Genomic DNA, 72089 nt, shown 5'->3' with positions numbered 1-72089 from the left:
TATGCAGCTAATGTACACTGGAGCAACACTATACAGGAGCAACACTATGGACCAGAACAAATTCTTCATTTCTGAACTGATTCATGAGCATTTTCTTTCCCCTTCTTATTAAAAAGTTACACTGAAGAAAATGTCCAGGCATTTAAGATGCTGGTATGAAATCCTTATAGTTGTAAGGTTCCATTCTCACCTTTGCCTGAGGTCTGTGGCACTGCCTTGGGCAGGTCGGTAATACACAGTGTGTTGTATTGCAATGAATTTTATGGGACAGGGCAGTTAATTTTATAAGTAAATGACATTTCACTAAAAAAAAAAAGCCAATTGAAAAAAATGTGTAATTGACTGGAAGGAGCAATAAACTTTAAGAAAGAATAAGAGAAAATTATATTCTAGAGTTTGAATGCTAATTAAAAATTCAATTAGAGTCTAGAAAAATATAAATCATCAGTCTTAGGAATTTTTCATCTTTTGTACCTAGGAAATGCCACAAAACAAGCTTTGATAGCCTACTATACAGGAATATAAAGTAGATGGAAAAGCAGCTCTTAAATTTTCATTTAAAAACACATTTTAAAGCATCACATTTGCACATTCCAAGAGAAACTACTGAAAAACTTCTGCCTCTATGATTTTGAATTCTACATTTTGAAGAAATAGACTATCCAACATCAAATTAGACTAATATAAAAGGAAAATGTTAAATTCGGGCCTGAGGCAAATAACTGAGGTTCCACTTCTGCCAATAGACTGTTTTAACACTGGTGTACCATTATTTCTAAAGTCTATCAAGACGATTTTTAAGCACGCTAAATTAAGTGGTGAATAAAGTCCTTACAAAATGTTCTCTTTGAAAAGCTTCATTGAAATACAAGGAGTAGGCAGCTCATACTGCTAGGTGAATGTAATAAGAATTACTTTAAGAAGCTACAATGACTCTGAAATTATCATCAATTAGAGCTGCCAAATTAAGTAGGAAAAAATAATGGACAAGATATGAAGGTGGGAGTTATGGAGATATAGTTACTACTAAAAATACAGGTAAATCTGTAAAGCCATCATGACACCATGACACAATGCCTAATGATTTGCTTATTATTCAGCATCTGTTAAAATATCAGGGTTTTTTTCCCTACATCTAATGATTGGTAAATCATTTCTCTACTTCCATTTTTATATTTGGGTTCCATTTTTATATTGGGGTTTGTAATGTTTTCTATTGTATCCCTATCATGGGTTAGCACAATTTTGTTTTCTAGATACAGAGAAATGTAAAATGTTTTTCCCTGCCCTGCCCATAGCGTAAATTGGGGGGCGGGAGGGGAGGACAAGGACCTATCAGAAAGCAGGCTGGGATACTGACAGCTAGGTCGGGCCTTGCTGCCCTTCTGGGCGGCCGGGCCGGGCCTGGCTAGGGTCTGGGGGCCACTGCCCGCACAGAGAGAGCTTGAGCTGGCTGAGCCCCTTTCCCTTGCCTGCTGGCAGGGGAGAGGGGCCGCTGCAGCTCGGCAGTGCGGGGCCGTGTGCTCAGACCACGGCAGAAGGGGCCAAAACATGGCCCAGCTTAATCACCGCTGGCAGCTGAGAAAGCAAGCTGCACCTCCATAACAACTTTGAGCTGGACTGCCCTAGATGAGACCGGGGGGTGGAAAAAAGGACCTTTACCAGCTTCCTTTATCAGCACAGCCTTGCATTTTTTCTTCAGCCCTGCAGCCTGGCACGTGCACATGGCCTTTGCAAGCCTGGGTGGATAGAACCCTTTCTTAGCAACACGGAACTTTTAAAGCACAATTCTTCCTCGAGAGAAAGAAGAAAAAAAGAAAAGAAAAAAAAACCCAGAAGGTACATGGAACAGACACTGCATGAAGTCAGTTAGATGAGAAGTAAAAGAACTAATAATATTGGAATAGGATTGAAGAAGTGGACATTTTTAACCAGACTTTTCTAAGGTAAATTATGAAGAAATTCACTGTTCTTTGCAGCATCTTAGTATTATTTGGGTAGAATGCTATTCTAATCAAAATTAAGGACTGATGTATTAGAGATTTATTTGGGAACTTTGAAACGCCCACTCCTGGGTCAAAAGGAGGTCTCAGCCTTTTGAGACAAAGATAATTTTAGATCAGAAGAAGTATTCGTAAATAGTACCCGAGATACACTGAGAATCTCTGCGGATAGAACATCACAGTCTGTGAAAACTCCAGGCGGCAGCAGAATGTGTAACAGAGAGAGCACTGGACTATTTTGTCTTGTAGCAAATGTCTTCATAAAAAGATCTTAGAAAGACTCTTCTCCTAGAGTAATGAGTAATGTCTAAGTGGTGAAACTGACTGAAAATCCTAAATTGTGTCTTTCTATGTTGTTCAGTAAGAAAGTTAATAGTTTGTAAGAGGAAAGATGTGTGTTTTAAAGTATCATTCTGTTTTAGTTTAAGTTTTTCTTGTTTCTCAACTTTTTTTTTCTTTTCTCAGTCTTTTAATATATGTTAATAGAACTATTTTTGTTCATTTTTAAGCTTAAGCCTGCTTTGTTTATTTTTCTCCTAATCTCTCCCTCCCACAAAAATATTAACACTAAAACCCCTACATTAATTGGTGTTTCTGCCCAGTTTTATTAAATTAAAACCACTACAATCCCCTTGGAAACTGTATTACATGGTCTGTCCCGGCTCAGCAGTGCCCATCCCCCACACTGGAATGTAACCCAACTCTGTTCCACTCCCACCTTATCCCTGATTGGGCAGGGGCTTGTCCCTACCTCTGGGCCCTGCCCCCGGGGAAAAAGCCCCGGGACGGGCGGGGCCTCACTCTCTCAGGGGCCAGCGGGGGCAGGACCCCAGAATAAAGCCGTGATTTCCCCCCGGACTGAGAGCAGGCTCTCTACCTTTTGCCATCGACGGTCGTCTGGGTCTCTCAAAAGAACCACCACATCTACTGGTCCCAGTAATGAGTGCCTTCATTTAATGCTATATTTTTAATGTGATAGAGCTAAAAAAAAAAAAAAAAAAAAAAAGTTAAGAAAGAGAAACAGATTAAATGGATGAACTGTTAGGTGGATAAGGAATTGGTTGAATGGTCACTTCCAGAGGGTAGTGGCCAATGACTTAGATTACTAATGTAACATCAGTAACAAGTGGCGTCCCTTAGGGATCTTTATTGGGACGAGCATAATTTAATATCTTCATAAATTACATAGAGGGACTGAGTGCACCCTCAGCAAGTTTGCAGATGACACCAAGCTGAGTGGTGCTGTTGAAGCACCTGAAGGGCAGGATGCCATCCAGAGGGATCTGGACAAGCTCAAGAATTGGGCCCATGGGAATCTCAAGAGTTTTAACAAGACCAAGTGCTGATGCTGCACCTGGCTTGGGGCAATCCCCTGTACAGCACAGGCTGGGGATGAACAGATGGAGAGCTGCCCTGCCCAGAGGGACCTGGGGGTGCTGCTGGGTGAGAGGCTGGACAGACCCAGCCATGGGCACTCCCAGCCCAGAGAGCCAAACGTGTCCTGGGCTGCATCCAGAGCAGTGTGGGCAGCAGGGGAGGGAGGGGATTCTGCTGCTCTGCTCTGCTCTGCTGAGACCCCACCTGCAGGGCTGCATCCAGCTCTGGGTGCCAGCACAGGAAGGACATCACCTGCTGGAGTGACTGCAGATGAGGGCCTCGAAGGTGACCAGAAGGACGGAGCACCTCTTCTTCAAGGAGAGGCAGAGAGAATTGGGATTGTTCCACCTGCAGAAGAGAAGGCTTTGGGGTGTCCTATTTGCAGCCTCACAGTACCTGAAGAGAGTCTGCAAGTAGGAAGAGGTTTTTTGCATGGGTCTGGAGTGACAGACGAAAAGGGAATGGCTTCAAACTGAAAGAGAGTAGGTTTAGATTAGGTATTAGGAGGAAGTTCTTGGTGGTGAGGCACTGGAAGAGGTTGTGCAGAGAAGCTGTGGATGTCCCAGCCCTGGAAGTGCTCAAGGGCATGTTGGATGGGACACTCAGCAACCTGGTCTGGAGGAAGGTGCCCCTGTCACAGGGGACAAAATTAAAAGACTTTTAATGTCCCTTCCAACCTAAGCTATTATACGGTTCTATGAACTTATTACTTACCAAATATATCTTATATATATGTGTGTGTGTGTGTGTGTGTGTGTGTGTGTGTGTGTATATAGACATAGACATATGTACATACTGACCATGTGCGTTTTGACAACCTAAAATAATTATTTTAGAATTGATCTATTTCTGTATCTCTTGAATATCTGGAACTAATTAATTCAATATCAGTACTTTTACTAGTTGTGCAGAATTCTTAATAAAAAGCACTTTAATATGACACCGTTTGCTAAGGACAAACAGGAATTTGGATCCTTTTTAATGGTTTTACATTTTCCATATATTTTCTCTGCTTTAAAAGAAAAGAATCCTTCAGGGGAAAAAATTGTCAATAGATTATTTGATAAAATACATACCCAGAGACTTGAAATTAAAAAATATGCTCAAAATTTTGCAGTTTGGGGATTCAAAACAGTAAGGCTCCTGGGGCAGGGACCATCAGAGATTTTATTTGTACATGGTGCTTAGCACAATGAAACCCCAGTTTTTGACTGCAGCCCCTGAGTACTACTGTAATAGAAATAATAAACGATGATAATAATAATAAAGTCCACTTATTAAGTTGGCAGGTTATTTTTGAAATAATGAGTCATCAAGGAAACTAATTTTTTTGCAATAAGCAATTCTGTCATTTCCTCTTATCACAGATAATATACATCTGTCTTCTATGCTGTTTGCAGAAATTCTGTGGATATGCTGTGTCTTCTCATAAGAAAATTGGTTCATGAAATGGAACAATTTTTCTCAGACTCATGATTTCTTCTTTATTGAGGGCCAAATTGAGCCTCTGTTCAATTGCCCATGTCTGGGACAGCAAGTAGTTATAGCACCTCCAGAGCAAGCTGGGGAAAAAATTGTGACTCAGAGAGTTCCAACCCCTTTCTCAGCCTCAACTGCCTACTTGTTCCAGAAAGAAAGTAACCTGCAAATGCTCTGTAGTATAGATTATTTACCACCCCTGCCAGCTCAGCTCAGCTCGCTGCCATGTTGAGAAGAGAGAGCCAAGTCTGCTTTCACACCCTCCTCATGTGTGCAGAGGACATGAAAAAGAAAGGAATTCTAAGTGAAAAGCCTTTATTCTCCATCCTGTGGCAAACTCAAAATCTATGGAGATGATGTGGCAAACTCAAAATCTATGAAGACATAGTGCTTCGCTGAGGACAGATAAACCTAGGCATCAATCTGACCCTTCATTATCAGCTAACAACATGTGGCTAAGGAAAAAAGAAGCCTCAAAAGGGGGAAATTCAAATCCTTCTTCTGCCTAATCATGATAATCCTAAAGTGGGGAGTTAATTTTACTTTTGTCTTTATTTGTTAAATTTCCCTTTTACTTGAAAAATCATTTGTAAAATCTTAAGACTCATATACAGATCTTAAGCACACAACTTTATGTTGGCTCGCAGGCATGTTTCTCTGGCAATATTCTATGGCAAATCAGTAATGTTTCTAGACTCTTCTTTTGGAGATTTTAAAGCTGTCAGCGGAAAATGAAGTGACTTTGCCTTTATTTGATATATAGATCCATACTAATGGCTAAACAAAATAGTCAGATGATTTGACCTCTCTTAAAAAGTCACCTCTGATTTTGGATCAAAGACATGTTTAGCAATATCCACAGTCCTCATGTGTCCACACAATTTGATGTACTCATCATCAATCATATGCCGTATGATTAATTTGAGTCATTATGAGTAATGTCTATCACCGCAGTCCTGGCATGAATAATTATTGTTCTGCACCCTGCTGAGATAACTCATTTCTGACAAAGATCTGCAATTTAATTTCTGCATAAAATGAAATATGAAGCAAGAATAGTTTATTAGAATGGTATAGTCAGTTCAAATTTTTCATAATAATTTTTTTACATCCTAGAAATTAGTAACTACTTTAAAGAAAACACGTGAAACAAACCTCAATAGATTAGAGATATTGTTTTTGCAATCACTCCTGGATCTTTCCACCAATATGTGAGGTCTGTATATCAAAAATAGTAATGATAATGTTAGAGCCTGCTGGTTTTCTGGAGGCTTGTACTACAAATAGCAATCACAGAAACAAAGTCAGGTCATTTTGAGGATGACAGAATAATATCAACAGGATCAAAAGAAGATGGAATTTAACACAAAAAAATAATGCTGGTCAAGTGTAGAAATTATGAGTCTGACTGGAGAAAGAATGAGCAGACAAGAACATGCAAGAGCTGGGAAGCTAGTAAATATAGCTGGCACTTGCAAACCAGTCCAAAATGTTCCACATGTGCAAAACAAAGTTTACCAGCAATTTTCTTTGGCCAGAGACGCAGTTTGAATGCCATCAAGTGGTTTCACCCTTGTGTGTCATCAACAAGTTCATCCTTTGGGAACATCAGTGGTGCAGCCTTGAACGGCCCTGGTGATAGGAGCACCAAGGGTCACACATGTGAGAGTGAGAGCAAGTTAACACACACCCTGTTTGTGTCTGTCATTAAGCCAAACAGCACCAAAAACCTCAGGTTCTCCATCTTCCAGGCAGGTGCTCAAGGAGCTAGATAGCTATTTTTGTTCTAACTCGAAGAACATTTAAGTATGATATGTGAAGTGAAAAAGAACTAACAGAAAAGGCTGAGAAGTTCTCCATTTCAAAATACCCTGCAGTCTGGCAATTGAGTTTCTTACCACAGAAATGAAAAAGACTTACATTTCTTCCAACAGCAGAAGAGGAATTTGAGCCCAGGTTTCCCACAGGCTGTATAAGAGCCCTTACTAGTGTGCAAGTGAATAAAGCAGACAGTGCCTTCTGCTGTGTGAATCCAGTCTTTGAAGCCATAACAAGACATTCTGGCAGTTAGGGCAGAATGTCAGTTTAATACCATCCTGCCTTCTTTCCTCATGCACATGTAATAAAAGAGTAGCAAAAAATAAGTGGCAAAAGCTTCTTACCTTTACTATCACATAAATGGTTACTCAGAAAGTCAGCATATGGCCCTCTTGCCCCAGCCTTGCTCTAGTTTTGCTTTTCTTTTTTTTTTTTTTAATCCTTTTTTTTCCTCCCTACTGAAACTATAGTTCATCAGCTCTTCTAAACTTGAATAGACCAAGCTGTTTTAAACACATCCTCTAGTGATTCAGCCTTAGTATCATGGCTCTGGTACAAAATCTGCCTACAACTGTTAAGGAAAGACAGTTTCCTTCTTTCTTGGCGTGCATCTACAAGAGCATCCCTTCCCCCAAAAAACACTGCCTGCTTCATCCTTCTTCTTTGATAAGATATGAAATTTTGTACTAGACTTAATCCTTCATTTCAGATCTTCTAAATATAAGCCTGTTGTTTTCTAATGATGAGCAGGTATCCTTTTTGCAATTACCACCTTATCCACTATTATTCTAAAGAAACTTGTGTGTCTTCTATAGAAGCATATTTTCTGCCACACTTGCAGTTCTGACTGGTTTCCATAATAGTTTTAGTTAGTTGAACTCTATATATTTGTATTATCAGCATTAAATCATCATCTGTAGTAATCTATTGTACTTCATAGATATATGTATATACTTTTGCCTTATTCCTTGCATAAAGGCATGCAAAACTACAGCTGTCTCCCTGAGTTTACTGACTCTGAAACAGCAGCAAGCAGTAACACCTGTGTTCCTTTGAGTGGCGGAGTACCAGTTATGAGGCCTGAATACGAACGATCATATTTATGGGTAGAAGTTTTTCATTCCTGAAACATTTAGAAAAATAATTAGAATAAGAATAAATTTGGTATTTTATCAGCCTTCCCTGAACTCTGAGATAAGGGACTTGAAAAGAACAGCAGAGATGTTTATTTTATTTTGTAGTATATTGGTAGAGTTTGCATTAAAAGAAGACCATTGGGTGGCTTGATGTGTTCTTTCATACCTCAGAGACCAATAATGGTAAATTTGCATTAAGGTAACCACTTTTGTAATTAGACAACTCCCTGCAACAATTTGCATGAATCATTCTTCCCATTAAAAGTATCTTCTTTTTTCTGAATTCGTCTTCAGCTTCTAATCACTGATTTTGCCATTTCTTTCTCATCCTTCTCTTCACTCTGTGAAGTTATTTATTCTAAAAGTCATTCCCCAGCTTTCTTACTGATACACACGCTGCATTATTTTATTTTATCCATTAGTGTCCAGCATTTACTCCATTTCTTTAATCCTGCTGGTGTCCCTTTCCTATATTTAAACACATCACTTCTCATAATTTGCCCAGTTACTCCTATGCTGCCACTGATAATATTTTGATAAAACCACATTTGCCTTTTCACCCTAGCCCAGGCCAGAGTTGTGCTGTGATTAGCTGGGTCTTTATTATCATCACAATAATCCATCAAACATGATAATCCAATCCTCCCACCAATTCACAGCTCAAAACAGCCTGAGTTTGGTAAGCTTCCAGGTGCCCTGAAAGGATGAGAGAACTTTTAAGCAAGGTTCAAGAAACATTTGTCATAGCGGATGAAAGGGTAAAAATGAGTAACTTAACATGTTTAGCTCATTGTATTTCTCCTGGAACAAGTTACTGAAATGGTGATTTTTGTAGAAACGGTGTCATACTGCACAACAGTGAAGTGGTAAGTTACTTTCTTAAATAGCTTTATATCCAAGTACAGTGAAAAGAACAAAAATTCCAGAGTCACACTAGGGAATTAGCCTTAATGTAAGTAGAGTTCTGTTTCTTTTATCATAGAAGAGATTGCTGATGAATTTTCTATTCTTTAAATATCTTAAATTTTTTTCTCATATTTTACTTGTGCACATACTTCTTTCATCTTTTGGACCTAAGATTGTCTATGAAATTTTTCTTTAGTGTTCATTTGCTGTTCCAAAAAGGGAATGACTATGACAGATTCAATAAAATGTTAAATTCAACTTTTGAGAGACTGAAAGAACAAACATCTTTCAATTCCCAAATCATGAATATCAACACAAACAAATTGCTTCACATTTTTAAGGTTTGATTTTAAAACGCAGACAAAGATTCCCATCCCATGAATAAATTACTCTTTGGAATGGAAAAAAAATAGGACTAATCATTGGGTTATTGGTTCAATAATCCTATATCTCACTATCATGCTTGAATTCATAACATAGTAGGGATGTCTTTGAAATAGGTATGCGCTTTTGTTGTGTAATCACTGATTATTACAACTCAAAATATATTTGATAGTTTTAAGGAAAAAAAAAAAAAAGAGAGACGAAAAATAGGGACAACTTCACCACACAGGTATTCTTTTATGTTCAAAGAGTTTAGTTTGCATGTTTTTTTGTATTCATGCAGAACTTACCGTTCAGTCACCTGGCTTGTATTCACTTAGTTTTTCATCACTAGCAAGAACATGGGAATTTCAGCTCAAAAGTCTGATCAAGCTGAGTGTTAGAGAAGCCTGAATCTCCTCACTATAGACCATATTTCTGCTTTTTCAGATCCTCCCCACATTTCAGGGATGCTACTTTGGCATTAAAATGAAATTTGTTCATTTGTTTCAGTTTTCTTCATTCCAACATGAAAATGAAGAAAAAAAAGGAATCAGATGTACCAGCAGATTTTGCCAGAGGGAAGGATTTTCTAGTGCTGATTCCACATTGATCCAGAAGTTTAAGTTCCAAAACCTCAGTAAAATATTTCTTTAAATTTCTTGCCAGTCAGTGGTTACTGACTTACTGTTCATTTTCCACCCTTCTCAGCATAGGAAATGACACACTGGGTGATCTGGAGGAGCAATACTGTGAGTTTGAACCACATACAGGGAGAGGAGAGTTATTTTTCTCATCTTAGGATGGATATCTTGCATGAGGAAGATTATCTTGAGGTGCGTACAGGAAAGAACTCAACCCCATATAAACTCAACATAAGAGCAAATATTACTTTAATTTCTGTATTAAAAGACTGGATTGGTTCCATCTAATTTTAAGCCTCTGTGTGTGGGTCCTCAGAGGAATTTGGGAGGTGTCTAGACTTTCAGGCATGGTTGCACTAATATTGTGTGTTACAGGGAAGGAGTTTCACCATTTGCCTTGTTCCTGGATCTGCCCAGAAAGCAAAAGTGAGCATGCAGACAGCAGGGAAACACAATGACATCCAGCCAGGTCACTAGACTGTATAAATGAAAGACCAAAACCTTGGGACATCTCACAGTGTCCACCTACAGTCTGGACATAGCTACATTTAATCTAGTCTTCCTCCATGGTCGAGAAAGACAGAGCAGAATATCTGGAAGACACCTTCTGATCTAACCTACCTCTAGTCCAGCTCTGAAATTTTGGAAGAGTGAAGCGAATTTGCCTTTTGCCTTTAAAAGTGCTTGTTAAGACTCATATAAGAACCAGTGCTTCTTTTGTAATAAAATAAATCTGGATAGCAAAAATTTTTGCTTAGTTATTTTAATTACTTTATTTTAATGTACCCTGAAAAGTATTCATGCATATGTGTGTTCATATATATGTATAGATAGATTGATTTATTTATATGCCAATATAAATGTATCTATCTGTGCAATATCATTTCTATATATACAGTGTCTTAAATACAATATTGAAGACTGTTCAAATATAATTATCTTTTAGCTAAAAATATGAGGAAGAAATTTTAGTCATTTTAACAGGGAAACAATGCCTTTGGAAAATTTTACATTTGGTAATACATTTTTGACATTGAACATCTAGTTCATGCAGGCATTTATATTTTTAATATAAAATTGAGACTATAATTCAAAATATTTTTAATCTTTTTATGTCCCGATTTTTAATGGAACACAGTTCATTTTCATCTCAGTGGCTGGTACAGTGCTGCAGGAGGTTTTGGATTTATGCTGAACCCAGGGCTGATAATATAGAGAAGTTTTTGCTACAGCTGAGGAGTACTTACACAGAGCCAAAGCTTTTTCTATTTCTCATACCCCTCTGCCAGTGAGCAGGCTGGGGCTGCTCAAGACACTGAGAGGAGACACAACAGACAGCTGACCCCAACTGAGCATAGGGATATCCCATGCCCTATGGCATCATGCTGGGCATATTAAGCTGGAGGGAGAAGAAAGGGACATTCAGAGTGATGGTATTTTTGTTTGCAGATAACAGTTACACATGAGAAACCCCTGCTTTTCTGGGGATGGCTGAACACCTGTCTGCATTTGAGAAGCAGTGACTTAATTCCTTGTTTTGTTTTGCTTGCATGCCTAGCTTTCACTTTACCTACAAAACCATCTTTATCTCAACCCACAAGTTTTCACACTTTTCCTGTTCCCTCCCCCATCCCACTGGTGGTGGAGTGAGCAGGAGCTCCCTGGGACTTGGTTCACACCTGTGGTTAAACCACAACAATTTAATAAGAATTTAGATATTCATCTTACTTTGTAGAAAACTAACCAATCTGAATATCGAAGGTTTTGTGCAACATAAACTGTGATTCTAAAGATGCAGTATCTGAAATGTAGCAATGGCAACTGGAGCCTAATTTCAGCAAAGTATTGATTTTTTTTTTCTTCTGACTTCTTACTACAAACTGGCAAAGTACCCTGTCTTTCCATGGACAGCAGTAAACATGGAAAAAAATCTGAGACATTCCTAAACATTGACATTTAAATGCAGTCAGATCAGAGGGGAAAAAAAATTAAGCCGAACTAATTTCATCTGAGTTTTTATTCCATGCCTGTAATATTCAACCCATCTCTATTGCTGTGGTAAGGCTTTTACTATAGCCAGCTGTACACCCTTACAAGGTCAAACACAGAATTATCTATTGGGAGCACCCTACATTTTTGCTATTCAAGATGGCATGTGCCAGAATAGAGATCTGCTCTGCAATAAAGGCTCCCAAAGACTGAGGCAAGGAAAAAGGAAAAAGAAATAAAATCAACCCAAAATCAATCATTATCTAATCTGTTTTCCTTTATTATTTTTTTCTCCATATGTTTTTTAACCTCTCTTTATTTTTTTCCCCTTCTCTCTTATTTCTGAGACATATTTTCTTCTAAAACACTGTGTAACACATGAGCATTGGAGAAATCTGGATTTGTTTTTCAAAGGTATCTTCTTAGGATTCAGAAAATGCTGCAAAACAAATCATTATTAATTGTTCTGTATGATACTACAAGCTTTGATACTTTCCTTTGTAGTTCTCTTGTTCTCTTTTCCTGCACCTACGGTTTAGTATTTTAAGGTCTCAACACCTACACCTTTTAATTCTGCCATGAAATGTTCTGCAACTTCACTTTTCTGTTATCGCTTTGTGTTTTGCAGGCAGAGTATTGATTTAATTTGCAAGCATTCCAGCTTTCTATAGCTATAGTTCTTCATTTTGTAACCTTTTTATATGAATATGTCTAAATCTCTAGAAAATTGAAATGTCACACTAGTAATACCTGCTTCTACTTAATCTGTCAAAAAATGTAGTCTTACAACCAGGCATAAAAAAGACATTCTGATTATTGATATTTAACTGTAAAGAATATGAGACTGCCATTATTTACAAGTGCTTTATTACTTTCTTTTATGAATAGGTTTAAAGAACTTTGTTAATTATATGCTGTGTGAGTGCAAAAAAAAAGCCTCTACTTATACATTTTAAATGCCCCTTTTTCTATATAATTACCTTTAAAGTAAGATGAGCATTGCTGCATTGCATTAAATTTATACTCTGATATGTTCTCTGAATGTGTTATAAATGCAGAGGTTCTTTCTTTCTTAATAGAATTTCACTTTTCTCATCTAGAGTTTCAATATTTCAGAGGTCTTTTCATTTGATTATACATGCAAATCACTTGGGAGACCTAATACACTTAGCTAAAAATTACTCATTCGTGTATAACAGTCTCATCTACAGTGAATAAGACTTTCAAAAGTGTTTCCAGTTCTCCACAGATTCGCTCTGTTTCCCTTGAATACAGACCCTGCCACCCAGCCAAACTGTAACCGGACCACTCCAAGGCCACAGGCAGATTAATGTTTATGTGAAATACAAAGTTTAAACCACCTTTGAATATTTCACTCTTTCTGATTTGAGGGGAGTCATCTGTATGAGGCATGACAGACATAGATAATGCTGCAAAAGGTACCACCAGGAGAATATTCCTATTGGTGTGTTGCGGGTTGATGCCGGTGGGATGCCAGGCACCCACGAAAGCCACTCGCTCATTCCTCCCTGCAGCTCGACAGAGGAGACGAATTTTAACAAAGGGCTCATGAGTTGAGATAAGGACAGTGAGAGATCACTCACTAAATACCATCAAGGGTAAAACAGGCTTAACTTAGAGATATAAATTTGCTACTAAAGAAATCAGAGTAGGTAAATAATTAGAAACAAAATAAGCTTTTAAAAACACCTTCCCCCTACCCCTTCCTCCTTCCCAGCTCTACCTCTTGCCCTAGCAGAGCATGGAGGTAGGGAATGGGGTTTTGGTCAGTTCATCACTCGAGGCTTCCCTGCTGCTCAGGGAGAGGAGTCATTCCCCTGCTGCACTGTGGGGTCCCTCCCACAGGAGACAGTTTTCCATGAACTTCTCCAATGCAAGCCCATCTCAAACAGCTTCCCTGTGAACTGCTGCAATGTAAGTCCATCCCATGGGCAATATTCCTCCCAAAACTGCCACTGCAAGGGTCACTCTTCCATCAGTGTAGTTCTCCAAGGCCAAGCTGCTCCAGCTTAGAAGCAGAGCCTTTCTCTCCAAGGGTCTCCCATGGGATAACAGCCTCCTCGCAAGCATCCACCTGCTCTAACCTGGGGCTCCTCCTCCACAGTCTGCAGGTGGATCTCTGCATCATTGTGGACCTCCATGGGCTACAAGTGCACAGCTGCTTCACCACTGTCATCACCACGGCCTGCAGAGGAATCTTGGCTCAGGCACCTGGAGCACCTCCTCCCCTTCTTATCCACTGACCTTGGTGTCTGCATGTTGTTCTGCTTGCATATTCTCACTCCTGCTCTTTCCTGTGCAACCTCTGTTTTGATTTCTTCTTAAATATGTTATCACAGAGGTATTACCACCATCTCTAATTGCCTTGGGCAGTGGCATATCCACCTTCAGAGCAATCAGGGATTGGCTCTGCCAGACGTGGTGAAAGCTTCTGGCAGCTTCTCACAGAAGCCATCTCTGTGACTTCCCTGCTACCAAAAATCCAGGCCATGCAAAACTAATACACGGGACATCTGCAGTGTCAGGTAGTCACAGCCATGCTCCTTTATGCTACCTATTCTAAAGTGACTTTCTCATAGATGAGATACACCAGTCTTGCTCTTGTAGCAAGATGCAAAGATGAGGCAGGCAACAATATACAGGCAATGAGCAATCCCAGCAGCTACTGGGAACATCACCAGTTTGGTATGGGAGGCAACCTTCCTGTAGGATTGCAAAAATCTCTAAAAAGCTGAGACACAAAGCAGTTTTATTAAAGTTTTGGGAAACTGATGCACTTTCAGTGTAAAAGTAGAAAGTATAATCCTTACACAGCTGTCTTAGGACCTGTGTTTAATTGGCCAAGCACACGTGGACTCATTTATACCATCCTTTTTTAGAAATACTTCCTGTCCTCAGTAGTAGTGAACCTACATGCTAAGATACTCACAGAGTAAGCAGTTCATCAAAAACTTACATCAAAAACCAATGAAAACCAAACTGCAAGGGAACCATGGATAGGTACAGTTAAGGTCTGCAAATGCTGGAACAGAAAACTAAAAGTGAGCTGCTGAAGAATAAACATACAGCTGAATAACATGCAAATTGGACCTTCCAATATTTCCCACTGAAAAACAGGAAGTACAAAACCCCTTCAAAGGAGTCTAATCCAACAGAAATATAGTCTTAAGCAGCTATGACAAAATTCTGAATAGTTTCAGACTCCAAAAAGACTAAGAATGAGTACATCAAAAAAGTTTCTGGCAGAAAATTGTTAGATGTTCAAAATGTGGGAAAACAGAATAAAATGGTGATCCAACTGGTATTACTTTTACAACTTTCCTGTGTCAGATAATCTGCCATTATTCCTAAATTCCATTGCACCTGAAGTCTTCACATTACACAAGGTATCTTTTTCTTCTTTTGAATCTTTCTTTGGAACAATTTTCAGACTTCATTAGATTAAAAAAAAAGGTTTTAAAATTATTTTAAAGTGTATTCTATGAAAAATAAGAGAAAAAGATAATTAAGAATAAATCCAAATATTTTATTTATGTAGATGGATATAGCACATATCACAAATAGTTGTAGTTCATTATTGTAAGAAATTTTAATTGTATGTCATGATTCATAATTTTGGAAAAGACTAATTGATGATGTTGACATTTTAAAGACAACAGGACAATTTTTTTACATCTTAGCACATTTGCCTCATATGCAAACACTACCACAAAAGTATATAAATAAGAAAGTGTCCATTCCTGACTTCAGGAACTATATGCATTAATAAAAGTATAAAACATGAGGAACATTTGTATTTCATATTTCCAAAAACAAATATCATCACTTAGACCATGACATTGCACAGAATAAGAAAACCAGCTTTGGACAGGCAGTTGGTTTCCTCACTGAGAAGCATCAGTGAGAACTGAAGGGTAATGATCCATCTGTAAACCTCACCTCAGCAAACTTCAACTGTAGCTCTACTTTCACCTGAAGAATACCAAGGCACAGTACCCCCTTCCAATTTTTTACAGAAGTTGATTTTTACTTTTTTTTCAAAATTTAAAAAAAAAAAAAAAAAAAAAAAAAAAAAAAAAAAAAAAAAAAAAAGGTTTTATTTCCTTCCAGAGCTTGGAAGAAATCTGTCTTGTCTAGAGAGTTAACTTTCCTGTTCTGAAAAATAAAGATCTTATAAATTAATGAAGAGAGCAAAAATATTCCTCAAAATAAAATACTTCAAAATTATTGGTCTCTATTAGACACTCTTGGGTAGTGTTATAACCTGAAAAAACACATTTTTTCCCAAGGAAATGGCTGTAGTAATTTAATCAACTGACAATTTTTTAATTATTCCTTTCCTCCTTTTTTAAAAAAAAAAAAACTGATGTTATCAAAAACCTGTAACATTTTACATTAAGAAATATTTTATTGCACTTATTTATTTCACATTATTCTGGGAGTTTTAGAGGGGCATTCTAAGTAGAAAAAGTTCTTTCTTGGTGTGCTCTGGATAGGAAACAAGGGACTACTAATGGGTGAATGAATATCATTTCATTGAGGACAAAACAGATGATCCAATCATTTCTAAATGGACTACTTTCTGTTCTGAGAAAGTGCTAACAGTACTAAATAGATATGATCAGAAAAATGAAAGAAGAGTACATATTGGATACTTTCAACTTTCCCACTACAGCACATTGTACTTCTGAATTATGACAAATTGTGATAAGCTAGCATCCCTTCACATTTAAAAAAAAAAAAAAAAAAAAAGAAGAGTTAAAATTATCAGTATATTCTAGAAGATATACAGGAAATTTCAAAAATAAGCTGCAGTCAGGAAATAGTATAGTGTATAAAAGCTGTTGATATTAGAGGAAATGGTTCTATAAAAGGTAGAGAAATAGATACACCAAAGAACAGGAAAAAGTTTGATAGTATATGAGCACTTATGAAATGAAAATGACAAATTCTAGTGGAAAAGGGCTAAAATAACTGAAAAATTATTAAGAAAAAACCTAAAACACTGCAGCTGCATTTAAAGGACTTATAATAAAAATGCAAGTACTAAGACCTCACATTTATTAATTTGATACATTATACATACTTTATTTGTGCTTTGTTTATAGCATAAAATTTCTCACCTCTGCCTATTTGTGAGTAAGAGCTCCAAAGCACTGGGTGATAGATTATATTCAGTTTAACAAGCTTCCAGGGCCTTCTGGAGCCAGTCATGATTCCTTTCACCTCTTACAGCTCCATCCCATTGTATATGACTTACACGGGTTGTAGCCCAACTATTTCTGCCCAAAAAGGTGACCATGTCCAGGCCACAGTACCAAGACCATCTTTGTTTTCCAGTCTCAGTGGTCACACAGCTAACAGATGGAAGACTGTTGTTCAGATGCTCATACCATCCCTGCAGACCTTCCAAAGGCAGCCCATAGAAGTGTCTCTGGTGTCACTGTCCTGTTGATGAATGTGTACTCTCTATCAAAAACAAGTTTATGCTTATATGATACCAAACAGCTCCATGCCCAGTTTTCTACAGAGTTGTCATGAAATGCACACAGAGTTAATAAATTAAAACAAAGTAGCTATTTTAATGAGGCAATCTCAGGAACACCAAATTAGTGTCTGCACAGAGTTGTAACACACTGTAAGAACTGAGGTGCATAAGAACCTCATTGGGTTTCCTTGTGGTCGTTTTGATACCATCATTAGTTAGAAAATCACATCTATTTTTCATAGGATGTTTGTCTGGCCAGGACGGAGAAAACAGTAAAACATCACTGTCTATAAAAAACTTTTCCCTTGGAAACTGTAACTCAGTGGCTGAAGGAAGAGGAGAAAGGAAAGGAAGGATTTCTGAGCTGATGCCACTAAATATTGCCATAGAAAATCATAATCTCCCTTCCCTGAAGGCTCAGGAAACAGAAGAATCATACCTTCTCATGCATCTTTATGGATGCACAGATAGTCTTTCCCTATACCTTTTAGTGGAGTAATATATGCAAAGAACACCTGCACCGTGCAAGCAATGGTGTTTTGGGCACGGGCGTACCTTGGTTTTGGAAAGCTCCACGCTGTCATAGACCGTGGTAACACCCAGCAGATGCTTGCTCTTGCTTCCCTAGGCTAGTAAACCCCTACACCCCTCTCGTGCTGAAGAGCTTTCTTGTGCACAAAAGGAGTAGAAGGAGGCTCACCCTCCCTGTGGCTACAGCAAAAAACCAGGAAGCCATGGTGTCTCTAAGGCTTCAGTGCTGTTGAATATTTCTGCCAAGGTTTCTGAAGGAAAGGCAAGCCTTTCTTTAGTGATGCTTTGTTGTTCTGGTTTCTATTGTTGTTGTTGCTCCTGCTGTTGTAGCATTATTATCATTATTAATTATTAAAAAATACTGGTTAGATCCTATTAAGGATTAAAGACTCCACGGAAAGAATAATGAATGTTAAGAAATTGTAGGATTTGAGCTTTTCTCATTGTAAGTATTGCTGTACTTCAGTGATATATTTTAATCTAAATCACTTGAAAAACTGTCAACAGTACCGTTAATGGATTTAATTACAAATAATACTGTTCTGACCTTTCTCCATCTAGATGTAGACGCCTCGCCCTCCAAAAATGCATTTTTAAAATCCACTGATGACATATTGTTATTAATAGTCAAAAGACCATTGATGATATCCACAGATCTAAAGCTTTTGATTTAATCATCGTGTTCCCTTGATTAAAGAAACTGCTATTCTTTGGTCAATTATTTCTGCTATTATCTTGATTTGATTTTCATGGGCCATTGTGAAAATGTGAGAGAGACAAATTCTAATAAAACGGCAACATACATGTATTATTTGAAAATGTTGATTTACCCTTATTTGAGCTGGAAAAACAAAACATTCAATAAGGAACAGCTCTCCAGATTGAATACAGAGACCTGGGAATCTCTGTTTTTCCAGTTTGGCAGAATCCTGTGTTTCAGCAGAGGTTAATGGTACCTTGGGGGTTGCTGTAAATTATGCCAAGTCTCTTCTGGAAGAACTATACATTAGATGAACATTGTTGAGCACTGTTTGTACTAACAGTCTGTGTTGTGATTGACTGGCATGGGTCTGTCAGAAACAGCTAGAGCTTTGTCTCCTAGAAGGTTTTTCCACTTGGACTAAGCACCTTGTAGGAAGTCCTGGATATGTCTGTGTCTCCCAAAACTCTTCAGTGCAGCAGCCTAGCACACACAAAAGGAAAAGACTTTACCCTCCCTTCGCAGCAGCCCAGCTGGGTCTTTCAGGACTGAGATCCTATTTGAGGGAGTTTAATCCTGTGTTGGCCTGTTTGGGTTACCTGCACAACACAGAAGGAGCCTTGTGTGCTTGATCAAATCTACTAGTTTTCCTTAATGCCTTAAATGTCAGAGGCCAAAACACAATTGGGAAAAAAAATAAATAATAAAACCTTATCGGTGGATTTCAGAAAATTTCTGAAAACCATTCCATGAGACTTTGTGGCTTCTAAGAGAGAGACAAATCCAAATGACAGCAATGAAACCAGACGCTTTTCTGCAACTACTTACATGACACCATGACAAGCAACTTTCAGGTTGTAATCCCAGATGAAAGCTACATTTGCATCCTACCTGTTTACATGAGCATATTTTGCAGTCAATTCTGTGACAGTGCAAATATGTCATTTTGCTTTTATAAGCTCAGTAAGACCTTACAAGCTTACTCACTGAGTTAGACTATATCTGATTCAAAAATCTTGTTCTTCCGGTTATGAACTGACACTCTTCATGTATCTTGAAAACATCTCTGAATCAAGCGAGTTTAGTCATATGGAAGTTTAGTCATGTGGATTTATTTAATGTATTGCACATTTAGAAATCTGCAGTTTTATTCTTGCTGATTTTGTTCCTACATCCTGCAACTGACCCCATATCTTTCCAAAGAGAAATTATTTGCTTTCGGTTACGCTAAAACATAATCTATAATTACAGTTCTTCATTAAAGGAGATATCTATACATATACAAGGTGGGTGGGTGTGTAGGTGGGAGGAAGCGTGTGCATGAACTTTGTCCTTAAGGAAAGATTCCTGAAGTAGTTGTGTTCTTGCAGTATTCCCTTGGAGATAATAACACCATTTCAGAACATAATAGTCACCAACTGGAGTTCAACCTACTTTAAATAGAGAATTCGAAATAAATTTACAGACTGTTGTCCTAATAGCAAAAATACTCTGTGGCCATGCTATGCAAATGCTAACCTGACTGCTTCTTTGCCATGATATACATGCTTATTTTATCTGCTAGCTAGCTCCAGGAGAGGAAAGGTACCTCAACATGAGATTCAGTCATAGAATCATAGAAATTAAAACTGTGAATGAACAATGAGACAATCTAAGCTTTCTTACTCCAAGGCTAGAATATTTCTCATTACATATGTTTGATAATGCAGCCAAACTTTTTCACTTCTGATATTTTTCAAGTTACTTTTCTGTCAAATAAATTCTAGCCGTTAGGAGTGTTTAAACACTTGATTTATTTATTTTTTTCCTGTGATTTATTTCTTCTTTCTCATGATTATGTACCCTAAAACTGGTGCCTTAAAATGATTTCTCTCTTACTTATACGAAAACTGTTACCACATTGTTCTTGCCCACAGCTTAATAAACTAGATGTTTTCAGCTTCAAAATTTGTCCCAGATTATTTTCCCCACTGATAAGAGTGAATTATATCTTCTAGGGCAGGCTTAAAAACTTGAAAGTTTTACACACATTTTTCTTTGCTGATTTTGCCACTTGTTTACCTATGAAAAACACTTATCCAGCTCAGTAGTGAGTGAAATTCATTATCATATAATGACAGCTGGTTTTATTACATATTTCTTTCCCCTGTGGCATATGTTTTCAATACTGCTATTTATGATACAGCTTGAATGCTCTAACAGATAGTCAAAACTACACAACAAGAGTGCAAGGTTCTGAGCCAGATGAAAATTAAAATTAAAAAAAAGCATTTCAGTGTTAGTGCCGTGATTCAAATGTTCTTTTCTTACCTAGATGGACTCATAACTAGCATATTTTGTTATCATTCCTTTGAACAATGTGTTTTTCTCTTACTCAAACTCCATCAAAAATCTTTTTTAGTGAAATATTCAAAGTTCTTATATGAATTAGTAATACCAGCCACAATATTGTTAAACCTATTTTGTTTCTGAGAGACAATTTGGTTTGGAAATTCAACTTTTTAATTTTTAATTAACCCTTATATTGTATTGTTGATCTACCTGAGATACATCGTCTGTCTGTCCTTATACTCCTCACAACCTCCAAAACAAACTCCCAGACAAATTCAGAAAGAGATAAGAATGAGGCCAAAGCCTTAAAGAGAAGTCTCACAAGTTTCATTTAAATTGATGTCTGGATAGAGGACACAAAGCCAGATTGCTGTCCCACTAGGAATAAAACATCAGTGACAGCTCAGCAGTTACCTTTTTTGATTGACCTCTTGCTACACAGTCAGCAAGTATTCTGCCAGCATGTCAATGCAAAAGTAGCTCTGAGCTACTGAGAGCATATAATGTCCTCTGCACAGCTGATATCTGCAGACCCGAAAGGCAGCTGAGCAGACTGGAAAGGGGGAAGTCTAACGGAGTTGGGCATAAACCTCAGTATAAATGGTCAAAGCCGCTGTAATGGGACAAAGGAAGGGATATAAGACTGTCAAACACAAACCCTCAAAACATGACTTCATTAGCTCTGCTGTTCTCAGAACCATTTGTTTCATTGTTTTTATTAAGACAACAGAAACCAAAACACAATCAAGGAACCACAACAATAAAATTACTCCTAATTACAATGAATTTTGAAATCAACAGGGAGAGAAAATAAGTTCAGTATCTAAAAGAAAATACATTTTCCCTTTAGATTGTATAGCTTGTACATAGTCAGCTAAGTAATCACATTATAGAATTTGGCAGAGGAACTTGACGGGACACAGAGCTACATGATATTGCAGTTACAATGATAGCATCTGAGGAGTCCATCTCAGCACCCTGCAGCAGTCAGCACAATTCAAACATATGAAAGAAACAAATATTTACCTCTTTCCACCTGATTTTGTTTTCACCCATCTTCTTTTATGTCTCCATCTCTATATAAGGATAATCCCGAGGGCTGTAAAGGAAAACCTCATTCATAACACCTGAAAACATCTACTAATGTTAAATCAGTTCCCAATGACAGCTACTCTGGTGGCATACTTGGTAGTTTTTTAGTAGGTCTTTTCAGTGACATAGGGATAAAATGACTGTGTGATGGACCCCAGAGGAGTAGTCCCAGTAGTATCCTGTCAACTTGCTGTCAATTTTCACTCCTTCTCATGCCACCACTGTCAAGCTTGTGAAACCAGACACTCTTACTGATGCAGTGAGATCAAGTTGCACAGATACTGCAGAGGTAGGTTTGTGAGTCATTAGAGAACATTGGGCTAGTGGGCTTCTAATTGGTACTATCTTGTGTAATAAATCTATCTCAGAGCAGAACTAAAAAAAATAAAATTTGTTTGGCTAGGTTTTTTGTTGGCTGGTTTGAAAGAAAAAGGAAAAAAGGAATGAAGAGAGGGGGAAAAGGAAAAAAAAAAAAAAGGAAGGGAGAAGGTGAGGGAGAAGGAGAGGGAGAGGGAGAGGGAGAGGGAGAGGGAGAGGGAGAGGGAGAGGGAGATTGTTTCAGTCCAGGAAATAAAAATTTAAAAAAAAAAAAAAAAAAAAAAAAAAAAAAAAATTAGGGACAAGACACTTAAATCCCTCACTAACTCATACTAGATATTTATTGACTTTTTAAAACAGAATAAAACATAACGCAATCACTCAGTAAAAGAAATATTTCAAGAGGTTTTGTTTTGTTTTGTTTTGTTGTTTATTATTATTATTATTATTATTATTATTATTATTCAGGATAAGTATGGGGAAAAAATATCCAAACACCAAAAAATAATAAACTGAATATTTTCCCTCTAAATATCAAGAGACTGCTTAGAAACAAGTGATTTTTAGAAAACAGTCTAATCTGAATTTTTATTTATGTTTTCTAAGAGTTTGGGTAGACTTTTTACTAGTAACTTTGAAATTTTCCTTTAAAATTAGAGGGCCACTTTATAAAAAGTGGGATCTGAGTTTTTATGAGACTAGGGATCAGAATTTAATCCAGCACCAAATATCCCTCTGGCTTGTGGTGAGGTGGTGAGAAATCCATCTTTAGGAATCTTTCATTGCTGTATTGGTACACAAATATCTCATTAGCTTCTCTTTGTCCTCTCTCCGTCAAGGGTATCAATAATTCATTAGGAGCCCATACAGCAAGACAGTATTCCTAACCCAAAAGGTTACAAAAGTCAACTGTAGGGGATCAGCCTCCATCTAACCTCCTCCAGCTGTTTTTGCAAGCTGTGAGCTCCAAAGAGGATCTTTTCCCCAAAACCGGAGATATAGGCAGACCTCCTACCCTTCAGCCATGGGATAACAGCACGGACAGTACAGGTATGGGGTGGTACACAGCCTTGTCCTTACCTGACAGAGAGGAAAAATTTTATCCATTTTGTGTCACTTCACTGTTATATGGGAAGAGAAGAAATGGCAGATAGCATAAGTCAGATAGCATTGAAAAATCAGCACTGCAGAATCTTATTCAAAGTACTTCCCTTAAAAATTTTCCAGGAATAAGAATGCTCCATGCACAATAGAAAATAGCCACCGCTTGGTCATAACTGAGGAAACACAGCAGAGAACTGTTTGCGATAAAGCTAAAGGTATCTTTTTTTCACCTTTTGTGACCCCTTCCTTTTGTGCTCTAGAGGTTCTTAATGAAAAATGTGCACTCAAAAGATATATATCTGCTTTTCACAATCTAGCATGTGCAAAGAAGAAGCTATTCACAGAGGCAAATGCCCAGCATCTTATTTGAAATACTGTTCCTGCTGATAGCAGAGTGGCACTCAGAACAGGGAGTTTGTATTTGGACAAAACATTTTTTACAGTTACTATGTGATATGACAAGAAGAGAGTACAAAGAAAAGCAATGAGAGGAAGGCAAGGACAAAGCTGATGTGGTTTCATTAAAATTACTGTAATTACAAAAGTTTTCAGCAGTACCGTGTACGTGGGTGCACAGTTCTTTATTGAATACTTGAAATACATCACCTGCTTCCCCTAGAATGATGACTCCAAGTTCAGTACTGGCAGGAAGGTATGGGGGATCTGATGCCATTTCTAGTCAGGGAGTTTTATTCCCTGATCATCGTGGTTTCTTCCCCTGCTCTTGTGCATCATGTTCCAACTCTCTACATGAAGTTAAACCACTCAAAGTCACTTTCAGAAATGGGTCCACAGCACAGCAGTTAGATCCCAGGAACAGTTTTGTTGGCTCCAGAAGCCTTTACGCTGGGTAGGTGTTTTACTGCTCTCTGGATCCAGACACAATTCTCATATTCAGGTTTAAAGATGCCACAAAACATTTCCAGAGAACACTTCTCTGTTTTTAAGAAATGTGTTTAGCCGGAGAAGCATAATTAAGGCAGCATGTTTGGACTTCACTTATTTTTTTACCAGATTTCAAGGAAAAGCAAGCAAAAAAATTTTTCCATCATCCAAAGCGATAGAGCCAAGGGAGGCCATGTCATGACATTCTCCCATTATGCTACTGTCCATAAACAGTACCCAGAAATGGACAACTCCATTTGCTAAAATGTTCTTTCTGACTAAAAGAAGCATTTCATTAAGGGTAATGTAAAGTATTTCACTGGTACGGCTTTATTTGCTTTCTCTCTTTTGTAAATAAGGGACCCAGCTTTCATGTCATAGCAGCTTACAGAGGAATCATCCTTATCATCAACCCATTTGATTCTGTCTTTGGTAACTCATACAATAAGCTAGTAGTATGTCAACTGACTGATGTGCTATGGAATATTTTTTTAAAATAATTATAATTTGGGGATTTTTTTTCTCTGTCCAAGCCCAAAGGGTCTTGTACTCTGCTTCCTGTAATGTAGCTACTTATGCCATAAAATTCTACTGAAATCAATGGGACTATTTATGGAGTCATTTGCTATTCAAAGGGCTTGATTCTCTGATTATTTATTCTGTTTTTTCAGTAGTGTTACTCTGCTTACTTGAACAGAGTTACTTCTATTTTAGCTGATGCAAAAGAAACTACAGTCAAAGGTGACAGAGCCTGGCACTAAATGTCTTTGAAAACAGTTGCTTCAAAATAAAGAAAATAATATCTTTGGATAAGTGCAAATCGCAATTTAACAAAAAGCCCAATCTGGACTTTGTATGTTCAGTTGGATATTTCAAATAAAAAATGAATGCTCAAAGGTAGTATTATTTTTGAAGCTCAAACACTCCCTATATGCTCGACAAATAGCATCTGTCTAGAATTAAATCTTGCCTCACTGATGTTGTTAAGAGACTTTATTTCATCCTGCAGAAACAGGCTTACAAAGAATTTTGTTAACAATGTTCTTCATTTCATAATGTTTAGATGCCAAATTTATGGGTCATTCCAGCATATTTCAATTATTTAATTGAGCCCACAATCTGCCTCCCACTACCTCCTTTCCCAAGCACCTCTGAAAGATGTGGATGGAGACCAAGCCCTGGGTGAGATGGATAATCCTGATATCTGCAACTTCCTGTTTCACAGCTCTCCTTGGGGTATGGTCCCAATACAGGTGTCCTGAATGCGTGACATGTACAAGTCTTACCCTCTTGCAGGGTGGCATTCGAAAGCTCCACTTTTTGACAATTTCCAAGGCAAACAGGGAGCAAGAAATTATCTACAACTGCTTGTGTATGAGCTACTGCAGGAAATAAAAAGGCTTCTAAGAAGCAGCAGACTTATTGGGCCTGCATTGCATGGCTTCTGAGTAAATGTGTGCATACTTTCAGATTTTATGCACATGTGAAGATCAGCTGTCCCGGTTATGCATGGTGGGTGGCATGCTGTGGCAAGAAGAATGGGCTCCACAGTCGTAATTGGTAAGCTTCTGATGAGCTGACTAAGCACAGCTACATTGTGTAGCACTTTTCACATTGCCAAGTTAACAGCTATCACCAGAGGTAGAATTTAAACTGCTGGAATAAACAAAGTCAAGGGGAAGTATCTTGCTGAAATGTCACCTCCCACAGAGCTTGTGGAAAGCCATTACTACTGTAAAGGTGCACATATAAGATTTCAAATTTTGTATTATATCTCAAAAGATATACTTCGAGACTGCAAAGCATACATCAAGGGCAAACAATTATCTTTCCCAGAAATTAAATAAGATTGCCATTTTTTAATATGTTGAAAACTTCCTGGTAGGCTTCAGATGGTATTTTATTATCCAATGTAGTCTAAATCTAAATCAACTAAAATAATACACTTGAGGAAAAAAATTAAGTAATTTGTGGATATAAAATTTTAACTTACCTGCCTTACTTTGTCTGAAAGACAGGGCTATAATTTCAGACAGCTACCAGGAGAATTAACTGGCTCACAAACTGGAAGAACTTTATCTAAGTGGAAGTGTACTGTAGCTGGATGTAGAGCGGGTCAAGGAGTAACACTGTGCCAAAGTAGCAGCACAACTGTGGGTCTAGAGACCTTCTTTTTATTCTGTCCCTTCTATCAGGACTGTAAACATAAAGAGAGAACAGAGGAACCCTCCAGCTGGAGCTGCTGGCAGAGCAGGGGTTTGAAAATGTGGACTGAAAAGCAGGGTCAGAAACCAAGCAGTCTGTGCAACATCCACCCTATAGGTTTTCTTAGGAATGTCTGATGCTGGAGTCCTGAGCAGACTGCGCTGCAAAAGAGAAGGCTGTGCTGCATGGAGGGATCTGCAGAGCTGGGACAGTGGTCCGGCTGAGTGCTGAGTTTCATCTTTAACCCTATTCCCTGGACTTCAGGACCAGGGCACAAGGTAAGGGCCCTGAAGTGCAGTGACAGTGGGTATCTATTGGTGCTGGTGGGACCTTATCTAGGGGCAGCCCCAACAACAGAACAGGAAGATGTTGAAGGCCCTAATTCCAGCTAATACTGTTTGATATACTGCTTATGGGCACTGCACAAAGACTAGGTATCTAGGGAAAAGGGCAGCATGTTGCTGTCCCCAAAGGAGGCAATAGACTGGAGACTGCATATGTCGCAGAGGCTGATACAAAAAACACATTTCCAAATTGACTGACACCTGTAAGTATTGGTGAGATGCCCTGCCCTCTCCAGAATTTCTTGCTCTTGCCCTGGCAGATCCTGCAGCAAGGTGCCATGGTCCATAAAAAGTGTCAGTTTTGACTGTAGAGCAAATAGAAAGGGTGGGAATGAGTGGAGAACAGGATGGTTTCATAAGCTTGCGTTGCTGGTCAGATAGCTCCCAGTTCTGCTCACAATTGGAGCAGATCAGCAGCTGCCGTGGCCCAGTGATGGGGAAAGAGGCAGCGGCTGCTCCATGTGAGAGGGATAAGCTGAGCTGTCGCACAACTCACTGTAGAGCATTTGAGGGCAACCAGGATCAGTTTTTGTTTACCAGTGCCTATACGCATCACCCAATCTGGGGCACTGTCGCACACAGTTGCTGGTGATAAAATAAATAGCTGGAATATGAGAATCGAAGCAATTCAAAGAAGACCAAGGGCCCTCAACAGGGAAGCGTTACCTTGGAATAAAACACTATTCTATTTGAAATCCTTGACATACACGTTAGAGCTGCATCTTTTTTTAATTCTTCCCACCCCTGCCCTTTCCTGTCCCCCTCGCTGAGGTCACCCTGATGTAAGCGATGTATGAAACACGTGCATGTGAAAGCGCTATTACTGAGACTGTGAAATCCCAGAGTGGTGTCTATTTCCCTGCCTCTGGCAGCATTCCCCTCCTTGCGCTGGGGGCAGTCGAAGGGCTGCTAACAAATTAGAGAATCTATCAAGCTTCAGAAGGGACAAAGCCTGGTCAGGAGGTGTTAAAGCAGCCTGCAGTCGTGCGCCCAGGGGGTGAAGGCGGTCTCTGGCAATTCGGGCAGAGAGCAAGAACAAGGGAGTCCACAGGACCAAAGAGAGAGCAAGGGTATCCGGGTCATAGCCCCGAGAGACACAAAAGAGCTCCTGCCCTCCTGACTGCTTTGGGGTTTGATTGTTCTTCATCCATGATTCGAAGAAAGGGGGGGAAAAAGTATTCCTTTATGAAGGGGGCAGACAAGTAAATTATTATTTTGCTTCTTGCTTGACTTGAGGGCTAGAGATTAATCTATTTAGCCCTTTTGCTGGTTTGAATTAATGTCAGGAGGAAGAAACACACCCCGGAAAATTAGACAGGAGAAGGATCACCTTTAGCTAAAACCGTACTTTTCGTGCATTAGTTTATTTGTGCTTATTTTTCCCACGTCGGTTCTCCGATTGTAAGGAAATATACAAGTGCAAAATAAACGTTTCGACAAAGTAAATAACTGTTATTACTCTACACGTCCATAAATATGGTCTAAAGCCAATAATTGATCACAGTACTTTTCGTTTCTCTGCTCATGCTCACTGAAGGACACCGTGCAACGAAAACCGCGGAGGGCACGGAGCGAAGGAGCTGGAGCGAAAGGGAGAGAGGGCGGCCCTGCTCCGAGGCGGTGGTCCTGCCGGGGAGAGGTGACCCGACACGAACTCCGAAGGGCCGTCTGGAGAGTGCGGCAACGAAGAAGCTGATTTTCAAAAATAGAAGGGCTGGAGAGATGTTGCCCATGTGGACGGCGAGGACGGGGCTCACACCTGCGTCCGGGAGGTCCGTCCCCCCGCCTTGCAGGACCCCATTTTTCCCCAAAGCCCGGGGGTCAGCCGCCGCTTGACGGGGTAGCGGCACCCGGGAGGGCGGGGGGGTCTCGCAGGACCTGCCAAGGGGCGCGGGAGGAGCAGAGGGACCCGGGGGCCGGGCCGGGGCTGCCGCCGAGGAGCGGAGCTCCGTCCTGGCTAGAGCCGGAGCCGCCTCAGCTCCCGACACGTCGAGGGGCATCGCCTCAGGCGGCGGCGGGGCCGGCCGAGGGCCGAGGCTGTTCGGGGCAGGCAGGCTTCCCGACAGCTCCGCAGCGCTCCCCGCCCGGCCCGGCCCGGCCCGGCCCGGCCTGCTGGGCCGGCGGGGCCTGGGAAAGGGGCCGGCAGGGTTTGCTCATTCCCGTCGGAAACAGGGCATCTACGGCGAGATATATGGGAATGCTCCCAGGTATCCCTTAGAGACCTCCTGGCAGCCTCGGAGTGTTTAACCTCCTCGTCTCCAAAGGAGTCGAGAGCAAGGACCCGCTTCTTGATAGCCCTGCTAACACCAAGCACACTGGCAGGCTCCTAAGAACCCGCGGAAGGGGAAGCTGACATGACGGCTCGGAGGTGGCCTCCGCCAGCGGACACCTTTCCTTCTTAAGGGAACGGTGCTCTCGTTTTCCTTCCCTCAGCTGCCGCTGTGCGGGGCTGCCCAAGTGGGTTATCACCTGGGAAATTGGATAGTCAAACCTAAACCCTTCTGGGGGAATCGGGAAAACACAAGGAACTGGGAAAAAAAAAAAAAAAAAAAAAAAAAAGGAAATTATAGGTCTCAAATTTTCCTTAATTTATCTGCCTAGGCTTCCAAGCAGGAGGGAAAATGAGCCCTTATCTTTTTTGCTAAAGAAATTTCTGTGCTTTCCCGATCAGAACCACATCTCTCCACTGCCAAGCCGCTCTCTTTCGAGTATGTTCACATTAGGTATGATGTTCATAATAATAACAACAACCCCGAGAATTATGAGACAAGAGCACGTTTGACAGTGTTTGAGAAATTCAAATACAGCTGCATCGGCTTTGTCTCTGGTTCAGTCACATTTATTTCCCTAAGCTAGGCAGACAGCTTGAGTGAAGCATGACAATGAGGTTTGTAAATAGCAAATGGAAGGGTTTGCTGGGTTGTTGGGTTTATGTTGGTTTTTTTGGGTTTTTTTTTCTTCCTCCCCTCCCTGTTTGATTTCACTCTCAATCCAAATAACCTTCCTCAGTGAATGTTTCAGACAAGAGAATGTGAGCGGGAGGGGACATGGGGGGCTTATAATTGCAGGTTCCCTTTGGAGCTGGAATTAAAACGCTGACGGCGTGTGTTGCAGAGGAAAGGTGCAGAGGCAGACTCCGCTCTGACTGCAGGACGGCTGTGTTGTCACTGCTACAGCGTTTATTTACAGCCGAGCACTTGAGAGCAAACGACGCTTCAAAAGCGCGGAAGTTGGGGCCCCACTCTCTATGCCGAAATGCCAGGAGCACCCCAACGGGGAGAGGGACCCAGGCCCAGAAACCCTCTCCCTCCGCTGGGACCCCGCAGCGGCCCAAGGAGCGCCCCGGGACCGGCGCTGCCTCTGGGCAGCATTCTCACCCTTCACATCCGCACCCTTCCTGCTCGTCCCAAAGTGGGGCTGAGAGTAGGGGGGAGATCAGCTGTACATGGCTTTAAAATGTCTTAGAGCTAATAGGTGAACATTAGGACGGCTAATTTAGATCGGTTACCCTTGCCAGGTTCAAGTGCCCTGTGCTTGGCACTGCACACAGACCTGTATATCAACGAAAACACGGAGGATGGGGTGGAATTAATAATTTCTTTCCCTTGCACCAGAATCCTCTCCCTTATTCAAGTCAGGTAATCACTTCAATAGACCTCTCCTGCTTTCTGAGGGTGAGAAATGTACCCCTGCCTTTTATCTCACCCTCCCCGTAGCATTGTCTCAGGAAACAAAACAAGAAACAAAAAACAAAAACACACACACACAAAGAAAAGCCAACAGCCACCCAATTTACTTCAACTGCTTAGACCAGTTAAAATACATTTGCAAATATGCCTGCAGCTCTTCGAAACTTTCCCTGCTTCCTTATCAAAGCCATCTTTCCAGTGGAAGAATAGGGAGAGCTTGTTTATTTGTTTTGAGCTGTCCCTAAACTATCCCAGTCTGCCCCTTGTTACTGCCTAGCGTGCCCATCTCCTCACGGCCGGCCTCCCTGGGATATGCTGTAGTCCTGGCAGCTGGGTCCGAGCTGAGAACTTCACCTGATGACAAACAACCCCCAAAGTTTCCCGCAGAGACAATTGTGCTTTGCTAAGTTTTACTGAACAAAGCAGTAACTACTTTTCTTGGGCATTTTTTAGCCACCGCGGCTTCAGCGAAAGCCTTTTCTTGTGGCTGCCATTGCAGTCCCTACTCATGAGGAAGGAAAGGAGACGGGCGTCGGAATCCTTATCTCTTCCTGGGAGGGCAGGAGAGAGGAACGAGTGGAAAGCTTTATCTCTTCGGGAAGACTGTCACGAAGCGGGCGAAGCCTGTCCCTGCTCTCCGTAAGGCAAGGAACGAGACTGAAATAATAGAATACAAACATGTGTTTTGTTTTCCATTAAGTCGATAGACCAGACAAGGTCTGCTCCGGCGAAAAGATGACTTGAGCTGTTAATGAGAGCTGACACTAGGATTTAAATAGTGAGGGCTCCTTTCGCCAGCGGTATCTCTGCAATATTGCTTTACTTTTTTCACTCCTCTTCTTCTTCACAGGTCTGAGAAGGAGCCCCAGCAGCGTGCGCAGTGACTGTGCCTACCAGCGGGGACAAGTCTCAGGGTGAAGGTGGCAGAAACTGCCACTCTTGCGCGTCTGCTTTTATTTTTTTTTTTTTTTTCATGGAGGTCCTCCGGAGGCGAGAGGGGCACACGAAAGTGCTTTTAACTCTTTTCTCTGTGCCTCCTGGTACGTAAATGTAAAACCGACCCGTATTGTACTGGTACCAACGCTGCACCGAAAACTTTAGGGCCTTTGATGGGGAGCACAGTGGTGGCTGACGCTTGACGGCGCGGCTCATGTGGACGGGCCCGGGGTGCTGGACGCGTCCCCCGCCCTCGGACAGGCCGGGTCGGGCCGGTGGCCGTGCCCCGGCACTGACTGTGCCCCGACTCTGGCCGTGCCCCGGTTCTGGCTGTGCCCCGGCGCTGGCCGTGCCCCGGCACTGACTGTGCACCGACTCTGGCCGTGCCCCGGCGCTGGCCGTGCCCCGGCGCTGGCCGTGCCCCGGTTCTGGCTGTGCCCCGGTTCTGGCTGTGCCCCGACTCTGGCCGTGCCCCGGCGCTGGCCGTGCACCGGCGCTGGCTGTGCCCCGGTTCTGGCTGTGCCCCGGTTCTGGCCGTGCCCCGGTTCTGGCCGTGCCCCGGCGCTGGCCGTGTCCCGGTTCTGGCCGTGCCCCGGTTCTGGCTGTGCCCCGGCGCTGGCCGTGCCCCGGTTCTGGCTGTGCCCCGACTCTGGCCGTGCCCCGGCGCTGGCCGTGTCCCGGCGCTGGCCGTGCCCCGGTTCTGGCTGTGCCCCGGCGCCGGCCGTGCCCCGGTTCTGGCTATGCCCCGGTTCTGGCCGTGCCCCGGTTCTGGCTGTGCCCCGGCGCCGGCCGTGCCCCGGCGCTGGCTGTGGCCCGGCACGGCGCGGCTGGCGCTGGCGGCTCGTGGCCACTAGATGTCGCCGGCGCCGTTCGGATGGCGCTCACCGCCGCCGCCGCAGCCGCCGAGCGCGGCCGCCGCCGCTCCGGCCCGGGGACGGCCGGCGGGCGCTGCTCGGCTCCGTTCCACGCGGGCCTGCCCGGGAGGGATCGCACGTGGCCCTCTCCTTCCCCGCGGGGACCGGGTCCCGAGGGGACACCTCGGAGTCCCAAGGAAGACAAGGCTTTCTGCGGCCCCGGCCGCGCCCGCCTCAGGTACGGCGGCCTGCTGGGCGAGGGGCTTTGTGGTGTGAATTTCAGCGATGAAAGGGTCTCTGCGGGAGACGCAGGAGGTTCGAGCCGGGAACCCCGGTAGCGTGCTCCCGTGGAGAATTACGGAGTTTGCGCTTCGGCCGGTTTGCAGGGGCCAAAGCGCTGCGGGTGCTTGGCTCCCACGGGAATATGGTCCCATCGGTACGGGCTGCTGCGCCCGCTGGGATCCCCTGCATGGAGCTCCGGTGCCGCCAGAGGCAGATGCGAAGCACGAAGTCGGCGGCTGGCCCTGGGAAAAGCTCCCAAGCTGAGCATTTCTGCTGTGTGAAGTGCCCGCATTAGCAGCCCGAACACGTAGGGAAAGGCTGACATCTGCGATTTGGTACGAGGCACCCGAGAAATGACAGACCTCCCGGTTCAGAGGGGCGCCCCCGCCTCGGCTCCTGGCGGGGGAGGGACCCACCGAGCCCCGGCGGTGCCTGCTGGAGCGGCTTGCCCCAGGGAAGGAAACCTCCTCTCCTGAGCTTTCCTCAAGTCTGAAAACAGATAAAAGAACACAGTCTCTAGATTTGGAACGCTCACGGTCAATGCCCAGAAGTGAAAAATAGAAGGGAACTTTCGGTACAAACTTTGAGCCTGATGCAGGTGGAAGTACAAGGAACAATAGTTTCCAGGCTTTTGTTCCCAGTTTACAAAATAACACGTAAAATCGAGGTTGCACCGTGGGTCATTTTCCTCAGCCTTTGTGCCAACGCACCTCTGCCTTTTGACTCTTCACTGTATAGTTCATACACCACCCCTCTACCGTTCTCCCGAATTTATCAAAGCCTATTCACATCACTGGCCTGAAGTAAAAAGAAACCAGAGTTGGTTTATTTTACGAGTGCTGGCGAAACCCGCCTGGGCAGGAGGCACCCTTGGGAGCCGGCAGTGACGGCGCGGTGGGACCGAGCTGCGCTCGCCACACGGCAGGAGGGACCCGCTCGGATCGGTGTGGGGTCCACCCCGCTGTGAGCAAGCACACACACACCAGGAGAAGAAATTCGGAGACATGTCAGGGTGGAGGAGTAAATAAAAAATAAAAATTAAAAAAAAAAAAATCGTTCGGGGTTAAACCCGAAAATGTTTTTCTTTTTAAGTTCTGTCAGAGGAGTCCTGGAAGTTTCTTTCTTGCTCTCTTCGTATTCTCTGTAGGGTGTAGTTTGTACTGGGCTGTTGGAGTCGCGTCACGGAGGACATATGCCATTCCCATGGATCTGTGTTTGAATGGTCAAACTTCGATAGGTTTCCGTGCTCTTGCTGGGCTACGGCTAGATTGCACCTTTAAGTACCAAGATATGGAGCAAAGGATGTATTGTAAGAACGAATGGGAGTATGCTTGGAGTAGCTGACATTTACTGAATCCAAAAAATAAATAAGTTAGTTACAGGTAAAGAAATGTTAGGTATTCCATGACACAATTGTTGCACTAACTGCCTTTAATTAAGTTGCTTTGCTTTGATTTGTTCTCAGGGCTCTTCTGCAAGCATCTTCCACACGGTTGGTGGAAAGGAGAGATCTCATGATCTGTTCTGCGTTTTCAGAGACGATCAAGTCAGTCCTGAGGGGGGAAAGGAAAAAAAAAAAAAAAAAAAAAAAAAAAAAAAAAGGAAAAAAAAAGTCACTTTAGAAGGAGAAAAACTGCTGCTTCGGAGAGTTCAATGAATTATTTTAAATGTATCCCAGAGAAAAGGCTTCCTGTAATAGATTCCTAGATCGTGTCAAACTATAACGAACTGAATCACAAGAAGCAATTACAAAGCAAATATTGTGATCGGTGTTGTGGGTAAAATCGGAGCCGGATTTATAGAGGAATATTAACTCCGGTTTTGGTTTGTGGGTTGTGGGTTGTTTTGTTTTGTTTTGTTTTGTTTTGTTTTGTTTTTTAATCAACATTGATCAGAATGGTGTTAAGCCTAGAGACCTCTTCCTGTAGATGGCGTCCTTTGGGTACTGAGTAATCAATAATAGTAGTCATACTCAGGAGACTTTATTAAGCTTTGGATAATAAAATAATTGATATATATTTTAGTTATGTTTTTATTGAAAGCGAAAACCCCTGGATTTATGGTAAGCAAAAGTGTATTTCTCCTTCACGTGGATGCAAATAAAAACTGTTTGAATAAATAAGTTGTTTCTGAACATTTTGTTGTCAAAGTGTTAAATGTCCCCGTCATTTTTATTCAAACACTAACATGATTACAGCCAATTATATATTCACCACTGTTCTTTATTTTAGAGTAATTGTACTTGTCACTAATAAAACAGAGACATAATGGATTGCTACTGTTCTGAATTTTAAAGCAATTTTCTGTAATTTGATTGAATTATACGTCATCTCCACTACTTTTTTTTATTTCTATATTTTGAAATCCTATTTTCTTGAAAATTGCAGTTCTATTCCTGTTTTGTTGATCCTGAAGTAACGAAACCTTCTGTAACATTTATAAATAGAGCCTCGTCCCTTTTGAAATGTGGAAAATTATTATTTCAGTCCCAACATACTGAAAGCTTTAGACTGAAAATCTGAAAGTCCGGAGAAGTGCCTAAGCCAGACCGTTGGCTCAACACGCTGTACTTGGAAATGAGAAGCAGAACGGGCAGTGAGGAAAAAAACCTCCAGTGTGCATAGGGAGTATTGATGACTTTATTGCAATGATTTGAGGAGTTTCTTGGGGCTCAACCATGGAAAGACATCAAGACAAGCAGTTCGGTTGCTAGTATTTACCAGGAAAGAATAAAGACACGGGGCAAATACACTCCAATTACATTCCTCCAAGAATTTAGAACCACTATATACTGTCCATATGTTCTTTTAGGTATGCGATTATAGGTGAGACGCCCAGGCGTGACTTGGGTATCTTTAGGAACAGACAATAGAAATGCAGAATGATACAGAAGTATATGAAGACACCATAAACACATACAAAATACTACGGTGAGTTATTCTACTGTTCCTTGGGTTGTTTCTCTGAGAATGAGCTCTCAGAGGGCTGGAGTTTTGTTGTTTTCCAAAGCCGAACGCGTGCCGTTAATTTAGCAATTGTATCAACCATCAACGGGGAGAGGTATGATCTGCGTTGACGACAAACACGAATCAAAAAAATGATACAAAGGCTTTCACAAGTTAATTTCATATGACAAAACACGTGCCCACCACAACAGATAAGGCTGAACTATCGTTTGCAAACTGTGCGATTGTGTAAAAAGATATATTTTAAGTGCAGTCAAACGCGAATGTTTTCTCCATTATTGTGTAAGGGAAGGAGCAGGAATGCGCGGGTGGCTCACTGTGAGATACTTTTAGTGAAGATTTAGGGGGACACGATACCGACCTTCAGTGAGAACCACGCTTGTTTTTGCGGATTCCCTCTGTGGTATAGCCACAGAAATTAGCTTGAAGTCGCCTTGGAAGGCAGAAAAAATAAATAACGTTTAAAAAGAACTACTACTATCGTTTAATTAATTCCAACGTGTACAACGACTTGAGAGACTTTTCTTTGCCCTTGCATTGGTGTTTTGAAATGAATGTGAAAATAAAGTGTAAGCCTCTGCAATATTCTGCAAGAAGACAAATGGAAATTACTTATTTGTTGGAGTTTCCGTAGCTACGGCATGATTTCATTACTTGGTGGCATTTATAGCTCGATTATAATAAACACTGTTTTCTAAAAACTACAAGGAAACATAACCTCAGTGTGTTTGAGCGTCTATGCGAGTGCTCCATCTAAAAAATGGAGAGGAGAAAACACACCAAGGGGATTCATCCCGGGAGAAATCTTGCTACGTTTTCTCTTTTCGCATTGTCAGTGCCGGGAGAGTCTACCTGCAGCCACTTCATTTTCTTGGTCAAATTATTATCGAGGCAAAACTACAAGCCCCAGGCTTTAGCGAGGCATGGTCCGTGCTCGGTGGGAGGGACGCAAATGGGATTTAACTTGTTGCCAGTCATTTTTGTGTGTTTGTTTGTTTGTGCTGGTGCTTTAAAAGCGAAACAAATTCCAGAAACAAAGCGGGGGGAGGGGGAGGCCGGGGAGAGAGGGAGGAGGAAAACAAGCTCTATATAAAAGGCATATCATATTAAAATAATACATGGACACACCCACTGATATCAAGGGTACGATATCAGCCCTTCCCCAAGAAACTTATTTCTAAGTGGTAGCGGTTATAATCATCCAACAAGCCCCTTGCCATCACTCCCCCCTCCCTCCGCTAAAGAAAGGAAGAATGAAAGAAAGAAAACATGGAGACCACCCTGCCCGATACAAAAAGTGTTCAGAACAAGCTACACAAAGAGGCAGATCCTGCGAGCCCTACTCGTGCCAGGACCCCAAGGAGCGAGCAGGGTCCTCTTCCCGAGCAGCCTCATTGGCGCTAGCGCCAGCCCCATCACCCCGACCCCCGCCAAGCGCGGGTCCGGCCGCGAGCGAGACACGGCACCTCGCTCCGGCAGCTCCCCACGCCTGAGCCCCGACACGGGGAAAGCCAACATTGTCCTTACTCCGAGGCTGCCGAACGCCTTCCCCTAGAAGGGTGGACAGTCGATTGTGGCATTCTTTCTACACAGGGCATTTTGCTGTGGTTACAAGGGGACCCCGGGGCGGGGAAGATAGGAGGATAGGGGAGGACGATGGGCTTTTATAGGCCCTAAAATACGGATCCGCAGCTGACCCGGCCGATCCCGAGACCCCGCCGAGCCGAGGGGTGCGGGGTTGTCGCGGTGCCGGGACGGGGCCGCGGCGGGACGGAGCAGCGGCGGGCGCGGCACGGCCAGGTAGGACGGGCGGATGGGCACCCCGGGCACCGGCGCACCCCCCCGCGCCCGGGGGCTTTTGGCGGAGCGACGGAGTGGGAACAGCGCTGGGAGAAAGAGAGAGACCGTATCTGTCCTTCTGCCGGGGAAGGGGGGGGGGCTAGGGAGGGGGGGGGGCGGGTGGAGGGGGGGAAAAAGGGCATCTTTTCTCTCGAGTCACCGAAAAACTGCAAAAACAGATCCATGTGTCATTTGCCAAAGATTACGTTTATAGGAGGCTAAAGAGCTTTAGAACGACACCATGAAAATATTCCAGCAACAGTTCCTTAAGAGTCACAGAGCAGCTAGAGGTCTTCTCCAAGCACTACCTGGGGTTTGGTTTTTTTGATTTTTATTTCCCCCTCACCAGCTCTTTCTTCCCCACCACCCCCCCCCCCCCCCATTTTATTTAATATTCTTTGCTTCAATATCACAACTCCGACAAAAGCACCGGCCTAGACTGTTTTAGCATTAATTTAAAAAAATATTAAATTATATATTTAAACCTCGAGAACAAAACAAGGTTTTCAACTTGTTCATTTTTCCCTTGCATTTTATTAGCGTCATCTGCATAACTCTGTGGATAGTTCTTAAAGGATATTTTACTTTTTTGTTTGATTTCTGAATTAAGAAGAGGTTTCGTTACACAGGTATACCTATTGCCTATGCAGGTGTAACGGCTCTTTTCTGCACACTGGCATATAAAATAATAGTGATAATTAGGATCTAAAAACCCGTAGGTCTTCAAGTTGGCAGTGAGTATAAAAATATTCTGTTCTGAAAAATTCTGGCAGAGGCAGCTGAACACAATAAATCTAGTGGATGCTCTACACTGCCTAGATAGGCTTTATGTGGATGTCACTCTACAGCTACAGGGATAAATGAATAAAAATAAAATCTTCAGCTTTTAATTAAGGTGATTTAATTCAGACCTCTCCACTCAGCGTAGTCGCCGTGGGAAATGTATACTCCAATGTTTACTCGGATCTCTTTCTGTCACTATTCTGTCTTGTTTTACGCTTACGACATCAGCAAAGCTTTCTGGCCCCCGCAGCCATTGTTTCCCATTTCGACGTTCTCCGTTCAACCTCTGCCCGCCCAAGAAATCCCTAAAGTTCAACAGGAGGAGAACTCAGTACACTTAGTTTATTAATGTCATTGTTTTAACGCTACCTCTCTCCTAGTTGCGCAAGCTCCTCTAAGGTATACAGTGCCCCACTGGCGGTTCCTTATGGTACAGTGCAGCTTCTCAAAAGATCATCGGATGAAGAAATTTATCTCTTTTTGAAACATTTAAGTAACTGAGCAATTAGTTCTGAATGGAGTGGGGGGGAGGGAAGACAAGAGAGCTTAAATAAGGGGGGGAAGGGGGAGAGACACAACACGACTAGCCCGAAAACAACAGGGATGTGTATGCATGGGAGGGAAACTTAAAAGGTTTGTATTTAAAGTGTGCTTGCAAGGTCTTCGGCTCAATATGTGCTGCTCTCCTTAAAGGGGCACCGAGTGCCAATAACCATTAGTCATCCAGTAGGGACCTTTCATTACAGATTTATCTTTAGGGGGAGTTCCCCGAAGGGAACATAGCTGCGGATTTCAAACCCGGTCCAGTTCCAGTTACACTGTGCCTACCTGCTGCAATAGAAGGGAGATACTTACCGGAGTTTCAGAAGAGCGCGGATAGCACCGAGGTCTCTTCAGTGCTCTTTTCCTCTGTGGAATACTATCTTGCATCCGAGGCAGTTCCCAGTCTATATTTGATATTAACAGCCTCAAACATGAGGCTCTCCCATAGACATTTTTTTCCAGGGTTTTCAAGCAAATTTCTCGGTGCCACAATGTTATGATGGAAGGATGCTGAAATGACAGGCCTCGTAGACGCTTGTCTTAATCATCGGCTTCTTAATTTAGTTTTAGTGCTGTGGTTTTGTGTGTGTGTGCGTGTGTGTCTGCGCTTGTGTGCGCGCAAGAGAAGCCTCTGACAACCTGCAGCTTCCTAATGACTGACGAGGCAGGGCTGCTGCAGCAAAGTAACACTTCCCTGGTGTGAAGACCTCTTACTGGGAAGTTTAGTTCACTACTGTTCTCGCAATCCTAATCGTATAACTTGTAACTAAAACCCATGGAAGAAGGATATAGCATGCTAAACAGACTAACTTATAATCACTAGAAGCTGTCGAGGATTAACTGGAAGCTGGCTAGAGGCGGACACCTAAACTTAAATCTTCAAATGCGGAGAGAAGACTGAACCATTCAATGCTTCTTCCTCTCCCTCTTTGCCTCCATTCATCCATCCACCTTCAGTCCCATTCACCCCTCTTCAAAATGTTTGACTACCTCTTTCTCTTTGTTAGCGCACTGCTCCGTCCCCAGTCGCCATGCCTCAGCAGCAGGGTATCAGTATCTGCTGAGCAGTCCTTACCTTAATTGCCCAGGTAACCTGGAATAAATAAAGCAAGCTTATAGTCAAGGGGAAATAGAATAATATAAGCGTACATGGAGGCATTTACTGTACCGAATGTGATATTACTGATTGTTAAACCAAAGTGTCTGGACTCGTTTCATGGAAGCATGATGCCATCGAAGCGTGGTTATTAAATGCCCTTTCTTCATGGCTGAAAAAAAATCTCATTCATTTCTTAAGCTGTCAGTACATTTTAGCAGCTTAACCGCCTTGAAAGAGCCCGAGAGCACAGAGCCACTATACCCGTGTGAAGGGGGATTGAAGGCTGAAGCTGGGGCGGGGGGTGGTGCAGGGGAAGTACGCTACATCCATTAAGTGTACATTGGAGAGGGTATTTTCTTCCTTCGGCCTTTAATTTAAAAATAAAATAAAATCAATTAAAAAAAAAAAAAAAAAGTGTAAGAGGGAAAAGAGGGAAAAAAAAAAAGGGGGGGGGGCGGGGGGCACAGAAAAGTATGTGGTTGTAACACTATCCCTACGAGTTATACCCAAGAGGTGCACGGATATCGCTGTTGAATGGCACTTCAGCCAGGACTTTTCAGCTCAGCTATTCAGCCCCATCCTGGCCCCGGAGCTGGATACTCTCAGTCCATCCCCGCCGCTCACTTCGGTGGATCCGCAACGTCGACAAGCGTGCAGGTGAAGCATCATTCACTCTGCAGAGAACCGGCTCCCCTTTGCATACCCACCCGTATTTCAAAGGGCTGGGGGCTGTGCACCTCCATTCTGTGTACAAGCTTCGGCTCCAAACACTCCATAAAACCTTCCCTATTAGAAAAAGCTGTCATGAAGGACTTTCTTAAGAGAATTCGAGTTTAGCCAGAGTTGGGCGGTCAAACCTGCTGCTCATGCAGTGCCTCGATGCACAAAGGTACCACTGAAGTGGAGTCGTGTTTGGGGCAGAGCTCAGGAAGGAACTGGCGTTAGAGCAAGACTCCCGCATTTCCAAAGTAAATATCTCTAGTTTTATAAACGGTGCATTTTCTGCCGACGGGGGAAAAAAAAAAAAAAAAGACTCGAAAGTTAAAGTCCAGCAGAAATTATAATTGACGTGGCTTCTCCTATAAATCCTTTTCTCTCCTGTAAACAATGAATTAATCTTCATGGACTTGGAAAGATATGTACTACATATTGGACAAAACATTTCCTTTTTTGGTAGAACTGTATATCCATAGCATTAAAAAATTATATATATATAAATCCTAAGTTTGTGCACAGAGTTTTATTCCACACCCGTGACAAATGACCGAATGTTAAATCTAGATCATCAAATGTTTTTAAAGTGTGCTTTTTGCGGTGTTAGCCTTTTGCTCAGAAATGCAAAAAAAGATAAAACTTTTTTTCTTCCCTGCTACATTCTCATCCCTGATCACAACACAAAGTAAACTCATCTTTGACCTAAGAAACACCTCAAGGCATTAAAATTTCAACAGGCAATGTCAGTGTTACATTAAACAAGAACTCCTCCAGTTCGCTACAGAGCTGGGATTTGAATAAAACGTTCAATGTTAACAAACAATACACACGTTTGGCACTTTGTGTATTAAATGGATCAAAGAGATTTGATAAGGCACAATACACCATTTGAACAGACCTGATTGAGTTAATATAATATCAGCAAATTTTACAACGAAATGAATCCGTTTCTTTTCTTTGTGTTTAAAACCAGCACAGATTACAAATTTTAATGATCTGAAAATGTTTGGTATACAAAATCATGCTTATTTCAGTATTAGCAAAAACACAAGAAATTTTTCAACACAAACACCCAGCTGTGTCTATTTTAAAAGCAGTTCAATGACAGCTTGCACTTATGAGCATGCAATCAGCTAATTTCGCTTTTTTTTCTTCTGTGTTAATCAACACTTTCCTTCCTGCATATCAGAGTACAAATAGTATAGTTACTCCACATCAGTAAATGTTTACGTAACCTGTCCTTTCTCAAGAATCTGGTTACACCGAATCATTACATGCTAGACCGAGTAGGAAAACGCACTGGGCCCAGCCGCCCTAATGGGATCCTAGTGCACCATAATGACACATATTAGTTAATGATCATTATAATCATAATAATATGCAGGAAGCTTACCTTTCCTCTTACCCCTTGCCATGGTAGAGTCATATAATATCCTCCACATTGCACTCTTCTTCAAGAAATCCCATACATTGACTTCAGTGTTGAGAAACGAAATAATTATAAATTGCCATGATTAAAAACCCCAACAATCTGGATTTCTTTAAAAAAAAAAAATCCAAACAACAAACAAAGGAAAAAAGAGTGGTTGTTGATCATTAACTTGTGTGTGTGTCAGTAGCAACATGTTATGAAATTGGTTAAATAAATACAATTGTGGTAAGGTCATTCGAGGTTAATCCAATGCACAGAGTTCATGCCATCCCCAATTGCAATTGTTTATTACTGGTCCATTTTACTTGTCCTCGTTATTTACTCTCTCTTTCTCACACTCGCTTCTCCTCCCTCCCTCGTAGACACACATACACAAACACATATATAAAACGCACGTCTGCACAGAACTACATTCATTGCATTGTACTCTAACCTGAATTTCCTTGGGATAAATTGTTTTATCTGGGGTTGAGCTGCACGTATTGTTTCTACGGAGCATCTTTTCCTCCAGCACAAACGTCAAGCAGCTCAACGCGGTGCTAGACGTTTGCCACAGCTTTGGTCTGAATGCGATCAGCACGCTCTCTGTCCATTACATTTCTCCTTCTCCTTTCTGAGTAAAAAAGCTGCGCGATGTATTTCACTTTGTTTTCCGCTTGATTTTTTTTTTGTTTGTTTGTTTGGTTGGTTTGTTTGTTCCCGTGCTGACAGTAAAAAAAAAAGATATGCTGTGGACGGTTAATACCCAACCCTTTGGTCCCGGCAAAGCGCAGCCGTAAGCCCGAGCCTGTATCACCGCGTCTACTGGTAGAAAGCGGCGGTGCCAGACCCTTTCACTACCCCTGGAGCATCCGGCCCGCTGCCACCCGTCCTATCCCTTCTCCTAGCAAAACTAAACCCCGCGGAACTCGGACCCGGTGGCCGGGGCCGGCAGGAAACCGCGGTGTCGATTTCATGGGCTACCAATACCAACATTTATTTTGTGCGCCGGGCGCGCGGCCTGCGCTCGGCTGGCTCGGTCAGCCCGGCAGCGCCCAAGGAGGCGGACGGAGCCCGACGCCTCCCGCGTGGCTCTGGCGGCCGCGCGAAAGGAAGCGGCGTCCGAGGGGAGCGGCACGGTGCTGAGAGGGCGGCGGCGGGCAGGGAAGAGCGAAGCCCGGCTCCGGCCGTCGGCGACACGGGGCGAGAGCGTGGGAGGAGATGGGCCGCTCGCTCCCGAGCCACCCAACTCACGGTCCGGAGAGCGGCGGGCACGGCCCGAACGGGCCGGAGCGGACCCCCTGTTCCCCCGGCAGGCCGCGGACCCATCCCGCCGCTCGCGTCCCCTCCGGACGATTGTTTTGTTTTCTCCTTCGGTAAAACAACAAACAGAAATAACCGGGCCTGGGAAAATAAACTCGCCGAGCGACTTCGGCGGGATCCGCAAAGTAGTACCTCCGCCGCCATCGACGTGCCGCGTCCGCTTCACCCACCCGGCCTCCCCACCCGGCCTCCCCACGCGGCCTCCTTCGTCGCCAGAGGAAGGGGCAAAGCGGATCGCGGCGACTCGAGTCCGCCGGAGGAACTGGGGGAGCGGGCGGCCGGGCCGGGCCCGCCGCCGCGGGACGGGCGCGAACTGTTCGGAGCGGGGGGATTTGTGCCGGCGGCGGCGGCCGGGGGGGGCGCGGGGCGGGGGGCGCGCGCACCGCGCGGTGATGCGCCTCCGCGCCGGTATCCCTGCGCCGCGGGAGCAGCGGCGGCGGCGGGGGCGGGGCGCGCGGGGCGGGGCGGGGCGGGGCGACGCGCCGCCATTGGCCGGCGGGCGGGCAGACGCGCGGGCACGCCGCCGGCCCTGATTGGGCGGCCGGTGGGAAAGGTTAAACCAAAAAATGTTTTACAGCCCCGGTGCGTGCCGGCAGCTCTGAAATTAATTGCGGCCGGGGCGGGCTGTATCGCCCGTCTGCCTCGCTCCGCGCCGGCCCGCGGCGGCTGCTGCTCCCTCCTGCCTCCCCCTGCGCTGCCGTGCCGGGGGAACCGGGCACCATGAAGTAGCTTTTTTTTTTTTTTTTTTTTTTTTTTTTTTTTTTTTTTGGTGTGTCTGTGTTTGTGTGTTGTTGCTTTTTTTTTTTTTTTTTTTTTTTAGGCTTCTGAGGGTTTTTTCCCGGTTTTACCTTTTTTTTTTTTTTTTTTTTTTTTTTCTCCGCCCCGACTCGGTTTGATTTTTCTCTGATCGGTGATTATTATTACTATTATTTTTTCCCTCCCCGGCGGTTCCTGTCCGTGCTACATGACTTGCCAGCGCTTGAGATTGCGGTCCAACTGCGCTGCCGCCGCCGCCGCCGCCGGTGGTGCCGCCGCCGCCTCGGCCACAGCCACCGCTTCGGCCGCCTCCTCCGCCGCCGCCCCGCGCGCAGATCCCCCAGCCGCCGCAACTTTCCCCCTCAGACTAGTGTGTGATGTTGGACATGGGAGATAGGAAGGAAGTGAAAATGCTGCCGAAATCCTCCTTTAGCATAAACAGCCTGGTGCCCGAAGCCGTCCAGAGCGACAACAACCACAGCAGCCACAGCCACCACAACAGCCACCACCCCCATCACCACCACCATCACCACCATCACCACCACCATCCGCCGCCGCAGCAGCCCCAGCGAGCGGCCGCAGCCGAGGAGGAGGACGAGGAGAAGGGGCAGCATCTCCTGCCGCCCCCCACCGCCGCCGCCTCCGGCGCCCTGGAGGTGGCCAAGGCGGACATGCTGGCGGGCAAAGGCGAGGCGGGCGCGGCGGCGGCGGCAGAGCTGGAGGAGAAGGAGAAAGCGGCCGAGGAGAAGAAGGGGGCGGCGGAGGGGGCCAAGGACGGGGAGAGCGGGAAGGAGGGGGAGAAGAAGAACGGCAAGTACGAGAAGCCGCCGTTCAGCTACAATGCTCTCATCATGATGGCCATCCGGCAGAGCCCCGAGAAGCGCCTCACCCTCAATGGCATCTACGAGTTCATCATGAAGAACTTCCCCTACTACCGGGAGAACAAGCAGGGCTGGCAGAACTCCATTCGGCACAACCTCTCGCTCAATAAGTGCTTCGTCAAGGTGCCCCGCCACTACGACGACCCGGGCAAAGGGAACTACTGGATGCTGGACCCCTCCAGCGACGACGTCTTCATCGGGGGCACCACTGGCAAGCTCCGCCGGCGCTCCACCACCTCTCGGGCCAAGCTGGCCTTTAAGCGGGGCGCCCGGCTCACCTCCACCGGACTGACATTCATGGATAGGGCAGGATCCTTGTACTGGCCTATGTCCCCCTTCCTCTCCCTGCACCACCCCCGGGCCAGCAGCACTTTGAGTTACAATGGGACCACGTCCGCCTACCCCAGCCACCCCATGCCCTACAGCTCAGTGTTGACTCAAAACTCCTTGGGAAACAACCACTCCTTTTCCACGTCTAATGGGTTAAGTGTTGATAGACTAGTCAATGGAGAGATACCTTATGCCACTCATCACCTCACAGCAGCAGCTCTGGCCGCCTCAGTGCCGTGTGGCTTGTCAGTTCCCTGCTCCGGCACCTATTCCCTAAACCCCTGCTCTGTAAATCTCCTAGCAGGACAGACGAGTTACTTTTTCCCTCATGTTCCTCACCCTTCAATGACTTCTCAAAGCAGCACTTCAATGACGGCCAGGGCAGCCTCCTCCTCCACGTCGCCACAGGCGCCCTCCACTCTCCCCTGTGAGTCCTTAAGACCTTCTTTGCCAAGTTTTACAACGGGACTTTCCGGAGGACTTTCTGATTATTTCACACATCAAAATCAGGGGTCTTCTTCAAACCCTTTAATACATTAACATCCATGGGATCAGACTGTAAGTGAACATTTTACACACGTTTGCATTGTAAATGATAATTAAAAGGAAAAAAAGCAAAACAAAAAAGTCCAGGTATTTTTTATTAAGTCCCCCATTTTCTGTACGTTTGTTCAGTCTTTAGGGTTGTTTATTATTACACCAAGGTGAGGAGTGTCAGCAAGGTGCAATGTGGGGAGATTGCATTGTAGACTATGAAGTTTGGAAGACAAAATTATAGTAGAATGTGTATCTAAATAGTGACTGCTTTTGCAATTTTTTTACTCAAATATAAGTCTATCACTAAAAGCCGCCCGATTCTCCATGTTTGCAGTATTATAAGTTATCATGGATATGTCGGTGGGTGCAGACCTTGAAAGAAGAAAAAAAAAAAAACAAACCCCCAAAAACCCCCAAACCACCAAATTTATGAAAACTATTAAAAAACCTTAAAACATAATTTGTATTTAAGCAGCATTAATACTGAAAAATGCCCAAGATCTACTTTTGGCCATTTATTATTTTATTCTTTTCTTTACCGAATTGCCTTTTTTTTTTTTTTTATTTGTTTGTTTGTTTACTTTTAGACCAAAGATTGGGTTTTAGAAAATGCACTCAGTGTACGAAGTAATTTAAAAAAACAGCAACGTTATTTCAGTTTGCAGCACTGCCCGTTCAAATGAATCAGAAGGGGACAAAATTAATGATTGCCTTCAGTTTGTGTTGTGTATATTTTGATGTATGTGGTCACTAACAGGTCACCTTTATTTTTTTTTCTAAATGTAGTAAAATGTTAATACCTATTGTACTTATAGGTAAACCTTGCAAATATGTAACCTGTGTTGCGCAAAAGCCGCATAAATTTGAGTGATTGTTAATGTCGTCTTAAAATTTCTTGATTGTGATACTGTGGTCATATGCCCGTGTTTGTCACTTACAAAAATGTTTACTATGAACACACAGAAATAAAAAAATAGGCTAAATTCATATATACTTGATAGTTTTTTTTCTGTCTCTTTTATTAACCCTAATGTGGCAGGGGCTTTAAAGTTACAGTGAGATCAGAATGCTGCTTATTGCACAGTCCTCCATTTTTCATATGCTTCTTTCTTTCTCCCCCGCCCCCTCCAATGCTGTCTTTAACTGCAGCATTTTCAAATGTAAAGGATCAGAGTATTCAATCAAACACCATGGCCACTAATTTGATGCCCATTTTGGGGCAGAACTCTTATTAAGTCTGCTTTAAAATTGTTAGTAGGAGGTAGGGTGTCTTACTAAAATCCGACTTACGCTGAAAATGCTTAGCGTTGCATATGTATGCATATATACATACATACATACATGTATAATTTAAGTATATGAGCACGCATCGGGAAAAAAAAGCCAAGGTGCGTTATTGTATAGGTACGTGTTCTTCCTGCAATCTCTGAAATGCACTCAAAGACTTATTCTCCTGAAAGAAATTGATTTCTTCTCTATGATGGCTCGAGATCTATTAGCAAAGGATGTGCATGTGTGCGTATGTACATACACGTATTAGCTATCCTACGCTCGTTTGACCAAATTTAGCAAGCTGTGATATGTAATGTGTATAAAATATAACCCTTATCTTTAAGGAGCGCTCTTCCGGAAGTACCTAGGCTGTACGTATTTCTGTACTTTTCAGGCCGCGGGCGCTTTGGCGTTGTGGAAGTAGCGGTGTTTTTTGGCAGGCGGGTCTCGGCCGTGCCCCTCGGGCCGGGCGGGGGGGCCGCAGCCCGGCACGGTGAGGTGAAGGCGCAGTCACTCCATGCTCGGGAGGCAGGGCGCCGCCGGGTCACGTGACACCCGGCCCCGCATACCGATGTTCGAACGTTTCAGGGGCCGAAAACAACCGGCCAAACAAACGAGCGAAGGAAAAAAAAAAAAAAAAACAAAAAAAACCACCATCGACAAATCAAACCCGCACGGAGGAGCTTAAATGTAAAGTTTTGAAAACCAGCTCTTTTTCTCTCCGTGCCTGCTGAAGCCCAGTAACTCACGCAGGCGTCCCTGAGAAAGCTGCGTTGCCCGGAGAATCGATCCCATGGTTTTGAGGGGGCAACGCTGCTAGTAATTTTAAGAAGCATTTAATCCTTGAAAGAATTGGTGTCTTGATGAGTTTAAGGAAGCCTATAAAGGCCACAACTCTTGAAAATAATTAGAAAACTTGTGCAAAAGGTTTAGGAACTAATTGGATCCCGCGGTGAGTCCGCAGAGGACAAGTTGTTCATTTGTTACGTTTGTAGCCGAACTGAGCTCTGCGGCAGTGCAATAAATCGGCGACTGCTCACAATAGGCCCAATGAAAAATAATCTCTAGGTCGGAGATGTTATCGCAAACGCTTTAAAGAGCTTATTTTAGAAAGACAGAAAAGAGGAAGGAAAAAAAAAATAAAAAAAGCCAGGGGGTGAATAAAGAAGCAATAGAAAATCTGAAATCTTGCAAACAGTGTATTTGTCGTGCTGAAAAAATAAGGTGAAGAAGAGAGAACCTCCCGAAAATAAGTAATATATAAACAGATGCAAACAGATCTACAGGAAAGAGACAGGAGTGAAAGGTTACGGATGAGAGATGGGACACCCAGCTTTGCATTGTGTGGGGGAGAAGGAGAGAACTCTCGGGATATTCTTAGCTTTCACTCTCACTCCTGCAATTCAAAATTAATCGTCAGTATGAGAAAACGATTGCTTTGTTTGGGGATGGAGAGATGATACCACAACTTGGAAGTTCCTACCCTCCCCCATTTTCTCTCACTCTATTGTCATTAAAACAAGTGATGCAAAAATACTAAAAAATAAAACTCCTTTTCAAAAAAAAAAACTATCGGAAATAATAAAATGCAATGGGTGTGATTTAAATTCTCGAAGCCTAGAGACCCCATTCTGTTTACTAGTGCCTAAGCAATTTAAAAGAGCAGCATCTGCTGCAGCTGACAAGGGAAATGATTTATTATTTACCACTTGCAACTGGTTGTATACTGTAGGAAATCCAATAGCGCCTACGTAAAGTATTATTTTGTTTGCAATGTTAAAGAAAAAAAAATAAAAAAAAATCTGCTGTCAGTGTACGGAAAGGAGGAAAGAGAAAGATCAGGTTGGAGGAAAACACAATCTCGCCATGTCAGAGTTTGAGGTTGGCTAATAAGCATTAATTAGATAAGCGTGATGCATAATAATTCCTGAAAAGGGTAGCCTTGATGTATGTCTCTCCAGACTTAGTTTAAGCCAGCTCTCGCTCCCAGAGCTCTCCTTTAAGCTCGGTGTTGCAAATTATTGCCTAAGGAGTTCAGGTGCCACAGACTTTTCCCTCTTTCTCTTACACCAGGCTCAGGGGTGGTTGCTGAGCTGGTAATTTATTCACGTTTCCATGCACGTTACCAGGAATCGGACTATTTTTGTAAAGGAAAGAAACATAAATCCATCCCAAACCAAAAATAAAACCGCGTTAATAAATGGCTAAATTGTCGTGGATCGCATCAGGACTGCTAAGGCCCCAAATATGTCTTTACCTCTCCTCAGCCAGAGAAACCCTTTTGTTCGCTGAGGCTGATCTTTGCCCAGCCTCGTTCGGCACTGAATTCGAGGTGGTGGTTTGTTTGTTTTTCTTTTTGTTGTTGTTTTATTGCTGTTGGGGGGTGTTGGTGTCTTTTTGGTGATGATGGGTATTTTGTGGTTTGATTTTTTTTTTTTTTTTTTTTTTTTTTTTAGGGGAGGTGGTTTAGCATACAGTATTTCTGTTATCTGATACTTGTTTCCGCGATGGTTCATATGTCAAATCCTCACGCTAAGCTTTTAGGATTTTTTTAAACATGCACATTTCTAGAATGATGCGGTGTCTTAGCGTCGTTTCTTTAGCGTTTCCTAATTTAGAATGTTTATGGGGGACGGGCGGTCTTTATGGAATTAAGGAGCTATTGTTATATTCTTAGTTGATGTTTGAGGTGATTAACTTTGCTCGCGTAGATCGTAGGAGAAGAAATCTGCTCATCAAGAAACATCCAATTACGACTTTAAGACTGCCTTCGCAAACATGTTTGAAGCATAATAAACAGTAACTCGAATTCTCAAAGAGATATTTGGCCAGCCAATTTTTGTCATATTTTAGATATCTTTCTTTTGTTGCAGTAAAATATCATCCATTATGTGGAATGCATTCTTACAAAAGGGTTTAAAAAAAAGAGAACAAAAAAGTAATTTGACTTAAATGGCACAAAAACTACTGTTTGGGGGAGTGACATTTTTTTAATCTGATGCTTGAAAAAAAAAAAAAAATTTTAACCGGGACGTCATTTTACTCTTTATAACATCTTCTGATGATTATTAAGATTTATGTCAGAAATTATGATTCAGGTACACACCCCCTCACCACTTGTGTTAATATGAGGTCTCAATCACCATGTATTCAGTATTCACTCAAGCAAAACTCCCACTGAACTCCGGTTACGTTTTGACTGAACCACATCAGAGTTTTGCTTAAGAAAGAACACTGAGCAAGACTCCTTTTATTAGCGACTTTATTCTTTAATTGTTGTATTTTTCCTTAGGACGGGAAATAAACAAACAAACATGTCTGCCTGTGGATAATGAACGTTATTGCACTTAATGGTGTGACCGTGAATAACACCCGCCCGAGAAAGTATGTGCGCATACATCTTATGCCACTACAAATTCAGAGATTGGCAAAAATATGTATACATACATATAGACACACACAGGCTGCAGAGGTGTCTATCCATTGCTCTAGTGTCTGTAGTAGTTTCTCTGCTTTTTTGTGCACCGAAGAGTTCTTGTTTCTAATGCCCCCCCTCCCCCCCCCCACCCCCCACCCCTCTCGCTTTCCGCCCCGTGGCGAAGGTGCCTGGGTAAATGGGTCAAAAACGGGTGGGCAACTGGGTTAGGGAGAGGTGAAGGTGAAGATCAATAGAGGTTTTAGGGCTGGCTGTATCTGTTGTGCTGGGTTTGTGTGACTGTGCCCAGAGGGCGGAGTTCCTGCACATTCCTACCTCACCGGAGAACCTGCCCTCAACTCCACTTCAGCTACTCCAGAGAGATGGGACCCTCCAGAAGAAACCTGCCCAGCAATCCTTCCCGCCAGAAGGGTAGGTTCACTTCAAGAAAATCTTCCCTACCTCTTATCCCCACAGGCAGGTCCATGTGATGCGAATGAATAGAGATGACAGACTTCTGTCTAAACGCACAGTTTCCCCGTGCCCTCCGATAAGCAGATCGCCCGTGCAATCGAAGCACAGTTTCAAAGAGACAGTTACACCAAAACTGCGTGTGCCTAATGTCAGGATTTTCGCTCTCTCTCTTCTTTTTTTTCTTTTCGGTCTCTTCCTCAAAGTGTTTCCTCCCCCGGCCTTCCCCCTCCCCCTCGGGCTCTTTCGTTTCAATCGGTAAGTTGGAAGTTTCTTCGCCCGTTTAGCAGTTCTTGTGGTTTATCTGTAGATATTTTAGCTTGTTTTGTTAACGTGCTTTTTTGTTTGCTTGTTTGCCACCAATGTCAGAGAAAGTCACACGGGTGCAATGTTGTGTTTGCCTTTTTTAAGACGCCAGGAGAAACTACCTCTACCTGCAAGAAAAGCGCACGATGCCACTTGGGGATAGGAGTCCTCCGACGGCACCGGGTGAGTGCGGATTTTACTCCTCTTTTACACTCATAAATCAAGTAACTTCACGCGCGATTTTTGTCCGCTGGTACCGGAATGGGTGAGAGCGCCATTCTCGCAGATCCCTGAGCGTGCTCTGCCTTTTCGGTCACAGCACGGAAATATTACGGGGGCTAGGCAAAATTCCCCTCCACCACTCATGTCGGGGGGAAATGCCCTCTATCCATCTCTGCTATATGAACGACGATTTTAGCATGGCGGGTATGGGTTGTTTCTGTAATGAATTATTTCTAAAAATTCTGAGCTTGTAATTTGAGAAAAAGCTACAGGCTTATCGCACCTCTCAGGATTGTGTAAAGAATGGTAATATCCCTAAATTTCCAGGAAAAAACTGAATGCCGAAAATTTGGGGAGATCGAGGAAAGAGACCTTGCAAAGAGCCGTACTGAGCTGGGTTTTGCTTTGAGTGTTCCAGTGGAAAAAATGCGTCCTTAAAAGGGATCACGGACAACGTTCATGTCCATGAGAGAGCTCCAGGCACTCTTCCTTTGTCTTCCCGCTCCCCAAATTCCATGACTGGGTTCTGCATACGTGCCAAAATCTCGGAACAGGGGCGGAAGTTTAAAGGATGGCTAGAACTGATGTGCTCAGTGTGCTCATCCTTGCGGGTGGGGGCAGGCGCGCTGGTGCGTGGGCAGGACCCGGAATGGGGCCCTCCGCGGACCGACTTGTTCTCCTTTCGCTGTCCTGATGTGGCGGAGGGGAAGAACCGCGGCTGGCGGCCCAGCCGGCGGATGACTTCGACCCCTCTGCTCCTGCCATTTCTGACCTCACGAAAATAATTAATGTTTTTAATATACAGCAAGTTGAGTTTCCCGTGACGCTGTGCTTGGGACGCCTCAGCGCAGGGGGTAGCGGTACCGAGCGCCTGTCTCTTTCGCATCGCAGACACCCACCCCGGTGCAGGGAGACGAGCGCTCGCACACGCGCAGCACACGCCGGCGGTGACTCGTGACGGACCCGCCGGCGCGTTGCGCGCCCGGCGCAAACCCCTCCGGGGACGGCCCCGTGGGTGCCGCCGGGCGCCGGCGGAGCCGCGCACGCCCCGCGCTGCGGAGAGCGGCGTCCGTACCGGCGTTTCTTCGGCACGGCGAGGACCGGCGCCGCCAGCCCCCGGCGCCTTCCCGGCGCAAGCGAGCTGCCGTGCCCGCACACGCGTGTCCGCGGGGCGCGGCGGGGCCCGGCGCGGCGGCGGCGGCGGCGCTGCGCCTTCCGCGGGCTGGGGGCGCTCTCGGCCCGCGGGAGAGCCGCCCCGCCGGGCCGCGGGCACCGGCCGCGCCGCGCACGCCACACCGCTCGGCGCCTCTCCCGCGCCACGGCAACCCCGCCCGGCCCCACCACGGCGGCTGGCAGGCCGCGTTTGTGCTCGCAGGGCCCGAGTCCGCGCCTCCTCCCTCCCCTCAGAAAGAAGGAGAGACCTGAAGTGTCCTTGTCCGCGCAGACTTAGCGTTGCGTTCTTCTAGCTACCAGCAGACAGATGCTGCCCTAGAGAAAGGCGTTTGAAGTCCTCTTCCCGAGATACAGTCCGAGATGCTCCGATCCAGTAGTGGGATTGCTAAACTCACCTCTCGCTCCACCGGAGCAAAACAAACCTGGGAAAACTTGAAAAACAAAAAAATAATTAAACAGCCAAAATAAACAAATAACCAAAGCAACTACCAGCAACCTCCCCTCCTCCTCGTCTTCAATACCGTGTAACAGAATACAGTATCAAGCTAGCGAATTAGGCTGAAAGCAAGCGGATTTGCTGCTCTCAGTCGGGGAAATGAATGCAAAGTCCATTTCAAAGAATTATCTCTAGGGAGTCCTCCGAGTGTATTTGGGGTTATCCGTGATTTGAGAGGAAAGACTAACCGAGAGGGGGTCTGAGAAAAGCCTGCCATTGTCACCCTACCCTAAGGTGAGTAAAGCATCGCTGTAAAGCTAGCTGCAAAGAACTGCTTAACCTAAGCCCGAGAGGTGAAACCTCTCCTCGCCCGGAGCCGCCTGACCAGGGAGCCTGAATTTCAAACTACAAAGGCGGCACGAAGCCTGGGCTCTCTTGGTTTGATTTTTTTTTTTTCTTTTTTTTTCTTCCCCCCCCCCCCCCCCCCCCGAGGTGGAGAATTTCGCAGGGGCATCTTTTACAGGAAAGTAGAAACACGTGAAAGGAGCTCTTCCCCTTCAGGGCGCTCCCTTGAAAGTGCCGGAGGAACAAGGTTTGCAGCGGCCGGCCCACGGGGGAGACCTCGCCGAGAACCCCATTAGCTTGGAGGCCCTCCAAGCTAAGTGTTTGCCCTGCACGGTTCGCTAGTGGAAGGAAGAGAACCCCTCTCCGTCGCCTCTCGACCCCACACCCCCACCTTGCTTGTTTTTACTTAGAAATTATCTCAAGTATTTAATATTAGCTAGTCTGCGAAGTAATTACATCCAAAAGGAGACACGTACCTGCCAAAAACCTGACCGAAGCCTGGCTATAGAGTAAAAAAGAGGAACCCTTTCTCAGTCTCAGAACATAACTAGGGAAAAGAAAAAAAGAAAAAAGAAAAAAAAAAAAAAAGAAAAAAAGAAAAAAGAAAAAAAAAAAAAAAGAGAGAAAGGAAAAAAAGTTGTATTATCATTAAAAAAAAAAAAAAAAAGAAAAAGCATAATCTCATTGTGAATCATAGCATGTCCCATAAGGATGCAATGCTTTTATAAAATAAATACATGTAATATTCCCTGTTTACCGAACTGCCAAACTGTTCTTTTGAATCAAAAATCTTGGCGATCTATACTCTGGCGATCTATACTCTAAGTTGCAGCCACCTATACTATAAGTTGCGCTTCAAACCTTTTTATGGTGCTTGCATGCCCAAACACACTTTTATCCCCACACCAATATGTTTTCTAATGGGGATGATGGCTCCGATTAGACTTTTCACTAGACTCCGAACAAAACAGAGCTGGGACAGATTATTAGGGAGGTCTATGGCGGAGCATGGTTAAGCACATCACATAATCATTCCTATATCTAATGCTGTGGCTTATAGCTAACTTCACAGCACGCTTGTGATAAGTAAATCTCCTTTTAGATTTCTGAGCTGCACTTCTGATGGCGGGTGCATCTAGAGGATTCTAAATGCAGTCTGGATTTTGTACCACACTCACAGTGGTACAAAATGGCAAGGGTATTTTTATTAGCATACAGTATACACACACTCCTATGGGTTTATGAGAAAACAGACGAGAATCCTGCAAATTAAAATGGCATTGTTGTTTCATCAATGAACTTTTCCCTCTATATTTATCTTTCTATAGCTATACATATACACGTGTGTGTATATGCATGTACACATTTGTCCGATCTTTCCTGACTGTGAAGGTGTCATCTAGCATTCATCAGAAAAGGCAGTTCTTTCCTTGCTTGCTTGTTTATTCTGTTTGAGCAAAGCTGTTTGTTTTGTTGGGAAGCGTAAGTTGCCTTTAGTAATGTCATCACTATCATTTGTATTTAGGAGGAAGGGTAGGACTTATTACCTCTATTTTTATTACCAATTCAGTGAAGGTAAAAGTACTAATAATTAAATACAGATCTCTGATTGCAGGTTGGAACAGCAAAATCGATTTTCTCTTCATCAATAAGACAAGTGTTGAGTAGCTTGCTATTGATTAGTATGTTTATTTATGCAGATCTTTAGGTATTTGCTTACATATTTCGGGTTCTTTGTCTGCTAATTATTATACCAGATTGGTTTGAAAGAAAGAGCTTAGACTGGGAAACATACTTGACAGAACCATTCTTAGCTAACCTGATAGTGGATTATTGCAATCCAATAAGTTTAACAAATTACTTATACGTGCTTGCCTTTCGAGCAATTAGGAAACCGTTTCAGATTAAAATCCCTTGTTGCATTCGGGGTCGGTTCATTTAAATAAAAGGGCATTATGTTCAGATATTTTCCAAATGAAAAATATGTTTCTGGATCCCCAGATGTTGAACAGGAGTTGATGTGTGCTTCGCCTTCCGGGCCCTTAGCTTCCTTTGTAAGTGTAAAACACCTTCCCAGCAACAGAGTGGCCCCTGGGGTTTCCTCATAGATGGAATCTAAGGAGGTAATCTGAATATCGAAATCAGGAATCGATATATTAAAAGAAAAGAGCCTACCAAAGAAAACAAAACTAAACAGAGGGATCGGCATCCAAATATCAGAGTGCTCGAAGCAGGCGGTATTTTGTGTTGCTTTTTTGGCTTAACGGTTTAATCGGTCCAAAAGGAATCGCCCCAGCCTCTCCGCTGAAAGATCTATCTTCCAGCCATCCCCTCTCAGGACCCCAGAAGGCTGATTTTTTGATCTATTTTTTTAACCCACTCTTCTTGCCGACGCCCGCATTTTCTTTCGCAGCCGTTCCGGGAAGGGCTCCGCTTTATCGATACCTTCCTCGCACGGCTCCGACTGTGCCGACACAGGCACCTCGGCGGCGGGGAGCGAGCTGGGGAGCAGGGATAGCTGGCGGGGCCGGTGCGAGAGCCAGGTGCAGGGAGGGAAGGCCGGCTCCGCAGGCCCCACGCCGGCCGCGCTGCCCCGCGGGGCGCAGCCCCCGCCGCCCCGGCCGCCGCTTGCCCGGGGAGCGGCGCGGCGGGGGCCTGAGCCGCGGGCTGGGGAGCGGCAACAGGACCCGCGCGGTGCTGAGCAAGTGTTGAAGCCTTCTTCACTTATCCCTCTCGTCTTTTGCTTTCGGCAGATTTCGGTGCCGGGGGGGGGTGGGGCGTGGATTTTTTCCTCCTTTTTTTTAACCTCCAGGAACCACTGCTTTACAACCTGTAGAGATAAGACAGCCTCGCATCAGATGATCACAGAGATAAGTAATCTCTCCCCTCGGCCAGCGGTATAGCTGACCGTATGCTCTTGAATCTTAGAGCGCTAAGTCTTTCCTGTGAATGAACGAGAAAACACTCGACAGGTCGTGAATAATCGTTTTAATGAGTGTGTAAAAGCGTGCGACGGGGTGCACGGAGCTGTCGGGTTAAACAAACAACTTGTACCCTGACGAAATCCGATTGTTAAAGTGCAAAGTGGTGTCAGTCCAATTTCCATCCCAGTTCTAAAAACCACAGATCTAAGTCGCGGGAGTCCAATTTTCCCCATTAAGAAAAATAACAATATTTTCTGAACGTAAGTGCGATCGTTCCTAATGTTTCGCCTTCGGCGAAAAAAGACCAGTTGCACATCAGAGGTACCAAAGCTATTTTTATTATTCTTTGTTATTTTTAAAGCGATAGTTAAAAAGTGTGTAGTTGACATTTTCCTAGATATTATCAGATCTATGCGGTAAATATTTTCCTTTTTTGTGTGTCCGTCGCCTCCCCCCTCCGTATGTGGTTTTCTTTTTTTTTTTTTTTTTTTTTTTTTTTTTTCACAGATCACTGGAGGCAAACATCGAATTAATTGGATCTCAATGACTGAGGTTGGTAACTTTGTATTGAACTAAGGTTATCTCTGTCATAGTATTCAGGTGTTTACAAGACATTTTAGGAGTTTCTAGAAAAGGTAAAACCAGACAATCCAAACGATAAAATTTAAAGGGTGTTACAATATTGTACACACCAAATCCAAGTTATACTACCCTTGTGCAGGGAGATAACACTCTATGGGTCTGTAATAATCTATCTAGAGATTATAAATTCTGAGGGAAAATTGAGGTGTTTTTTGTTATTTGGGGTTTTGGTGCTGTTGTTGTTGGGTTTTTTTTTGGGGGGGGTGTGGTGTGTGTGTGTGTTTTGCTTTTTGGTTTTTTTTTAGCCTGACATTGGAATAGCCATGTGTGTTTCCTGTACAACTAGAGGGCCTTCCTTGCACTATTTTGTAAATGCAAATACCACTCTTCTAAGCCCAGTGATTTTTTTTTTTCAAGGTTAGTAATAACGAATATTTCCAATGTTTATTGTTGCTAAAGACTTTCAGACTGCAGGTCTGGCACTCTCTATGAAGAGTCATTTTCAGATGTGTCCTCCCTTTTTTTGAAAGTACTGGCTTCAGCAAAGTGAGGTGAGGGAAGGCAACCCCAGCTGGAAACCAATGCTTTTTAAAGTTTCTCTGCTCTTCCGATTAATACTCGATTTTTCAAAAATAATATGACATTGGAAAATGAACGATATGACAAGATGTATTACTAGGCTATAGACATAATGGGGTTCCAATGCAGTGGCATGAATGTGAAATTTACTTTTGATACATGTGGAAGTCAAATACCGCCTTTCATGAACTAGATAGGAGTGTCCATATGGCTTTGGGCTCAAACTGATTTCCACCATTCATAGCATTTTGAGTTAAAAGGTAGTTTTTGGGTTTGGTTTGGGGATAGGTGTTCGGGTTTTGGTTTTGCTCTGGTTTTGATTTTTTTTTTTTTTTTTTTCCTTTGGGGGGCGGGGGATGGTTATTTGGGTGTTGTGTTTTGTTGTGTGGTGATTTTTTTGTGTGGTTTGTGGTTGGTTTTTTTTGTTTGTTTGTTTGTTTTTTTATTATTATTATTATTCTCCTCACAAAGACAGTTTCATGTTGTCCTTTAGAAACGATGTAGGCATTGAGAACAGATATCAATGAATTTCGTATTCCCAAGTGTGGCAGAATCATCTCTGTATACCTTCCTCTGAAACCGGCGATAGAAAGCAAAGAGAGAAAGAAGTAAAGAGAGGGAGAAAGGGGAAGAAGGGGAAAAAAGACAGTTCAGCCCTGCTGGATTAGGTAGCAGATCTATAACTAATGAACCATACAATCATGTAACAGTATTTAACAAGCATCTGACGAATGTTCTGGGCATTTTCAAACATGGCTTTGTTCAGACGATATGATTTGAAAAAACATCATTGCCCGGACCAGCGTGAACGCTGGAGACTCAAAACCAAAATGTTCCCACCGTTTTCCTTAGCTCCCTGCGTGAGAAGAAAAGGGACATAGGCTCAGTCCCACGGAGGAAAGAGAGAGGAGAACGAAAGACAAAGCACAAGGACATATGCCTCCGGAGCACAACGGGACAGAAGCCCGCACCCTGAGAACTAGGGAACATTTCTCATTCCCCTGATAGACTAATGCCTTCCTCCTGCAACTGCAATTTCCTTTGCAACAAACCGTGTATTAAATGGGCATGGTGTGTAGTAAGGACCTATCAGTTTCCTGCTGTAGTTCTGCTAATAAATAAAATTCTAAGTGTTCAAAACACTCTATCTGTCACATTCACAAGATAGGTACTGCAAATTCCTGTTGAAAATATACAAACAGGAATCCAAGAGGTTGCCTCTGTTTTTGTATCTCTCTCTCACAAGAAATGCACTATCAAAACATTAATTATATTTGAAAGGGAACAGATTATTTGTTTGAGAAAGAATTACATTCTTGAATTTATATTCCACGCAGACCTCTCCTCCTGTCTGCTGAGAGGGTTGAACTGTAAATCTGTCTCAAATTATTTACCCCTAAAATGTAAGTAGGTGTGTCACATTAGAGTAGTAGAGAGATGGGAGATAATCTGTAGGTGCTTTTAGACACCTCTGTGGGATGGGGCGTTAGAGAATGTCGAAATGAACACGAAATTGCAAATCTAACATGTGAAGAACATACACACTTATTCTTTGACAACGAAAATACAAACGCACGTAGACACACAGAGTTGAACCTAGTTAGTTATTAAACACGATGACTCACAGGAGTTTGGGCCCGCAGCTCCTTTTTGTTTAGTTGGTTTTGCTTTGGCGCTTTTTTGTTTTGTTTTGTTTAATTTTTTTGTTTGTTTTGGTTTTTTATAATGCTTTCATACACATCTTGTGCTAGCCGATAGTTTGAAAAACTACTAACCGTGCGGTGAGTCATCACTTAAGTCAGGAGAACTCTCTTAAAGATTGTACCTTCTTTCATGCTTTTAAAAACACTAATAAAGGGGTTAAATAGGTGCCCTCATACCTTTACTTTTCTTTTGAGAAAAATAGTGATTTAGTGGGACTTCATTAGGAGCTCTTGAAAAACTCTCCTCCATATCTGCCTTTTCCACTCTCTGCTAACCAGACCTTCAGCATTTCCTACCTTCAGACGCCGTTAGCTATCTCAGCAGCATCGTCCTCCAGCATTGCAAGTGTTTTGGCAGGAGCTAATGGGAACTGTCCGGTCAGAAAGTTTTTGGTGCTGTCGTGTCATGCTTGGGGAAACTCATCACTGAATCGGTGCCCTTAGCTTGAGGAAGCTGCGTTAGCACCAGGTCCAGCAGAGCTGAGCCCTTTTCTCTATTCCTGTATTTCTTGAGCCCTGGGAAACCCAAGCCATGGGGTCTGAAGGGCGGTCGCAGGGAGCACGGGAAGGTGGGGGTGGGCGGACTTTTCTGCCTTGGATGTGCCTGGGATGTGTTCTCTCCCTGATTAGGTATCTGTGGAGGAAGAAGGTGACGTGACAAGAAAAGCCTGACAGCCAAAGTGGGAACTGTCCGGGAGAAGGATCCGTGATGAATGAGGTCTGCGAAATCATGATGCACAAGCAGCCCAGGACAGACAGTGTGCTGGCATCAAATGCCGTTTTTTGTTCGCTAGAACCATAAAGAAAAATGGGGGGAGGGGGTCTGAAGGTGAGGTGGGGGAGGAGATCCTGGGGAGTGGGTCAGTGAGGATTGGGAGGGAGAGGTCGGAGAAGTTAGTGGCTGTAATGTTAACTTGCGTTCATCGTCTCCACGGGAGAAGGAGAAGCTGCGCTTGTAAAATGAGCTAGAGCCCTGATGGGAGGCAGAGGCACCGTCGGAGCGCTCCGAGATGCGGCTGTGAAACGTGGATCCCGGCCGACTCGAGGGACAGTACTTTATAAAATAATCTGTCCCCAAATCTTCCAGGCAGGTGTCCTAGGTTACGTCAGGCTCTTCGATAATCTTCGACTCATCGTAGGGAACAAGTTCTGCCCCAGGGTATGGGATAGGACGGGAAAGGCCGTTGAGAAGCCGGAGAGACATTACTACATAAACTAAAATCCTACTTGAATGTCAAACATTATTTAATTCCTGGAGTAATTTCATGCATAACTGGAGCTTCTTTTTCGGGTTAGGCGGGAAGGGCTGCCGTGAGCAAGCCTGTAACTTCTTGAATTGTTTTTGACCGTGCACTGTATTGCCACAATGCCAATAAACGCTTTAAACGCGTCCTGCTAGCGGCCATCAGACGCTCCGGCCCCTCAGGCCCGGTCTAAACGAGATCTGGCCCCGTTCGGGACTGCTGGGTCTCTCCCTGCTTTCGGGCGCTCTTGGCGCTCTGGGAAAATGGGGCTGGGTGGGCCGGGGTGTGTTACACTGACCTCTGGGTTTTCTTTCCTCGGAGGGGCCAGTCTTGGCTTGCAAGGGGTCGCAGAGGCAAGGGCTCGCTTCGTGTCAGCGTGTTCAGGATTTCAGGACTTGGAGTTTCGCGGCCGGAGACAATCCTGCCTGATTCGTGCCGGACTGAGTGTGTGTGCCTGCGAGGAGACACAGCTCTCCCTGGCACGGATTCTCCGGTGGGTAGCATGGCCCGTATCGCTCACCCTTTCGGTGAATGCCAGCAGATGGATGCAATTAAACCACTGCGGTGCTCCCTGGCCGGACACGGACCCAGGGTGTGAGAGACTCGGTCATTATGCAGTGCCTATGGGCTGCTGTTCGCCGCCGACATCTGTAACAGGGAGGAGGAACGAATCATGGGTGCTCCCAACTCTCCCGTCTCACGGCAGCAACGGGAGCACGGCAGGATCCCAAAGGCTCATGAGAGGAAAAAGCCGGGGGGAAAAAAAAAAAACAAAACAAAAAACCAAAAAACCCCAAAAACAACAACAACAACAACAAAAAAACACACAAAAACCCACGACCAAAAACAAACCGCGAAAAACCAAATAAACATCTTCCTCCAAAACAAAAACCCAACAGATAAAACCCCCAAACCACTACACACGTATTGGAAAAATTCAAATATCTATGTAATGTTATTAAAAAAAATAATAAAATCTCAGCAAAACAAGGACTCTCTTTTAAAGGAAATCTGAGGAGTGCAGCAAGCTAAGTGAAAGCTCTGTTTTCAAGGCAAGGCAGGATTAGTTCCCTGCGCATAATGGCCAGTGTGTAGGAATTGCAAATGAACATCACCAGCAGTGCTGTAGTTACCCTCTTTAAACGAATATCGAGCCGGCTTCCCTGCACAACGTGCAAATAAAACATATTTTTCTATTTCCCCTTAGTTTAATCCAAGAAACTCCTTTCCCGGGTTAGCCAGTCAGCAGCGGAGGAATTTGGGGTAACGCCCCCCCACCCCCGACCTGTTTTGCGGGTTAAAAAGCCCATCAACAAAGCAGCACCAAAGCCCCGAACCGCACCCGACGTCCTCACAGACGGGGGTAAGCCCCATCTCCTGCTCGGCGGCGGCGGGCTCCTCTGCCCGGCACGGCCCCGCCGCGGGAGGCTCGGCGCCGGCAGCGGGGCCGGGCGCGCTGCCGTGCCCGGGGCTCGCCCCGCCGAGCGGGGCCCCTCGGCGGCGCTCCGTGTGCCAGCCGCGGGCCCCAGCACCCGGCCGAGCCCAGCCCGCCATGCCGCCGTCAGGCGTGCAGAAGGGGAAGGTAATACTTCTGATCTCCCGCCGTAAAGAGGGGAGAGAGAGAATGCTGCGAGCTCCAGGGCGCTTTCAGACACTTCAGAAATTAATGGGGGAGGGGAAGGGGCTAGGAAGGATAGATGCATTGGAAACGGTAAAATAAAAACATGATGTGAAGATATATTTACTGTCAGCTCAGAGCCAAAACATTTATGCTCCCACGCCTTTTTTTTTTTTTTTTTTTTTTTTTTTTTTTTTTTATAGCAAATGGGAACTTAAGTGATGCATTTTAATTATTTTAGGAAAATAAGCAAGAAGGCTCATTTTCAGAGTCTAAATAAATAGCAGAGTGTTCTGTGCTGATGATGTCTCTGGCTCATGAGGGCCTCATCTATCCAGCCACTACTGTGAGCTCCGACAACCTGGAAAGAATGAGGCGTTACCGGCCATTTCTGAAAGGAACCATCCATTATTTTTAGGGTTTTCTGAAACAGAAAATTCAAAGAATTTTCTGATCATCTGAGAGGAGGAAAAGGACCAATATTTTACTAAAGCTTCAGCTCAGCCTTGTTTAGGCCTTATGAGAGAAGAGCAGTTTTCCTTATTTTTCAAATAGTTATTTCAACTCCTCGTAAGTAGTGGGAAAAAGGTCCACATTTCCCTAAGAGAGAAGGCATTGGATGCCTTGCAGCCTCCGAGATCAGCTCGGTGATTTCTTTTTCTCCCCACTCCCCTGTGCCTCACCAATCCTCAACTTTGATCTAAACCCTGACAACTTTCTTCCTGCATACAATGTGTCCCTAATCTTCAAAGACTGCACAGACTGTCCTGAAGGAGAGTGATACTCAGAAGAGACACTTTTTATTCTAGGGAGAGTGGAGGAGGATAACCCTACTTCACCTAGAAGAAGTCCCTATCTGATTGTAATTAGAAAAAAAAGTCCAAACCCCAGAACCTGACCCAAATCCCAAACAAAAAAAATCAAGTGCAAGACAATCCCCAAAGTGAATGAGAATGCAGCGAAAGAGAACAACTTTATGTTAACATTTTAAAAAAATAATGAATCAGCGTGGTTCAGTTGTGGGGAGCATCAAACCACACACACACAAGCAGCAGAAAATATTAGTCATAATCTCTGTGGTTAAAAAAAATATTGAATCAATGACGGATTTCAGTTCTCTGCAGGAACACCTAAAATATTTATGACCAGCAGGGCTTATTCCACGGTTTTCTTTTCAAACAGGATATATTTTCTCATCTTTAGTAAAGATTGTCATAATGGTTCTCTTGCTCTGCTCATCTACACTGACTTCCATTAGGGTGAATTCCTGTCACTCAAACACAGCATCCTGTTCCTGTCAGCTCAAATGAACTCAGTGAAAAGTTCAGAGTATGTACAGGCAAACTTCTTTCTTTCTCTTCATGGCGAGTTTGTATTACATCTTCAAGTTTCATCTATGGAAAGCCCAGATTTATGACTTTGGAGTCTGTGCCATCAGTCTGAGTGGTGCAGAAACTGCAAAAAAATGTAGGGGTTGGAAAAGTCATATTTTTTGGTTCCTGATTCAAGCAGAAAAGCAGCATCAGCAGCAGCATTAGGACTCTGTCAAGGAAAAAGGATGGAAGGAAGAAGAAAGAAAGCCTAATAGTAGTGAAGGAAAGCAAGTTGAAGTGTTTTGCAGCCTACATGATTCCTGTCCCAAAGATGGAGCAGACCACAGCTTGCAGTACCCAGAGAGGTGACAAGAGAAAGCAGCGTGGGTCTTTGAGTGTCTGATCAGTCTGTTTTGCAGCATGTGAACCCACCTTTGTCAATGTCTCTACGAGTTTTTTGACACATGCCCCTACAAGCAAAGTAAAAAAGTGCTCCCTGCCTTGTTTTCATGTAGATCCTAAGGATATTCAGACTTCCTCTGTAAAGTTCCACCGTTATCCTTATTGAAACTATGAAATAGTGTTGTTGGTTTACAGGAAGAGACTTGGACATCAGGACTTCTGTAAGCAGGTGTGTACAAGTAAGAATGTGTGAGATCTAGCTGCCTTATTTTCTCCAAAGAACTACCTCACTCTCCCCACAACACAATAGAATGCCTGACATTTCCTGTGTCAGAAATTTTCACTCCTGCTCTGCCAGAGTCCATCGAATCTTTGCCTCCTTGCCTGATGACCCTGAAATATCACTAGAAGAAACACACTAACAATCTATAAAACATTGGTTTAACTGAACTTGAAATGTTCCTGATTGATGGAAACAGGTGGAAAATTTTTTGAGATAATTTATATGAATGCTGGAAGCCCCATGGATCTAATCATTCAATGTCAAGTTTGCAAACCACCCCCCGAAGATCAGTGTAATCTGAGGTATGTCCTTTCATTGAAAGGAAATAGATGAACTAACATATTTCTTCTGTAAATTTTTAGAATTGATACTTTCACAAAAACATAAGCCAAGTTATATGCTACCTTGGTATACTTATTTAGAAAATCAAGTATTTAAGATTTTTTGGTGGAGCTGAAGCTGAAAAAGAAGTATCAAAACCAATGTTGACAATACTGAACAATGTTGATTTACAGTGTTATCAGTACACTTCAGAAATGACAGAGTACTGCCAAGAAAAGGAGTTTTTCAATCTTCCTTTGGGTCTTTTGATCAGAAGTGACTTTGATACATGCTTCTGGCATCTAGAATTCATTCACTACTATTGAAAATCTGCTTGAAGTTTGGAGGAGCTAACAAACCTCACAATTAATTAATGAATTAGTAATGAACTGCATAAATTACTGAAGTCATGAGACAAAAAGATCTGTTCGTTTTTTAAGATGTTGATCTAGTATTAAAATTTCACAAAAAATTACTGCTCCCTTTGCTCACACCTATCTTCATGAAAATAATCCGCAAGTCTGGATGTATGTGTTCAGGTTTTATTTATTAGTGGTGGGAACTTCTTTCCAATTCTATTATTTGTTTTGTTATTTGCTCATTGATAACAATAAATCTTCTGGGGTAGTTTTTGCAAGATACTTGAACTCAGTGCCTTGTAGGAATTTCAGATATTCTCTGGAGAGATTATGTTCCCAGTGGGAACTGGTTTTACTGATTAAGAAGCACACTTAAAATAACTGGGCCAATGATTTAGAGAATGTTCTGTATAAATGTGCATTTTTCCATAAGTGGGACCACCCTCCATGACATGTAAAGACTTGCGTTCCACATGTGCAGTGTGGAACAGGAACCCTGACATAAGGATCTATGACACTCCTGTACACAGAAAGAGGAAGAAAATCTGTTCCTGACATGTGGGAGTCCTTTAAGAGATATACTTTATGAGGATGAGGATGTTGATCCTGACTTACTTCTCTGCACTGAAGTAAACTAGTGCTATCAGTATGTGGGTTCCAGGTTGATCTCAGGCTTGCAGTTTTGCTTTTCTGCTCCGCTACTGCAAAGCTCCTCTACTCTGAGATTGAATGTGAGAAGAAACCATGGTGAGGCCAATTTTCTTGGAACATGGGCCTGAATTAACTTCCAAAGATATTTTCAGAAGCCACGTGCCAGGCTAGAGTTTCCAATGCTGAGTTATAACAAAGATTTTTTTTCATGAAGGCATGATTACAAAAGGGCAATTGAAATACTTTAAGTCCAGAATACTGCACAATGTTGCAGCCTAGAAAGCCAAACATTTCAACGTTTCTAAAGCAGAATGAGGAAGTTGAGGGAAGTGATACTACCCCTCCACTCTGCTTTGGTGAGACTCCACTTTGAGTACTGCATCCATCTCTGGGGTACCCAGTCCAGAAAATACGTTGACCTCCAGGAGCAGCTTCAGAGGAGGGCCATCAAGATGCTTAGAGGGATGGAGCATCTCTCCTATGAGGAAAAGCTGAGAGTTTGGTTTTTTCACCCTGGAAAAGAGAAGGGCTCAGGGTGACCTAATTGCAGCCTTCCAGTACCTGAAGGGAGCCTACATGAAAACTGGAGAGGGAATTTTTACACGAGCATGCAGTATTAGGACAAAGGGAAAAGGATTCAGACTGAAAGAGATTAGGACCCCTTCAAACTCAAACCATTCTATGATTCTATGAAGTCCTAAACAATTTTCTGTTGCAATGAATTACTGTAGAAAAATAGCATGTCTTAAAACTAAGGTAACAAAGGGGAATTCACCTTTGCTGGTCCTGTAAATAGGGACCAGAGACCATGACATGGTAGCTCTCCTTTACTGAGGAATCCCCAGATGTGCAGGAGACAGTATTTGCTTTTATTTCAGGTTTTCATGTTTCACATTGTCAGTTCACATGGTGAACTTCTCTTCTGGATCTCTAAGTATCTAATATATTTATCTTTATTTATCTTCCCCCAGTGCTCCAACTGGACTGAGATTTGTCACTCCAAATCCAAACTCTAATTGTAGGTTGAAGGTTCTGACTTAAAAGTAGAAAACTAAAGGCCTGATAACCCATTCTAAGAGTTATTTTCTAGTGCGCAAAATACCATTGGCTAAATGGACAAAGAAGCATCTCTGCCCAGGACTTGTATAAAGGTGGCTGGGATGGCCTGCTTTAGGCTGATGCATATTTTAGACACTAAACTAGGAGAAGAAGCTTCCAATTTAATAAAAAGTGATTTGAAAGTTGCTAAGCAACTTCTAGAAATCTTGCTTTTTAAGAAGTCCATTTGTTTGTTTAACTTCAGGGAAAGGTTTCATGTTATTATCTAAGTTGCATAAATTAAAAGAGATATAAAAAGGAAATGTAATAGGACATTTTCTTTTCTTTCTGTCTTTTGCAATTAAAACACCTTTAATTGTCTTGTGGGGTTTCATCAAGTATTCAACAAATGTTATTTACGTATAAAACTTCAACAGTTTATTGACTATGCAAGAACCAAGAGAAAAAAATTAAACAGGTTTGTCATATGGTATGTGTTTATCTTAACCTTTCTTCTTCAAAAATCTTATCTACTAAGTACTTTTATCAGACACTAATTATACTCCCTCTGAAAAGAATTTCTCCAACACCCTTCAGTGCCTACACTCTTTAATCATATCTCATTACATCTACCTAATCCATCTCTTTCTCGCATTGCCAGGGCTCATTAATAGTTTTAAAAGCCAGTTGTGGATATTATCTTTCCTTTCTATAGAAATATAAATAATACCAATGCCATTTTATTCCTAGATTTCATCACCATTTGTAATTAGATCAAAAATTATTTGAAAATTTTGAGATTTCCTCTGAAAATAACACTAAAATACGTGATAGAACCGCAGTAGGATATTATAAGTCTTTTCCCAAATGGTTGTTTTTAAAAGCTATTTTAACAGTGGATCAATGACTACTTTGAAAGGAAGTGATTCTTGACTAAAATTTAGCAGATACTGTGCTCCACAGATATTTTGTAGGTGTGACATGTATCACCTTGTAAACAAAGTGGGTGATCCAAAGGGTTTCTACATGACTATGAAAGGGAAAAAAAAAAAAAGAAATTATGAGGGTGAGAAAAGGTCTTACATTATTCCTTTGTATGCCTTACATCAGTGCATTTTGAAATGCTTATGTAAAATGTCTCCAGTATAGTGTCAGCTAAAGTGCACTGATGGACACAGAATGAATAATTGGTCAAATTTTTTTTTTTTTTTTTTGTTCCCCAATCGTCTGCATACAGGCTACAAAATTCTTTACTACTGTTACACTTTAAAATAATCTGTAAATCACTTCAGTGGGTAATCCTCAATCTATAGACCCTCCTGTTTGTTGTGAGTTTTGACAATTTGTAATCTACAATTAATTAATTAATTAATTAATTAACCTATGTGAATTTGTGCTCCTATTTTCAGGATAGATAGGTCTACATTATGCTAGCTTGCCTCAGCTGAAAATCTGAGTAGAAGAGCAGAGTAGAAGAAAGTAGAATTTTCAAAAGTTAACATGCCATGATCATGGCTTTGATGTAAAACTAATTGTCAAATTTCAACTAGGAAGATTGTTTTCCCCTAGATCTGATTAGAGGAACCACTAAAAGGTTATTCTCATCTTCTTTTATCATGAATAATATAACTGTGTTCTATGGATTATCTGGCAGTTTTATTCAATATATTGCAATTATAATTTCAAGAACCTGTGACATTTGTTATTATCCTCTGACACACCTTAATTCTAGCTCTTAACTAAATCCTAAATAAGTTAATACCATGTTTTGGGAAGTGATTATTTGTTGTTTGTTTGCTTGGTTTTTTTAAGAACCATGGACACAGAGCATACATCCATTCACACTGGATTCCTTGGAGGTAGGAAGAGCAAACATGGTTTCTTGAATTTCAGGAAACTTGGGTTGACCAAGGCAATTTCATATAACTGTTGCATCTATTTAATGCCTAACTGTGGCTATAGGGCAGCCTTATGGATCCTTTCAGTCTCATCTTCTTATCCAGCAATGGAAAATTCAGAATTTATATTTTACTGTGAAATTAAAATATGTTTGCAGACAATACAACAGATACATCATACAAATACATTCAGAATAGCTGGCATTATTCAAAAAGCAAATGAGTATAATCTGGAGTGTCATCTGTATATATGGTACTGGTTTGCTATGTCTGTAATTACCGCTTCTTTTCACTGAAGAGCTGATTTTTGTAGGTCAACACAACATGAAGAAATTGTAGAAATAAAAGTTAGAGTCAACTGAAACTTGCTTTTGGAACTACTAGTGAATTCAAGCTGAAAAATATTTTTGTAAGTATTCCTTACTGTATTGTTTTCAGGAAGCAAACGGAAAATGTCATACCTTGAGTAAACCTAAGGGCAATGTATAACTTCCCAATCTGTGAAAATCTGTATGGTTTGAGATGTCTTTTTGTTTCACACTGAGACTAAAACTAAACTCTTGGGAACAATTTTATGTAATAAAATTGCATACATCTGTTTTGAGACCAAATTTTTTTTGTTTGCTTTTTTGTTGGTGTGTATTTCTCTTTCCAGTCCTTTGTTTCACTCTCTCATTAGAAAATTACTAAATTGACAAGCCAGGATATTTAGAACATCCCCATTGTAAACATCATTAAATCTGACACATTTTTATGGTACATTTTGGCTTCAATGGGAAGATATATTTAGATGAGAGAAAAGTCAAATAAAGTATAACTGGTTATAAATCCAGTCAAACTGATATTCATATTCAAATTTGAACCAATATTTACGTGATATTTTTCCCAGAGATTCTTCAGACCAAATAATTTGATTAGACCTAAGTTATGTCAACAGCTCTCTACCCAAGTATCTTGCTGTGAGATAGGTTTGGACTTAGCAGGAAAAGAGGAAGCTGGGGGTGTTTCCAGTGTACACCCTTGTTCATTCAGTCTCTGCCATTGGATTCACCGTACTGTGGTCACTTCAGTGTCCATAGCTAGATGCTGTTATTGAAGTTTACTAGGGATAGAATTCCTTCACAGTTCACATGGATGTTTTTCTTTCACTAGCTATCTGTTATGTTTTTTGGTTTTTATATAGCTAAGCCTAACATTAGCACTCTCTTTCAGAAAAATGGAAAACAGCACATTCTTTTTCTTCTAGTCCTGCTTTGGTAATTGTTTTTCAGGACTCAGAATCTAGCACTGACTAGATTTTATTATGGCCAGTAGGATTGTTTAATAGCCACAAGATTGCTATAGACATAATTGTTGGCAGATATCAGTGCAGATCATTTAAAGTTAGTTTTCCATTTGCTTAAGTGTAAGTGTGGGACACAGAAAATAGCTAATGCTAATTTGGAAATTTTGTCTTTCTAAAGTAAGCCATTTTTTGGCAATGGAAGTCTATGGTAAATAAATGAAAATACTGACCTGGAGCAAGGAACTCTGATATATTCCAGTAGAGAGCCTCTTACCCCCTTCACAATTAAAAATCAGATACAATCCCTACCTTTAGGAGAGCATGCTCTACTAATATGAACGGTATCTTGAATTAATGAAACATTCCTTATATACAATTTTTGTAATTTCAGAAAAATCAGATTTTGTTTTAGACATCAATACTTCTAAAGGATAGCATAAAACATTAGAACCCAAGAAGAAAGATGATCGTTAAGTCCAAGATAAAAGCTGAAGTTATAATGTTATGCCAAAGATCCAATTCCACAGTCATTCAGTATTTAGAAGGGTTAAGAAGGCATTCTACATTTACACAACTATTTGCCTGCTTGCTCTTCAGGACCAATCAGCATAGGGACTTGAAAAATGGAGTTGTCAGACTTGTGAGTGCTGCAGATTACCAGATATTTTGTCCAACTTTTTTATGTACTTGTATTTTAATAGAACAAAATTATTGGATTTTAGAGCACAGGTTGCAACAGATAAAGAATTGTCATATTTCTCGGAAAGAATAATTGCTCAGATTAAAACTAACATTTGGAATGACATATATTGGTTTATTTGGGTTGAAGTAAAGAGGAGGGGTGAAGTAAAGGAATGGAAATCATGGTAGTAGAAGTAGAGTCATTTGTTAAAAGTACTGATTGAATCCTCAAAACATTTTACAGATTTAATGGAAGAAATTTCTAATTAGAAAGATACATTGCAGTGAAATATCACAAGTCCACGATGAAGAGTTTGGTTGTAAGTTTTGTTGTCTTTTCAGTCCCCTGCAAGCCAGTTGTTTTCATTTGTCTGTTTAATCCTGAGTGCTCAAATCTATACAGAAACACAGTAATAAATTCTGCTTGCCTTTCTCTTCAACAAACTACACAGCAGACACTAGCAAATGTGAGTAGTTGCTTTTGATTTCTTTATATCCTTTGTAGAATGATGAATCTTGATGAGATATGTCATGGAAGACTCAAAGGAAATCATCTATTATCAGGAAAATGAAAAATTCATCTTTGTTAACCCATATACATTTTTTCCTCCCAACTAAATTAACAATTCAAAATCTTGCACTAAACTTCATTAATTTTCTTCATGAATAATTCCACTAACATCTCAGGAATTTCTGTGTGAGAGGGTGAGAAGATTTGTCCTTTTATATTGCACTTGCTCGTATAAATGTAAATAAATCAGAAGGAACTAGTCTACTGTCCACATTTGACAAAGGAACATAATATTCTTGATATTATTGAAGTTTTTAGGTTGCTTAAACAATGTTCCTGTTCAACTTGTGACTGCAAATATTCTTAATGAGCATCCTACAAACTGTTATATACATGTTGGATAATGATACAGAGAACTGGTATAATATCCTCAACTTAAATCTCTGAGGATTCTCGTTAGCTACAGTAGGAACAAAATACAAAGATTGTGTAAAAGAAGAGAAATAGTCCAGTCTCAGACAGCGACATTTTTGCACTTCAGCATAAGCTTCATTTTAAGTCAGTAGTTAAGAAAAAAAATCACATCTTTAATGATCACAACTTGCCAGCGGACATTACTTAGCCTTGGCTTAATCTCTAGTTATCATAAACCATCTCAAAAACCAATACAAATTTAGATATAGCTGTTAGTCAAGACTGTATCTGCTAATTTTTTTTTTTCTTTGGTCATACATCAGCCAAATAAGCAAGTGTTTTCTTTAACACATGAAGTCATGTCATGGTGTAACTTTAAAGCTAATTAACATTCATTGGAAAGCCATTTAAGATTTTATGTAGGTTGACATAAAGACATTTTTTCCAAAAAGTTGTTACATCTTTTCCACGTTGCTGCATTGTGGATTTTGTGCTTAGCATCTGACATGTTTTCTCAACTACTGCTTTTTAATGAAAACACAAAAGCACTCCAGGGAATGTGATAAAAGCAAAAATTCTATGATCTCTGTAAGGTAAATGACAGCATGGAGTTTGTCACATCTGGATCAAAAATATTTCATCTATTTACCTAAATAATCATATCTAAACATGGGTAATTAGGATTGTAATTCAATATATGTTTCCTTTAACAGCTTCCCCATTTTCACTGATACTTATATTTGGTCATAAGCATTTAAATGATGTATGTCTTGTTTTCCTCTATTTCAAAGAAATAAAAGATGATCTGAAAAACATTTTTTTGTGTGTATCTCATCACTTTTCCTATTAATACCTTGTAACTTATTTTTCTCTTCATAGGAAAGCGTGATAATGTAAATTTTTTAATTGTATACATGTCAAAAATAACAGAAACTATTTTTGAGACAACAGGATAAAAAACCAGCA

The 72089-nt window shown here is 42.6% G+C and overlaps 1 protein-coding gene and 2 long non-coding RNA genes across 3 annotated transcripts; 2 read left to right on the top strand and 1 right to left on the bottom strand.

The window, feature by feature from the left end:
• Positions 1-33821: 33821 nt before the first annotated feature.
• On the bottom strand, positions 33822-39266 carry LOC131378577 (uncharacterized). Its single transcript, XR_009208007.1, has 2 exons — positions 38939-39266; positions 33822-34048 (listed from the first exon to the last, which is right to left on the bottom strand). It is a non-coding gene; the product is annotated as an uncharacterized LOC131378577 (long non-coding RNA).
• A 5007-nt stretch (positions 39267-44273) lies between these two features.
• On the top strand, positions 44274-46631 carry FOXG1 (forkhead box G1). Its single transcript, XM_040067749.2, has one exon. It carries the CDS (start codon positions 44307-44309, stop codon positions 45678-45680), a length of 1374 nt encoding a protein of 457 aa, XP_039923683.1. The 5' UTR covers positions 44274-44306; the 3' UTR covers positions 45681-46631.
• A 4632-nt stretch (positions 46632-51263) lies between these two features.
• On the top strand, positions 51264-59869 carry LOC120754374 (uncharacterized). Its single transcript, XR_005701405.1, has 3 exons — positions 51264-51324; positions 56749-56793; positions 59736-59869. It is a non-coding gene; the product is annotated as an uncharacterized LOC120754374 (long non-coding RNA).
• Positions 59870-72089: the final 12220 nt, after the last annotated feature.

Source organism: Hirundo rustica, chromosome 6 (assembly GCF_015227805.2).
Source record: "Hirundo rustica isolate bHirRus1 chromosome 6, bHirRus1.pri.v3, whole genome shotgun sequence".
NCBI lineage: Eukaryota > Metazoa > Chordata > Aves > Passeriformes > Hirundinidae > Hirundo > Hirundo rustica.
Note: the sequence above shows the minus strand (reverse complement) of the source record. Positions and strands in the feature narration are given on the sequence as shown.

What these genes read in the sequence shown, in the direction of transcription:
- FOXG1 (XM_040067749.2), top strand. Translation starts at nt 44,307, where the DNA reads ATGTTGGACATGGGAGATAGGAAGGAAGTGAAAATGCTGCCGAAATCC.